This window comes from Adiantum capillus-veneris, chromosome 15, assembly GCF_014529385.1.
Source record: "Adiantum capillus-veneris isolate H3 chromosome 15, ASM1452938v2, whole genome shotgun sequence".
Taxonomy (NCBI): Eukaryota; Viridiplantae; Streptophyta; class Polypodiopsida; order Polypodiales; family Pteridaceae; genus Adiantum; species Adiantum capillus-veneris.
In genome coordinates, this window is record NC_140945.1 from 46,401,754 (window position 1) to 46,473,842 (window position 72,089).

Consider the following 72,089-nt stretch of genomic DNA (forward strand, 5'->3'; position numbering starts at 1 on the left):
TCTTCCCCATCAATAGTTTCTCGTAATGCTTTAAAAAAGCAGCACTATAGAGTGTTTTTCTGCCATGAAAGCTGGCTCAAGAAAACGTATACTATACTTGCCTCATAAATAGAGTTACCTTTAAAAAAGCAAGCTCTGATCCTACTATGCCATTTCTTCAACTGTCTCATTAGTATACACTTTTATGTATTTGGAAGACACATTGTGCATGTTTTTAAATTTTCTCAAAAATTGAAATTGCACATAAACACTTACATTAGTGGTTGCTTTATGAAGCTCAAAATTTTCCTCATTTCAAGCAAATTTCATTGAGAAAAATCAATTTGTTTTCTCAAAATAAAGGAATGAGAATTACTTATTGCGTTTACAAGCTGGTTAAAAGAAGCTTTTAAACCAGCCAACTTCCATAGAAGCACATATTTTGATGGAGGTTTTTTTGTGAGCGTTGGTGTAAAGCATCGTAGATGCATGATGTGTGTGTGTGTGTGTGTGTGTGTGTGAGAGAGAGAGAGAGAGAGAGAGAGAGGTGATTACAATTACAACTTGCAAACATTTTAATGCTACAAAGGCACAAAAACTTTTTTGCCATTTCTATATATCTCAAAAGCACATGAAGGAGACAACATTAATGATTCAAATGAATGTATACCATCATATCTATTCTATAACGGCAGAGAGAGTACACTTTACATGTGTCAACTTCTCCGAGTTGAAGGCTAAATGCCAAAAGTGAGAGAAGCTCACATGCACGGGATAAAGAGGGGGAGAGAGAGAGAGAGAGAGAGAGAGGAGAGAGAGAGAGAGAGAGAGAGAGAGAGAGAGAGAGGCCGCCTTCGACGGCAGGCCGTACTCGTCTATAGTAGTACTAGTCTAAAAGGGCCCCCCCAACACGTGGCAACTTCTTCTTCAACCGGCCATCTCGGGTGGTGTGTGCCCTGCAATCTAGCTGCTGAGACTAGAGAGAGAGAGAGAGAGAGAGAGAGAGAGAGAGAGAGAGAGAGAGAGAGAGAGAGAGAGAGAGAGAGGCAGAGGCACGGTTGGCACAACAGAGAGCAATGCTTGAAAACAACTTTTTTTCCAAAAACTTGGTAAACCTACATATGAGAATGAGTATAGGTAAATTGACTAAATTTGAATTTTTTTGCACTAAATTTCTCCGTCCCCCCTTCCACATGGCATTATCTCCTTGCTCATGCCAATGTGCCCTGTAGCAGTAACTCGAGAGAGGGCCGATGACAAGCTCAGGTCCTGAGTGCGAACCAAGGAAGGAGAGAGAGAGAGAGAGAGAGAGAGAGAGAGAGAGAGATAGAGAGAGAGAGAGACTGTTTCAATGCGGCTGTCCTATTTGCGTGCGAACACCAAGAGCCAGGGAAATGGTTAGTTGTAGAGGGCCGGAACAATTGAGCGGCCTCAGGCCCAGGTAGAGAGAGAGAGAGAGAGAGAGAGAGAAGAAGAAGAAGAGCATTTTAATGTCGTAGGAAGCTATCCCAAGAGACCTTAGAGACAGAGAGAAAAGAAGAACACACACTGCCGCGCCGTGTTCGGGAAAAACGTGTCTCAGCTTAATATCCTAACGAACGCAAAGAGAGAGAATGTGTGAGAGAGAGAGAGACTTTTTCAATGGCGGCTGTCCCAGTTGCGTGCGAACGTAGAGAGCCAGGGAGATGGTTAGTCGTAGGGGGCCGAAACAATTGAGCGGCCTCAGGCCCGGGGGAGAGAGAGAGAGAGAGAGAGAGAGAGAGAGAGAGAGAGAGAGAGAGAGAGAGAGAGAGAGAGAGAGAGAGAGAAGAAGAAGAAGAAGAAGAGCATTTTTAAGTCGTAGGAAGCTATCCCAAGAGACCTGAAAGACAGAGAGAAAAGAAGAACACACACCGTCACGCCGTGTTCGGGAAAAATGTGTCTCAACTTAATATCCTAACGTTTTCAATTTCAAAAATGCCTTTTTCAATACTATAATAAAAGGGGGAGGGATCCCCCCCGGAACACATGGAATTCAATCCTTGCTCAGCCAAGTGTGCCCTGTAGCAACGTGCGAACGAGAGAGACTTTTGGCCGATGACAAGCTCAAGCCCTGAGTGGGAACCACACACACACACACACAATCAATGGCGGCTGTCGAGGCTTATGCGAGCAGCCTTTCCTCTGGGGAGATTTGGAGAGAGAGAGAGAGAGAGAGAGAGAGAGAGAGAGGGCTTTCTCTTTCTCTTTCTCTACCGATTTAACTACACGCGAGTTGCGGCCTATGAGTCTTCCCTCCTCTCTGACCTGGGCGGCTTAGACTTCATGGCCTCCTCAGCTTGCCTGCATGCGCCCTTTTGGGGTGCTGACTCTCAGGCGATTCTCTCTCTCTCTCTCTCTCTCTCTCTCTCTCTCTCTCTCTCTCTCTCTCTCATGGGCTCTTTGTAAGTTCAGGTCCGATTGGGGCAGGTCCAAGAAGCTCTGTGCTATTTTCAACACAGATGTGAAGCGAGGGTCTCTCTCCATATGCAATCACATTCGCTTGAATCTTAAAGGAAAACATGACAAGGTGAAGGTGGTTCTATGACGAGACGTTGTTAGCGTGCCAACAAGAAGGAAAACGAGAACCTCTATAGCCTTGCACACACCACACCATCGGAAGAAAACACCATAAAGCTGCGGAAAACACTTATGTCGAACACCTATAAAGTCGGGCGGGAAACAGCCCTAACCCAAACCATGATTAAAATTGCTAAAAACCGAGACCATAAAGATGAATCTCGTGTCACATAGACCTCCGTAGAGTATCCATCTGCTTGATTCCGACAACAGACGAGAGAGTTACAAGCTTTCGAAGTTGGGGTATCTCTCAAAAGCTCCAAAAAATCTAGTCTTTGTTAGCAAAAAGGGTGTACAGGGAATTGTAGCTATTAAAAGGGGAATTTTTTTTTGCCCTTATCCCAAGGGATTTTCTCTCTTCTCTTAGCTGCGACATGATTCCCCTTGTAGTCCTCTTTTCATTGGCTCATTTTGGGCTTAATTTGGGTGGAAAATGGCATGTCGGCCACTTTTTGACCAAAGAAAAGGGGGGATGGGAAGTGGCCACTTTTTGACCAAAGAAAAGGGGGGAGGGAAAGTGTCCAAAGGACCAAAAGTATGCCTAGGCACCTGTCCAAATTGTGGGAACCCAAAAGGGACACCCCCTCTCTCCCCCAACACCCACGAGCTCCCATTAGCAAGGCAAGAGAGCACCATTTCCCCTTTGATACAACCTTAGGGGGTACCCATTCCCCCCCTTATATCCTCTATTTTCCACTTGCTCCCCCCCATGTGGGATTACTCCATTGCCACTTGGCACCATCCTCCCACCTCCCCACTTAAGCACATAAATTTCATGTTTTGCTCCCCACACCGAGCAATTTTGACGGAGGCGTGGCGAGTGACTCCGAGCACCGAATGCGACGCTGTAAAGCCCGGCTCAGGGCTTATCACTTCCGCCATTTTTAGAATCTTCGACCACACCTTTTCTAATTAAATCTATCAAATTGACCCACTTGCCTTTCCTCGCATGCATCCACACCCACTTTCTAAGTAAGGAACCGCCCATTTCAAATACATGTAACTCATGATGTATGAGTCCCGATTCTCCGGCTATCAAGCACGACTGAAAATACTCATTGAAACCACCTTTTAGAAGTTTGACAACCCAAAACTCTTGCAAAGGACTAAGCAGAACCAAGCCTTTATACATAAATTTTACAAGAGCACTCTGAAAACTCAAATCATTATGTACATTTATGTACTCAAGGCTAGTGAGCAAGCTTTTTAGCATGGATTAGGGACTTTATCTTCATCCAAAAAATTCTTGACATAGCTTGACAACCCCCCTAGCCTGCTTGATCATTCATGACAAGCAGAGGTGTGTAGGGTGAACAACTGCTGCATCTCATCCCCAGAAACCTCATCCACATTTTCAAATGTTTCCACATTGTCTCCTTCTATTGATAGCATTTCATCAATCACAATTGTCATTAAACGTGCCAGATACTTCTTTGATCTATAACCATTAACATGATATTTATGTTGAGCACCATTTAAGTCGGCCAATTGATATGTGCCATTTTCAAATCTGTTTACAACAGTAAAAGGACCTTCCCATTTGATTTGAAATTTCTTCTGAAAGGTATTGTCCAATTTACTATTGTATCGCAACACCAAATCAACCTTCTCAATTTTTTTATCCGCTACGCACTCATTGGCTTTTAGCTGAGCCTTCCTTGACACTTCCTCATAGTATCTCAAAGCTAAAACTCTATCCAATTGCAAGCATTGTAAATCCAATAACCTTTTCTGTCATGCATTTGTTTGCTTCTCATCTTCCAATGACAACAACTTGAGAGGAGGAATTTCCACTTCAATTGGCAATAAAGATTCCTTGCCACATAAACCAAGTGGTAAGGGAAAAATCCTGTGCTCGTTTTGATAGCAGTTCTGTAGGCCCATAATGCACAAGGCAACTTTGAATCCCAAGTCTTCCCATGTGTCTGAGTCATCTTTGTCAAGATCTTTACCAACTGAACCTTTCATTAAGACCATTGCATTGTGGATAATAGGGAGAATTGTACCTATGTTGTATATTGAGCTTTTCGCATAAGAAATCAAATAGCTCTCCTCTAAATCCTGATCCTCTATCAAAAAGTAGCCCTAGTGGCACACCAAATTTGCAAAATATGTACTCATAATCAAATTTTCCCATCTCTTTACTGGTAATCTATTTGACAGCCTTGGCTTCTGTCCATCGTGACAAATAATCCACTGCGGTCAAGATGTAAGCATTTCGTTTGCTAGTCATAGGTAAGGGTCCAATGACATCGAGACCCCACCAATGATTAACATCCCGTTGAATACTCGGCCATATGTAACCTTCTTGCAAGACCTTATGCAACACGATCTTCATAGCAAAATGGCCTCCACAAGACCCCTCATGATTTTCTTCCAGGATTTTGTAAATTTTCTCTTTCCAATGCACACGACGCAAAACCAAATCACCTTCTTTCATGTAAAGCACATCATCAAGCATTTTATATTTCCTGGATTTTCTTATGAACGCATACTTTTTAGAAGACGGTAAACCTTCAGGTAGAGCACCTGTCAATAGAAAATCCACTTCTTTGATAAGATTTCCCTCCCATGATATAAAGGGGCATCTTCCTTTACCACAAACACACAAGTGATCATCTCTTGGGCAGTACCATGATCTTCTTCATCTAGAGACCTCTCAATATGCTGTGAACTCCATGCTTCAAGCTTTTTGAGCAATGCTTTCACTTTGAAGCATAAATTTTTCAGTTTAGGGTTCTTATTCTTCCATACTCCCAACACTTGCTTCACAACCAACAAAACATCTCCTTTAATTTACAAGCATCTAATTCCCAATTGTAAGCAAATATGCAAACCACCTTCAAGAGCCATGTATTCTGCTTCATTGTTACTTTTGGCGTCAAGTCTCAGCCCTTGCTTCCTCATAAGATTTCCTTGTGCATCATAAATAACAATGCCTCTTGAAGCAACATCATGACTTCTTCGATAAGAACCATCAAAGTATAACAGTGAAGCATTAGGGATGGCAAGAGTCCCGACTTACTTCTTTCGCACCACCTCCTCTTTAACCAAAACCGGAGTATCCTTATAATTGAGAAGATCTGCCAGGGTAGCCCGAGTACTTTCTTCCACCAAAAAGGTGAACTAAAACTCTTGAAGCTCAATAACCCATTTCATCACTGTTTTTGATATATTTGAATTATTGAACAGCCACGGAAGCAATAGATAACTGGTGAGGAAGGTGAATGACTTTTGCAACGATGAATCGTCTGCAAGCATAAACCATACTGGTCATCACCAATTCAATTTCCGAAAAATCTCTTTCATGAGGAGTCTTTACTCTGCTAGCATAATGAACAGGCTTCATATACTGAGATTCTTTTCCCTTTGCAATAACATAGCCCTGATAGCATCATCTCCCACGGATGGGTTAACATAAAAATCCTTTTCCCAATCAGGAGCCTACATAATGGGAAGCATACTCAAAACCTTTTTAACTCTGTCAAAAACCTCATCACAGTCATGAGACCATTCCAAGGAATCATTCTTGACTGTTTGCTGCAATGGATATAATAGCTACGATGCCAAGGGTATGAAGCGAGACATATATTTAACTTTCTGTATGAAAGTGCCCAACTATCTGGTATCTTATGGAGATGACAGTAACAGCAAAGCCTCCACTTTCTCTGGATCTGCTTCGATCCCATTTTCTGAAATAACATGCCCAAGAACCTTCACGCGTGGCTTTGCCAACTGACATTATTTAGGATTGAGTTGATCCCTGCATTCATCATACTTGGAAAAAGTCATTTCAAGCTTTTGAACATGCTCTTTCCTTAAACTGTATACGCAGAAATCATCTATGAATCCTTTGACAAACTTTCCAAGGAATGGGGTAAGGACCCAATCCCCTTTCCTTTCAAAAGCTACAGGCCCATTTGTCAACCCAAAAGCAAGGTAGCAAAAGCAGAAACAATCCCATGGCGTGATAAAAGTACTCTTCTTCCAGTCTTCAGGAGCAAGGATAAGCTGAAAATATCCTGAATACCCATCATAGACACTGTATCTTTCAAAACCAGCTGCTGCATCTAGAAGTTGATCAATGAAAGGCAAAGGGTAAGGATCTTTCCTAGTCGCTGCATTCAATGGCTTATAATCAACACAAACTCTCCAGCGTCCATCTTTCTTCGAAGTGACCACCACAGGGCTCACCCATTCAACATTATCAACTAGCACAATGAACCTTGCATCCAATAGTTTATCCACTTCTTCCTTTAAAGCATTCATCTGTTCCTTACCCATTCTTCTTGATTTCTGCCGTATTGGCTTTGCCCCTTCAACTAGCTCGATCTTCACAAGATCCCCAAAAAAAACCCCTTATTTCGTGATATGAGGTAATGAAAAGATTTGGAAACGTGTCCAACATTGCTAGTACTCCTTTCTTTCTCCTTGTGTCAAGTCAGTACTCAACATATTTTGAATCAACTCTTTCTTCACTAGCAGTTCTTGTTTGAGTTGCATCAACTCTTCAAGTTGCTCTAAACGGCTTGAAGCATTTATATTCCCTGATATTTGCAACACTTCACTAACTTTTCTCTATTCCTCGTCCAATAACAAAAATGACACTTCACCCTCATCATTGGACCTTGAAGTCGTGCCTTTTTGAGTCTTCAGAACTATCATCACTGGTGGTTTCGGACTCATCATTCTCACTCACATCTTCAAGTGCCATAGGTTGTTTGGTAGTCATATCAAACACTCTCTTTTCACCTTTCTTGCCATGCACACGGATGGTGCCCTTGCCCTAATCTTGCACCGCACCAACAACTCTCAACCAAGGTCGTCCCAAAATGAGAGGAAATGCTCCCAAACCAGCTAGCATAACATGAAATGTTTACCATAACCTTCACGTTAAAGACTTCGACTTCCAAATTCTTGATCATTCCCAAACATTTCATTTTGGCATGGTTTGCTAGACGAATCCAAAGCCCAGAGCTTTCGCATGTAATGAGACCCAGTCTCTTGACACATGATTGTGTGATCACACAAACTTGAGCACCTCCATCAATCTAGGCTTCTTCCATGCCCACACCTTTGTGCCAAGCGTTCACTACAAGACAGATGTCGGGTAAGTCTCCCACAGGCAACACTCTGATTTGTCCATGCTTTGGATCTTTCTCTGGATTCACTAATGACTTCCATTGCCTTTTAAGTTTGGGCACCATATTCATCAACTGTCCAAAAGTGCAATCTACTTTCCTCCCAATCAGGTCTTCCTTTAAACTGTAAGCTATTTGACCTTCTCCCAATGGTAAATCCACCACTTCAAATCGTCTACGAGGCTTTCTCTTTCTCTTGGATTTTCCATCTTCACCCTCTTTCTCCTTCCCCTTCTTTCTGCTAGGCCCTGGTACTGCATAGCCTTCCCTCTCTCTTTTGCCTAATGGCAGCACATCTGCTTCTTTCTTTTTGACTCGCACAACACCCACATGACCACCAGAAGTTGAAGCTTGATTTTCCTATCTAGTACCTTGATCTCCTCGTATATCCAATGATTAATCATTAGCTCTCTTAGGAATCTGCTGAGGAAGTGGGAACATATCCCCTCCCATCCTTGCTGGCTTTGAACAATAAGTGCTAATATGACCAAGTTCACCGCAATTATAACAAGTGGGGATGAACCTTCTCTGTGGCTCAGAACCGCCTTGTCCACGACTAGCATTCGCATTAGGCTGAGCTTCACATGCTTGAGCCATTCCTCTACCACGTCCACGACCACGACCACCTCCACCACCAAGAACACTAAGTTGTAATTCTTGCATCATGGTTATCATGTCTTGCATATTTCGTTGTAATTGTTCAGTACTAGCAGCCCTTTGAACAAGTTGGCCTCTAGCTTTTGCCTGATTCTCCTCCTTTTGGCTACCATTATTTTGCTCAGGGACCGCTTTCCCGTATTCATTAAGCCTTTGAGCTTTCCATTCTCTCTCTGGCAATGGTGACTGCTTCCTCGAAGGTGACGGGTCTTTTCAGGTCAAGTTTGAACTTCAGACTTTCTTTTAAGTATGGATGGAGAGATCTCATTTCCCAAAGCTTGGGCCCATTTATCCCATAAACAGGTGAACTACATGACAAAATCATCAACACTTTGATTCGCCCTCTGAGTGTACCCTAGAATTCCATGCGAAACTTCATCAGGTACTTCGATGGATTGGTATTGTGCCAGGAAAGCTTGCTTCACACGATTGTAGTCCAAAACCACCCCTAGATTTTGTGCCTGCATCAACTCTTCAAAATTGTGTAACCAAACTTTTGTCTCATCTTGTAAACCATATTGTAGCAACCGCAATAATATAGCTTGGTCTAGTATATTGCACAGTAAGTAATTGACTTCCAACATTTCAATGAACGTCTGTGCATTTTCATTAGGAAATTCATGAAACTGTGGGAACTTGTTTGCCATGTTTGATTGCCACAAAAACACTTACATGTGTGATGTCGAAAGCTCAAGGGATGTCGATGGATCGCTCCAGTACCTAATCCACCTCACACTGGGTAACCCGGCCCCTAGTGCTTGGCTTCACAAAACCTCATGATTCTCCAAAGGCTGCAATCCAATACATACGCGATTGTCCATAAGGACCCACATCCCTTTTACATTCACTGCCTGCAGAATAGACATATTTCACAAGAATTGGAGCATAGGAGCACTTGCTCCTCCGTGGGGGCACCAAAACGATGTTAGCGTGCAAACAAGAAGGAAAACGAGAACCTCTATAGCCTTGCACACACCACACCGTCGAAAGAAAACACCATAAAGCTGCGGAAAACACCTATGTTTTGCACACCTATAAAGTCGGGCGAGAAACAACCCTAACCCGAACCATGATTAAAATTGCTAAAAACCGAGACCATAAAGATGAAGCTCATGTAGACCTCCATAGAGTATCCATATTCTTCATTCGAACAATAGACATGAGAGTTACAAGCTTTCGAAGTTGGAGTATCTCTCAAAAGCTCCAAAAAAGCTAGTCTCTGTTAGCAAAAAGGGTGTGCAGGAAATTGCAACTATTAAAAGGGGATTTTTTTTGGCTCTTATCCCAAGGGATTTTCTCTCTCCTCTTAGCCGCGACATGATTCCCCTTGTAGTCCTCTTTTTATTGGCTCATTTTGGGCGTAATTTGGGTGGAAAATGGCATGTCGACCACTTTTTGACCAAAGAAAAGGGGGGAGGGGAAGTGTCCAGAGGACCAAAAGCATGCCCAGGCACCTATCCAGCTGGTGGGAACCCAAAATGGGCACCCCCTCTCTCCCCCAACACCCACGAGCCCCCATTAGCAAGGCAAGAGAGCACCATTTCCCCTTTGATACAACCTTATGGGGTACCCACTCTCCCCCTTATACCCTCCATTTTCCACTTGCTCCCCCCCATGTGGGATTACTCCATTGCCACTTGGCATTATCCTCCCACCTCCCCACTTAAGCACATAAATTTCCTATTTTGCTCCCCACACCGAGCAATTTTGATGGAGGCGTGGCGGGTGATTCCGAGCACCGAATGCGACGCTATAAAGCCCGGCTCGGGGCTTATCACTTCGGCCATTTCCAAAAATCTACGACCACACCTTTTCTAATTAAGTCTATCAAATCAGCCCACTTGCCTTTCGTCGCATGCATCCGCATCCACTTTTTAAGTAAGGAACTGCCCATTTCAAATGCATGTAACTCATGATGTATGAGTCCGATTCACCGGCTATCAAGCACGACTGAAAATACTCATTGAAAACCACGTTTTAGAAGTTCAACCAACCCGAAACTCTTGCAAAGGACTAAGCAGAACCAAGCCGTTATACATAAATTTTACAAGAGCACTCTAAAAACTCAAAACATTATGTACATTTATGTACTCAAGGCTAGTGAGCAGGCTTTTTAGCATGGATTAGGGACTTTATCTTCATCCAAAAAATGCTTGACAACATCTAAAGCTCAGGCTCTACAATGGGAGAAGAAAAGGCAAGGGTTAGGGTCACAAAGCTCTGGGCTATTTTCAGCAAATGCAGAGAGAGGGTATCTCTCTAAACACAATCACGTACACTTGCACCTTGAAGGCATGTGGCATTACACATGAATTCACGATGATATTGTTAGACTCAGGTTGTTCAAAGAAAACATCGTGCTTAGCACCGTCTTGGTCGACATGTATCAATAAGTGTGGTGCACTCCATAAAGCACAAAAAGTGCGCGATGAGCCTCCTAATTGGGATGTCGTCTCTTGGAATGCACTAATTGCAGGATATGTCCAACTGGGCAGGGCCAAGAAGCTCTGTGCTATTTTCGACAGATGTGAAGCGAGGGTGTCTCTCCAGATGCAATCACATTCGCTTGCATTTTGAAGGAAACATGGGATGGAGAAGGGGTGTCACAAGCAGCTTGACCCAGTCGTGTTCCCCTGCAAGCCCGTGACATAGGCGGATAGCGTGCACACACACACACACAAAGAGAGAGAGAGAGAGAGAGAGAGAGAGAGAGAGAGAGAGAGAGAGAGAGAGAGGCCATCGAAGGCTGCCGGGATTACACTAAACCTATGGCAAGAGGGGAGAGAGAGAGACAAAGAGAGAGGGTACTTTTCTTGATGTGCTTTTATGAAATTTGTCAAGAGCAAGGAGCTTGAGGATAAGAGGAGCCATGCCGCCGCTGTTTTACTAGTTATTATAAAAAGGAATGTATATTTGGTGATTGACGCCGGAGTACACCATCATCTTTATCCTGTATAGATGTGTGATGATGATCATTTTAGGTATTTAAATTGGTTTGAAGATAAAAGATAGATATAGCAAAAATAATAGCCGTCAATTACTTTGATGATACGAAATAGCTTACATACACAAGTCATGTTTCATGAGATGATTATAATTCTAGGCTCTACTACCTACTCGATCAACTCCACTTCTCATTATGTGAAATCTTCACAAGATGCTTAAAATCTCCACCCACTCTCCATTTCAAAAGCCACAACCACCACTTTTTTTTAAACACTTTTTATTACTCGTATTTGAACCCATCATGTTGAACGTTGAAGGGTGAAGCTAAACCACTAGGCTACAAGCTTATGATGGTGTGAAGGGTGGCTTTATTCATAAACAACCCCCCTCCCTCTTTTCTCTTTCTTTCCCGACACCCTTCCTTTTGTTTCATGAAACTTATCTATTGACTTTCCTTTAAATGCACCTTAAGAAAAACTTGACTTTCTTTCTCTTCCATAAAACTAAAGGTATTTCCTAAGATTTCGCATAATAGTCATAGGTCCAAAATTGGGCGCGCTTACTTGGTGGAATGGATGATCTTTTCTTGAAAACTATCATTGTGGTTGTTATCTCGAAGCCAAAAAAAATTCCCTACATGCTCACTCGTCTTGTATCCATTGGCTAGCCTCCTAATTTTATCACTTGTGTTTTTTAAGCTTTGGAAGTAAGGTGATGATGGTTTGAAGTCGTGATCTTCTAAAGTATTGTTGGCGAGTCCCATGATTTTATCACTTATGTTTGTTAAGCTTTGGAGGTAAGGCAACGATGGTTTGAAGTGGTGACCTTCTAAAGTATAGCTCGTTTCTTTAATGCTAAATTTTAAACTTAAGAAAACCAATGTTTATCATTAACCTTTGCATTCATTTCTTTCAACATCCCCATCCCCCCCCCCCCCCCCCCCCCCCCCCCTCTTCTCCCTTCACACGCACACAACACACTCTCTCAGACACTTATTGTTTCTTATTGCTTGTATCATAGAACACACACTCTCTCATACACTTTCATTGTTTCTTACAGCTTATATATTAGGTAGGTTTCGCACGAGAGGGAGGCAACATTGAAGTGCACGTCACCTATTTCACCTCTTTTGCAAAAAAAGCTGCATTCAAAGAGAAAGAAATTGTCTTGTAGCGGCTACCTCAACCATGCAGAGGAGAGGTAGTGGCTTTGTTGAGGCAATTTTACCATTTTTGGTCGAGTTAGAACTTGTTTTGCAAAAAAAGCTGCATTCAAAGAGAAAGAAATTGTCTTGTAGCGGCTACCTCAACCACACAGAGGAGAGGCAGTGGCTTTGTTGAGGCAATTTTACCATTTTTGGCCGAGTTAGAACTTGAAGGCTTCGTTGCTGACATCACCAAGCAGCGTGAACTATGCCCATACGGAAGCGCTCTTATAGAACATTTCTTATGCTTGTTTTGGATCGTGTTGTATTGGCACACTAAAAAAGGAAATCGAGTTACTTCAAAACTGCTCCGTGAATATTCCTCTCCCTTCCCTTCGCCAACACCAAGAACAAGTCCACGCAGTCTTTGAGCCCCCCCCCCCCTCGGCCTACTGTCGAGCTGTTCTCTCTGCCTGTGATACCTGCTCGCATCTTCATCTCACCTCTAATGCCTATCACCTCCTGACATCCGCACACCCTTGCCCTTGGGTCCATCAACAACAGACACGACAATAGCAGGCAAGACACATGTCGCCTGCAACCCACACACACAACAACATGGAGCACAACTTCCCTTTCTCCGGCTCGATCCGTTGCAAGAAGAAGCACATCAACAAACCCTCTTGCTCATCTCCATATGCGAGGAGATCTCTGCGACACAGAGAGAAGAAAGACCTTACACCTCCTGCTTCTTCCTCCTCCCCCTTCTTTGTCATCTTCACTCATACCTTCCTCCACCTCTCTCATGCATGCTCTCCTTCCCTCTTGCTCCTCCCTCCTCAAGCCATTTGGCTCCCCCTCTGCAATACACACACACACACACACACACACACACACACACACACACACACACAGAGAGAGAGAGAGATCAAACTACCCACAACCTTTCTGTAGGTCGGCAAGCTCCGACACCCGTCACCCCACCTTCATATACATTGGTAACTTTTTAGAGAGAAAGACCCAGAATGACACGCTCTTCCCTTTCTTTTCCCCCTCTTTTTGCCTGCAGTAATCTTCGCTTATTCCCTTCCATTGGGAATAAAGTGCCTACCTTAGCCAAAGTACGACCAGTGGGCACGGTACGTAAATTTCGGAACTGAAAACTAGGGAGAGGGAGCGAGCAAAAAATTCGGAATCCAACACTGTTAGGTGCTCTATCTTTGGCTATGGCGATGGCTGCGTCAGCTTCGTCGGCGTGCACTTTACAGACCCGACTGCAGTACCTACGGCCCGCTTCCTCCTCTTTCCACCGCTCCTGTCCTCTCCCTTTAGCCCCCAAAGCACCTCTTACCATTGCCATCTCCAGCAGGTCGATGGCGCCGCGTGCCTCAGGTTTCTTCTTCTTCACTTTCCTCTCTCTCGGTAAATCTTAGAATGACACTTTGTAACGAGGAATTCTGTTTATGTATAGCGCAAAAGGTACTTACCCAGGATGAGCTAAAGATGATGGCAGCTGACAAGGTAGCTTGATGCCTCTCTATCTTACTTGTAGTTTGGGGTTTGTAAAAAGAATGTACATTTGCTTTTGTGGTTGTCTGTTGTTTCCTTTCATTCCATAAGTGGTAATTTTGCTAGGGTATTTGTTCAGAGTACAAACTACTGCAATCACCTCTATTGATTGCAAAGCATTTGATTAGGATGACATTGTTTGCAGCTGCTGAAAAGTGGAACTGATGTTGGGTTCTTTTGTATAGGCTGTGGAGTATGTGAAGAGCGGGATGGTTTTGGGATTGGGAACAGGATCTACAGCAGCATTTGTTGTTGCCAAAATTGGGCAACTTCTTAAGGTATCATTGAAGTTCTCAGCTGCTCTTTTGAGTTAAATTTTCTTAAGGTATCATTTAAGTTCTCAGCTGCGGCTTTGCTCAAGCGTTTTATATGTGAGTAAATTTTTCTTTTATTTTCTGCAAATCTGTAGGAGGGAAAACTCAAGGACATTGTCGGTGTTCCGACATCCAAGGTTACTTGTTTGTTGGATCACTCAACATGCTGCTATTGTGCTTTTTTTTCCCAATTTTAATGACTTAGAAGAAAATTTTTATGCTAATAGCGGACAGAAGAACAAGCGGCATCACTTGGAATTCCCCTTTCAGTGCTGGATGATCATCCTAAGGTCAGTTTCTGAAGTAATTCTGTGCTTCACATGTGATATGACTAACAGTCTGTATGCTTTCATTACATATGTGATCAAGAATCTTGAGAGTATGGTTTGAAATTCATTTTTTCTGGCTTTATTGTGCTATTTGAATCAGAAAATATTTATTTTAGACTGTTGACTTTGTTTGTTTGTTTTTTTTACCTGATTATTTTTTAAAATTAAATTATTATCCCTTGCAAATATTAAATAGTGATTTTCTTTCCTGTGCCTTCTTCTATTCTGGTGTAATAAGCATTCGGATCCAGCATTATGAAGCTTTTTACATGGTGAAAGGGAATGACCATTTTAAGGTCTCCGTTCCCTGTTCCCATTCCAACTTCCCGTTTCGAATCCAAATGACATTTCATGCCCGTTGCCGTTCCCGTTCCAATATCTTGTTCCGGAGAACTATGGCTTTTTACAGCCTTTGTGGTGTGCTTAGCATTGAACATTGAGGATCTAGTTTCGAGATTGCAGAGATTGGTGGTGTTTGAGTAATGGCAATGATTACTACTGAAACCACAATCCTTAAGATGTGTGTTCGTAATATCACACTAATGCAGTATGTATATTACAGCCTTTCTTTCCACAATTGCTAGGTTTAGCCTGCCTCTTAGCCTCTCTTGCTACACCTCCAACTGCGGTTCTTCAGATGCCGACATACACTGTTGCCAGTATACTCCCCAGATCATGGAAGTTTAGGGGGTGATTTTTGATGATGAGGCTTCTCTTGATAGTACATCATTGACACCTGGTCAAGAGAAGCACATACCTTATTATCTGGTTGGTAGTATCAGATGGTGCTTGTCAGGACTGAAAAGTTCACCACTGCCTAAGCTTTGGGAGCTTCGACGCTCAGAATGGCTTGAAGGCAAGAGGTCTATTTTTGAGAGGAATCAATTTGTAAACTTTGCCCTTGTGTCGCAGATTCAGTCTACATCTATTGAGCCTTCTTCAAAGTTCAATGGAAGAAGCCTTTGAGCGCGACTCTTGGACGCTTTGTTGTACAAAAGTTTGTCCGGCAGAGGCCACAACATTTTACTTAAATAACGTAAGTCGTGAGATTGAACTCAAGACTCCATAAACACTTAAACACACTCGGGGAGACACCGTGTCTCTGCCTGTGAGAAGGTTTATACAGATGAACTGAAACAGACACGAGAAGAAACAAAGAGTTTTACACTTAAATTTGATTGATTGGAATAAAATAGGTACAAAGAAAGTTGTGTTGAGTATGTCCAACTGCTAACCGGATTACCCAAAACGAGAGTATAGATTCGTTCAAGCTGAGGTCGAAAAACTGTGCGATCTGATCCATCCCCATTGACATTTTCCCACCCCCAATGCAAGCTGTGAGCGATCTGATCCACCCCCATTGACATTTTCCCCTTCCCTTTTTCAAGAGAGCTGACGAAGACAGTTTTCCCCATGCCTCTCTTTTCTCATGTACTCTTTCTCAAAATTGATGTTTTCCCTCACTTCCTCTAAAACACTCCACTTGTCCAAAAGCAATTAACGCTCAAAATGGCAAAAAGTGTTTTCTTATCTTAGCCGCCTCGAGCCCATATGACCATATACACCTCCTCCCATATCGGCAGACTTGCATGTGAAGGCCCTTTTTACATCACAGTGATGGCATCATTATTGTGTTCCACCTGTGTCGAGAGAACCCCTAAGGGAAAGTAAGCCCACCTAGTGGTCTCCGGCTGGTGGTGTGAAACTTGCATCAATGTCACGTGCGCATGGCTCTGTGTGCCACGTGGACACGCTTCATCGACTTACAGAGCGAGTTTTCATCTATTTCTAGGTAGGAGTGTCCAGAATCCTAGGAGGATTAGCACCGACAATTTTGTGAGCCTGTTCGCAGGGTGTATGTCCGAACGAGTCCAATAGAAGGTTTTCTAGTTTTGGAACCCTCGTGCATAAATGGATTGTACAAGCGTTTTGCTAGATGTGTTACATTAGGATGGGCATTTGACATGACGTGCATGTAGGTTTAGGTTAGAGGAATCCAACGAGCCATTCCCCGCGTTAATTGGATTCCCGGGTGGGCAGACGTGCAACAATTTCACCTAGAAACTTTGTCGAAGTCAAGTTTATTAATAAATGATTTGTTATTATAACTTTGTCTTCCAGTTTTGCCCTATCTAAGCCTTAAGAAGTTCAAAAAGCTCTATTCTCATCTATAAAGGGAGGAGCATGGCTAACACTTGCCTCAAATTGAGGAGCGCAGGAGGCCAGCTTTGATGTTTTTGCAGTGGCAGACCAGCCCTAGCGTTTTTGGCAGCCAACGATTTGTAGTTTCCAGCCCTAGCGCTTGCAGATTTCAGCAGTGCAGCCAGCATTTTCAGATTTCAGCCCATCTTTCTTGTCGGAAATGGCTTGGATTTGCCTTCGTTAACTTCCCGTTGCGGTCGGGTACTTCAGCAGCCCATTGAGCTTCTTGGCCATTCCCTCGCCGCATCGAGTGCTCCCATTGCTGCCCATCAACGGCATCGTTGAGATTTGCATTTTCAGCTCTCCATTCCTCTCATATCGGGAACGCTAACCAGCCGCAGATCTACCCCTTGGTGGTTTTCACGATTGTGACCATGTTATATTATTACATCTAGTCCTAGTTGTAGATACGAGAAGTGACATGCCAAGGAGGACCCCTACACTTGGATGGTCACGACTCTTCACTCTAGAGACATGCCTCTTCGCCAAAAGCCACACTCCTTTGACAACTGGTCGACACCCCTTCACCCAATGGTATTATGGTTGTAGCTCTTCGTCCAAAGGATATGTCTTTACGTCAATAATCATGTCTCTTCACCATGAGACGTGTCTTTTCATCTGCGACTCTTCGCCTCCTATATAAGGAGCCTATTGTACTTAGTTTCATTCATTCAATCAATCAAACATCTGTGTTCGAGTCTCTCAAGCCTAATCTACGGCTTTTGGTCTTAAGAACAAATAGCTAAACATGATGAAATACTAAGTAGTAGCAGCAAAGCACAACAAGTTCTTGACCAGCTTTCTGTCAAAAACCCTCTTGGAATGCACTAATTGTAGGATATGTCCAACTGGGCAGGGCCAAGAAGCTCTGTGCTATTTTCGACAGATGTGAAGCGAGGGTGTCTCCAGCTTTTGGCAGAAATTAGGGTTTGCATCTAGACGCAGAGTCTGAGAGTGAAACCCTAACCGCTCTCTTGAACTTTGATGATTGATTAATACAAAAAGAAATACCGAAAGGGGCACCAGTCTTTGGGGCCAATATCTCTAGGCACGGAACTTCGCCGGGCCAATGCAAATCTATTGTGATCTGTGAATTGTTTTGAAGTGGTTATTTGGTGCTGTCGTGATTGATTCTTGACTTGGAGTGTCCAAGTCTGTTTACAGTGGTATCAGAGCACGGCCGATTTCTCTTCTACGGGAAATCCGATCCCCGAATTTTTTTTCCGCGGCACCTATGGCTTCAGGCAATGATCAGTCGACTCCCTCTGCATCTTGAGATGCGGGCAGGGATCACAACAAAGATTCTGGCACGGAGTATGGCCCGCCTAGGCCTACTCCAACGGAGCAGCGAGAGATGGAGCGTCGAAAATTGATTGATGATGCAACAAAGATGATGCTCAATTTTGCCAAGGACCCGAAGATGGCAAAATATATGAACCAGACCTCTTTGAAAGAGGTACAGACAGAGTGGCAAAGAACCACAACACCACTCCCGAAACCCGCTCTCAAGAAATCTTCTGCCTCCAAGAAATATACGGAGAAGGAACTAGAGAACGTGGTTGATGCACGGATTGCTCAGCTTTTCGACGTGCAAAAGAAGGACAAAAAGCACGGCAAAAAGCAGAAGAAAGGCACTGACTTCCCGGGATATTTGGGTCGTCGGTCGACATTCGATAAGGCAAAGAAACTGAAGAAGCGCGTCAAGTTTGAAGGCCTACCCAGTTCTTCTTCTTCTTCTTTTTCTGACAATTCTTCTAGCTCTTCAGACTTGAGCGAAGAAGATAGGAAAGGTAAAAAGCGAAGCAAGAAACAAAGCTTCGGAAAGGGCAAGAAAAAGGCAAAGAAGGCTACATCTCGCCCAGAGACTGACAGTTCTACTGAGGACTCGTCTACAGATAGCTCAGATTCCGATGACGGAAAGTTTTATGCGAACAAGAAGAATTTTTACAAAGCCAACCAGTATGACTTTCTCGAAGATAAAAGCAAGAAAGTCCGAGAGTTTAAGGAAGGTGGCCACTCGATCAAGTTTGATACTTTTTCAGGATACTCAGATGCTTCGAAGGCTTTGTCTTTTATACAACAGTTTGACATCGCTTTCGTGGGAGGACGCTATTCAGAGCACTCCAAGATTCGGAGAGCTACCTCTTACCTTAAGGGGAATGCTCGTACTTGGTGGTCCACGCTTCTTTTAACAAGAGTGCGCCTGTTAAATGGCTGAAATTTAAGAAGCTTTTTATTTCTTCTTGGTTGACGCAAGAATATGAACGAGATATACGAGCTGCTTGGAACCATCTTCGGATGACCAAGAAAGACACAATCAATGCTCATTGTGAAAGATTCTGGAGCTCTTTTCTACCCGCCTCTTCATTCAAGAAGATCTCGTTCAGAGAACAGATTGAGCGGTTTACCTTGGGTCTACCTACAGAGATCCGAGATCACTACTTGGAACAGAAGTCAGCTTCTATTCAGGAGTTGATGAGTCATGCGAAGCGGGGCTTTGCCATTCACTCTGGCAGTTTGACCTACCCCACAAATAAGGCCATGACACAACGAGACTTCTAGGAATGAAAGTAGAAAGAAAAAGAGCAATCCAGAGAAAAAGGATGCACGACCCAAGCTTACTCCCGAGGAGAGAGCTCGCTTCATCAGAGAGGGGAAGTGCTTTGGATGCGGGGAACATGGATATATCTCCGCGAAGTACCCTAAAAAGGCACAGAAAGAACAGAATGATAAAGACGACGACAGGCCTGAGAGTTCGAGAGCAGCTGAGGAATGTGGCAGAAAAGGCAGATAGAAAGGAAGAACTAGTACCACATGGCTTGGGACCTGCACCGAATCTAATAAATGAAAGTACAAACTTTGCCGCTTTTGGGGCAAAGTGAAGGATCAGGAAGCTCTTTTGAAGGAGCCAAGGCCAACTTCTTTTCACTTGGAATTGGCGGCTCGATTTGGAATTACGCCCGACAGACTGATGCCACAGGCGGAGGTAGTTCGACTGGCACCCGGATGGGATGTTGCCATTACACCGAGCATTGGCAAACTTCGTTTGCAATGACAGGGGTGTTCAGGGCACGCGAGTGACGTTCTACTCAGGATCCCTTGGTACCACAACAACTACACCGTGGTTGACTACCGGGCCGAGAAAGCGACTTTGATAAATGAAGGGCTTAGAGATTGTACTCGATGAACTTCAGTGTCTTACTCATTCTTTTGGGAGAGAACTGAACGCTGGATAAAGGTTGAATATGTTTTGACCTGATCAAAAGAACGCCAAGATTTTTCTCCACACTCATGCCAATTGCTTTTCAGAGGGCCTGAAGATCAAACCATTGATCTGATACTTGGAAGCACGTCACCGAATCGGCCACCTTATCGTGTGAGCCGAGTACAGAATGAAAAGATTATGAACCCAGTGAAAGACCTCTTGGAAAAGGGTCTTGTTCAGCATAGTACTTCACCGTATTGCTCTCCACTGTTGTTGGATTTGAAGATAGACGGATCTTGGAGAATGTGCATCTATTATAGAACTCTCAACAAAATCACCATCGAGAACAGATTCTAGGATCGATGATATACTCGACAGGTTATAGGGATCCTCGTGCTTTAGCAGGATTGACTTGAAGAGTGGATATCATCAGATCCGAATCGCGCCGGGAGACGTCTACAAGACAGCCTTTCGGACGACTTTTGGGTTATTTGAGTTTTTGGTGATACCTTTTGGCTTAACCAATGCTCCTGCGACATTTAACCGGATGATGGACAAGATTTTTTTTCGAGAGTACAGGCTATTTGTTGGCACTTTCTTTCATGATATCATTGTTTTCTCCAAGAATGAAGCAGACCACAGAGATCATATGCTTCAGAGATACATTTTTTTGGGGACACTTTATCTTAGCAACATGAGTGCAAATGGATCCGGCCAAGATAGACACTGTCCGTGATTGGCCTGATTTGAGGAATGTCCATGAAGTTAGAAGCTTCTTGGGACTGTGTTCGTACTACAGGTAGTTCATACGAAAGTTTGCAGAGGTTGCTTCCCCTTTGCATACCTTGACACAGAAAGGAGTACCTTTTTCGTGGGGACCCACAGAGGTGACTGCCTTTCGGACATTGAAAGAGAAATTGACTACGGGACCTATTTTGACTTTGCCGGACTTGCAGAAGTCATTCGAAGTATATTGTGATGCTTGTGGTCGTAGTCTGGGTGCGGTCTTGATGCAAGAAGGCCATGTCATAGCTTACGAGAGCCGTTTGTTCTCTAGGCCGGAGATGACAGCACAGATCTATGAGAAAGAGCTTTTGGCAGTTATCCATGCTCTTACTCAGTGGCGGCATTACCTACTCGGAGTGGATTTTACTATCTTTACAGACCATCAGAGTTTGCGCTACTTCTTGTCACAGAAGCAGCTTTCGGAAAAGCCGATGCGATGGGCGAACATCTTGTCACAGTTCCGCTTCCAGACTGTCCATGTGCAGGGACAGAAGAATGTGGTGGTAGATGCTTTGTCTCGGAAACCGTTGGTTCTTGCTGTTTCCGCGATACATCATAGGAGCTTCGAGGATATGGTCGATCAGTATGCCACAGATACAGATTTTGCACATATTTTCACACGGATACGGGATGGGGAGACAGTAGCTGGATACTCCCTTCGGGAAGGCTACTTGATGAAAAAGTCTATGTTGTGCGTTACACGGCCGTTGAGGGAGAAGGTTATGACTGAATGCCACTGTCCACCTTTTACGGGTCACCGCGGCATTGCTACAACCATGAAGGGGGTAGAGAGATACTTCTTTGGGCTGAGACTCAAAAAGGATGTGGAAGAGTTTGTGTGCAGTTGCTTGGTATGCCGAAGGTCAAGTTTGACAGGCATAAGGCACAGGGATTGTTACAGCCTTTACCCATACCCACCCACCCCTGGGAAAGTATTGCAATGGATTTCATTTTTGATCTCCCAAGAACACAGAATGATCACGATGATTTTCCGATTACATGGCACGTTTGAGACGATTGTCTCCGACAAAGACCCCAGATTATGAGTTTGTTTTGGAAGGCAATTTGGGAGAACATTGGCACACAGTTGCAGTTCTCGTCATCGTTCCACTTGTAGACTGCTGGGCAATTTGAGATTGCCAATTCAGTGATTTTAGATTTATCGAAGTCTTGTATCTCGGATCAGAAGACTCAATGGAAAAAGAACTTACCTTTGGTGGAATTTGCCTACAATAACACGATACACTCTTCGACGGGGAAGACGCCATGTGAGATTGTTGAAAGTGCTGCGAAGGTTCCATCCTTCTGAGCACGAAGATTAGATATTTGAAGCGGATGAATATTCGCGAGATTTGGATACTGCTTTTGCCAAGGTTCGCGAGACTTTACTGGAGTCTCAAGAATGACAGAAAAAGGCAGCGGATCGCCATTGTCGCGACATGAAATTGAAGGAGGATGATTGGGTGCTCTTACGTTTTGAGAAGGCACGCCTACGAAAGAAAAAGGGAAAGGAGAGGCTTTTTCCAAAGCTTAGTATGCGATACTACGGACCTTTCCAGATCACTGACAAGATAAATGATGTCTCCTTCCGATTGAAACTGCCAGATACTTGGAGGATTCATAATGCATTGCAAGTGAGTCTCTTGAACCCTGTTAAGGGTGATGTGCTTGATGATGGGGAGCCTGATGAGCAACCCGAAGTGGAAGAAAACGAGGAGATTCTTGTTCCTGAACGGATTTTGGCACATAACGATACGAAGAAAGGTAAAGTCCGAAGGCGTTTCTTGGTTTAGTTCAAGAACTTTCCTGCATTTGATGCGAAGTGGATGGAGGAGGAGGACCTAGCAGATACTCCTCGGATTGTGAAACTGTGCAGTGGGATTCACAAGAGGGGAGTTACTCCGCTCCTTTGTCAACAAATGCCTTGATTTTGATACTAAAGTCACTGATGTCTCTTTGAGCTTCAGGGATATTGAGAGCTGACAGTATTCTGCTGGATGACTTTATGAAATGGAATTCCTGATTATGATACTGATTTGTTCTTGACTTCTTGCGAGTGCAGGAACTGATAGACGAAATGACTTTAGCATTTTGGTCTGATTGATCTCGAATAGACATGGTTGCAATAGGGGTTAGTCAATCGGACATCGATGAGGCCCCAATTGGACCTAGATGTGATTGCTAGCTATATTGCCGATAAATCATGGTCTAAGATCCGAATGAATGTTGAATGTCATGTGATGTCTTGTGATGTTTGGTGATGTCCTGTGATGTCGTGTGATGTGACTGTCGATTTTGTACATGTGCTAGATGTGTGTTCCTAGTACGTAGGTACTAGCAGTCAGTGTCTGCTAAGACGGTTTATGGCTTTTGTCGGTTTTGCAGGCGTAATCGCGGTCGATTACAAAGCTTTCAAGAGGGGGGTATGTCACAAAGTGATGACGTGGCGGACAACAGAAACCCTAATTTCTGCCAAAAACCCTAATTTTCGAAAATCGCGAAGGCTGATTTTTTTTTCTTTTGAAAAATGATGAGCGATGCGAATTTTGCTTTTTTTTAATAAAAAAAGAGAAAAGACTCTCTAAGAGAGAGAGAACTGATGCTTTTTGCTTTCAAGCTTTTGGGGCTCTGCTTTTGGGCATCCCTTGTAATCTTTAAATTAGTGGTGAGGGCCTCACTTCTCAGAGCATTTGGACGCAGAGTCTGAGAGTGAAACCCTAACCGCTCTCTTGAACTTTGATGATTGATTAATACAAAAAGAAATACCGAAGGGGGCGCCAGTCTTTGGGGCCAATATCTCTAGGCACGGAACTCCGCCGGGCCAATGCAAATCTATTGTGATCTGTGAATTGTTTTGAAGTGGTTATTTGGTGCTGTCGCGATTGATTCTTGACTTGGAGTGTCCAAGTCTGTTACAGGCCATTCTTGCCTGGGCACAGTGGCCCTTTACGCAACGAGCAAGATCTTGAAATTATATTCCCCTAACGCGCATTGGTTCCACAAAATCTGTCAGCTGATTCCAAAAAGGTTTTGCATTGTCAGCATAGTGAGAAGTTGGCCAGAACTTGAGCAAAGATCAATTAGTCCACAAGGAAAAGCTTATGTGTCACAAAGAACATTCGCGTTGATGGGGAGAAGCGTGGCCAGATGCACACTCCAACACCCACACCTGACGTCATTCTGAACACTTCTCTTGAGGTCTTCCTCGATCCGTGGGACGCCATGGAGCCCGGGGCTGTTTCCAACAAATGCAAAGTGAGGGTACCTCTCCAAATGCAATCACCTATGCTTTCGTCTTGAAGGCATGTAACATTGCCTTGATGTCTGGAATGTGGTGTCTTCAAGTGCATCTCATTGCCCAACAGTGACAAGACCAGGGAGCTCTGGCTGGCTGGCTATTTTCAAGATGCAAAGCGAGGACATTTCTCCTGATGTAACCACCTATGCTTGCATCTTGAAAGCATGTAGCACTATGTAGGAGCAATGATCACGTATGCGAAATGTGTTGTTCTTGGGAAAGCACCAAAGAGTGCTTGATGAGCTTTCTATCCGAAATGTCGTCTCTTGGAACGCACTGATTGCGGGATATGCTTAACATAGAACGCTCTGGGTTGTCGCAATCACCTATGCTTGCATCTTGAAGGCATGTTGCAATTTGGAAGACGCTAGGATGGAGAGAAGAACTCATGATGATATCGTTAGTCAGGGGCTGTTGAAAAAAAATGTTATGGTTGGCACTGCCTTGGTCGACATGTATGCAATTACCTACACCTGTATATTTTCAGTCAAGGGCCGTTGAAAAAAGAAGTCATGCTTGTATGCTTTTCGACGGTGATACTAACCAAAAAAATCACAATTATATTGTTAGTCAGAGGCTCTTGGAAAAAGATGTCGTGCTTTACACTGCCTTGGTTGATATGTATGCCAAATGTGGTGCACTACAGGATATACCCAACATGGCTATGGCAATAACGAAGTAATCAGATTTTTCACCAGATGCAAAAGAAAGGCGCTTTTTCATGGCTAGGATGCTTTCTTGAGATATGCACAACATGGCTGTGGCAACGGAGCATTGAGATGTTTTTAGCAGATGCGAAGGAAAGGCCTTCCTTCAAATGCAATCACCTATGCAATTAGGGGCTATTGTGTAGAAACATTTTGTGCTTGGCAATGTGGCAAGCTTGATGAGTCCAAAACACTACTTGACAACATGGACCATGGTGTTAGCAGGTTATGCACATGAAGGACGAGATTGATTTGTTCTATGATGTTGTCAATTTTCCAAACTTCAGTTTGGAACTAATCAGAACAAGAGTACATATAGTGCAGATGGCAGAAGTAATCTGGTTTGAACTCTTTACACCAGTTGATATTGATCGCCCACTGTTAATGTGCCTTTCACAGTTGAGCACCATCCTTCTTACTTCCACCAGATTTGGACGTATGAAGCGTCGAGTGAATTTTGATAGGCTCTGAATTGACACAAGCTGAAATATAAAAATTCCCGCTTCTTCCTAAAGTTCCTCCACCCAAATAGTCACAAGCCTATCTCCTTCATCCTCCATTGTCGTCTCTTGCAGCGGGTTAAGAGCAGGAGATGCCCAGCATCGTTGTCGTTGATGCAAGGTGCATCGACGACAGACATTCACAGACATTGAATTTTGATAGGCTTTGAATTGACACAAGCTGAAATATAAAAATTCCCGCTTCTTCCTAAAGTTCCTCCACCCAAATAGTTACAAGCCTATCTCCTTCATCCTCCATTGTCGTCTCTTGTAGCGGGTTAAGAGCAGGAGATGCCCAGCATCGACCTTGCATCAACGACAGACATTCAATCGCACGGTGAGTAAGCATTATCATTCTGTGATTTTTGACATTTTTGACACCGCAAGGAGTAAAAAAGCAATGATATTTGTCAAGATTGGATTGGAAAATCCAATTCATTTTAATTTGGCAAATCAATCACACAATTCGGAAATCTTGAAACTACCAGTTGTCCAGTAAATACTTAGAATACCTAAAAGTAATCCAAAATCTCTTATGCGGTTGGTAAGCATTTGTGGCACTTGACCTAGAAAACCAAAAACCTACTAATAGATAGGAACACATTCCAACTAACTCCCAAAACACGTAAAGCTGTATTAAGTTGGGGCTGAGAACTGACCCTAACATTGACGTGGTAAACAGACTTAAATAAGCGTAAAACTTGGTATATCCCCGGTCATGACACATTTTGCTCGAGAAAGATTTAGAAGAGTTACGGCAACAAGGAGTGGATGCCTCATTGGCATCTGGAGGGGGGCGTATGCATGTAACTATGGATCGCTATGAGGTACCTTGTGATTACCAAATACCGACAATTGCCTTTTGGTTTGAAAGAGCTTGCTAAGATTTCAATATGAATTTTAATGCATCCATGCAAACACCTTAAGAGCCAAGACAGGATCAATAGTAATTGTCGATGTTGATTGTTTCACTTTGATTTGGGTCTGCAATGCAGTCTTGAAGAGTTAGTTTTGTTGGGACTTTGTGAAATAGAATGACTGGAATCTGGTAAAAAGAGGCTGGGATGCACAAGTTTCTGGGAGAAGCTCCTCACAAGTTCAAGAGTGGTATAGAAGCTCTTATGCAATTGAAGGCAGATAATCCAAAATTCAATGACCAATACTGTCCTCCATTTGTGATTGTGGACAAAAATGGCAAATCTGTTGGTCCAATTGTTGATGGTGATATAGTTGTAACCTTCAACTTTAGAGCAGACAGAATGATCATGTTGGCAAAAGCTCTCGAGTATGCAAACTTTGATAGGGTGGGTGTGCCCAAAATTCACTATGCGGGTATGCTTCAATATGATGGCGAGTTGAAGCTCCCTAGCAAGTACTTGGGTGAGCCCTCCCGAAATTGACCGGACATCAGGTGAATACTTCGCAAAGAAAGGACTCTGAACCTTTGCATGTAGGTACAGTTGGAAGAGGCTTGACGAGTCAGCTCTGTTGTTAATCCTCATGCCAAGGAGGGCTATGCAGTATATTTAGAAATTAATCGTTTTGGGCGCTTGAGACAGCGAGACAGTGAAGTTTGGACATGTTACATTCTTCTGGAATGGGAATCGGTCAGGCTTATTTGATAGCAGGCTTATTTGATAGCAAGCTGGAGACCTATGTGGAGATACAGAGTGACCAAGGTATCACTTTTAATGAAAAGCTTGGCATGAAAGCCCTCCAAATTGGTGAGAGAGCCAGGGACACAATTTTAAGTGGCAAGTATGATCAGGTAGACTTCAATAACATTTACAAGTTCATGGTTAATAATTTTCTTCTTGATTGATGTGGCATCAGGCTATTTGTGCTTGTAGGTGCGGGTGAATCTTCCAATGGGGACATGGTGGGTCATACAGGTGACATGAAGGCCACAATTGTGGGGTGTGAAGCTGCTGATAAGGCTGTTAAAGTGAGTTAAGCAGCTATTCTGGTCTCTCTCGTTCTTTATCACCCAAGTGGTAGCTTGGTATCTTGGTTTCCTCTTTGTAACATGTCTCAAGTCCTAGGCTTGTCATAGAGTTCTTTGGCACACAAATCTACATGTTCAAGAGCATAGTTCAAAATATTACAATATCCAAAAGGACGGTACACTCCCAAGCTACATAGTTGATGTCCTAAGAGAGGCATACAAAAATAGCTGTTCTCAAATTGGATCAGAAACACCTCAAGGCAAGGCTTGAATAACATCATCAATTTGAGAAATAAGTCTCTCAGCATTGGCAATTTGTCCGACCATCTTGGCATCTACAACTCTAGTGTCGATTATCATTCGTTTGACTCTATCGTGCTGATTGTTGATATTGTAGAGTCGACACTTCTCGAGCTTCAACTTGTTTGCAAGTTCAAACCAAAAAAAAGAACTCTCATACATGGACTTTTGTAAGCTTGATCAAACAATCTGTTGCACTCTCCCTCCAAAAGTTGATTTATGAAATTCCCTAAGACAAACCGACTCCAAGAGGGAACGAAGCCCAAAGAGGGAAGAAAGCCCAAAGCTTTGAACAGATGAGGAATGTCATCTTCCTGCTATTGACACCTAGGGCATTCGCCGTTTGAGACACCGATACTCTCAGCTTTTTGACTTGTTCAAATGGCTTTTGATCTCTCCCTCTTAGTACAAATTCTGATGCTTTTACTGGGAAAAAAAAAGAGCACAGCTCATACTAAACTTCAAGAATTGCAAACTTGATGGTTTGTAGTACTCGATAGACTTTTTATTGAGCATCATGAACACATTCATATTTGTGATGAATTAGATCGGAAAGAATTCACCTTCGAATTTTGAAACTGCTTCTCACATTTTCAGCCATGACCTATACCTACATACATTCCGCTCCACCCATAGCGTGGGCTCTCAACCGTGTCTCGTCACATAATTCTTGAGCATTGAGAGTCACTTATTCATATAGTTCATCACATGTATCTTTTGGTCCCATACAACATATTTGACCACCCAAAACGATAATAAAAAATCACATGTACCTTTGGTTCTACATGTCATATTTGTCCATCCAGGACGATAATAAAAAATATACATCTCTCTCTCCAACAACCTCTGACTAACAATCTCGTCATGAATTTGTTTGCCCAGATCAACGTCTTGAATAATACCGCATGCCTTCAAGGCACAAGCATAGGTGACCGCATCTGGAGAGAGGCCCTCGCTTCGCAAGCGATGAAAACAGCCTAGAACTTCGTGACCCTGACCATGTCGGGCATATCCTGCAATAAGTGCAGTCCAACCGACGACATCCCGGACTGGAAGCTCATCAACAACTTGTTGTGCCCTGACAAGTGCACCGCACTTAACATACATACTGACCAACAAGCTCTATAAGCATATGTCCTTCTCAAGTAACCCACTAGCACAAATCTCCGCATGTACCTTATTGCCTTGGCACAAATCCTTCTTCTTAGCACAGGCTTTTAATGAGGTCATCCAAGGTAGTCTCATTATATTCGAGTGTGTGTCATTGTCTTCCTCTCCATATTTCACTTCTGTGATTTTGTGAGGGGATTGAGAGATTCTCAGTGAACGCGAAATTAGTGTGACTATGGGAAATTCCGAATTAAGATCGAATTGCTGCTGAGAGTTGGCAGTTGGTAGCTTTTGACGGCGTAGTTTTTTTTAGGAGCTTTTTCCTCCGGGTTAAAAAAAAAAAAGAGGAGCCACGTGGGCTAACTACAGGCCAAGGATTTCGAATTGCCCACTACGCTAACGAAGTAAACATCTGCTTCAACTCCTCCATAGGAGTTAGTGCAATCCTTGGCGTAGATGGGGAAGGGGGAGGGTTGGAAAAACTTGTTACCTCCTAGTGGGGAAAATTCTTCTTCGCCTCTCTCATTCTCATCACCTCCAAGCGAAGTATCCATTCCGCTTCGAGTGATGACCATCCATTGAAGTCGTGGTTGTGGTCTTGGGTTCTTAAGTTCACGAGGAACTTGGATTCTTGGGGATCTTGGGTTCTTGAGGTTCTTCTATTGCTTGCAATCTGTGTTTGAGAAGGATCTTCTCTTCACCCGAGTTCTGCTCTTTTCTGCGGGCGCACCCCTTGGCGGCCTTGCACTCACACCAAGGTTGCTTTTTCCCACCTCACGTTGATTGGCCGGCCGCTAAGTGCACGGTCCGCTCGCAATGAGTGAAAGAGGCACAAGGGGAGGCTGGACAAGCCCTTCTTTCTTGGGATTCCTGTCACTCTTCAAAAACACGATTAGGAATCGACACGCCCAATCGAACTTGGGTTCGTGCGACCGCAACAAGCAAAAAAATTCTTGTGATTCTTGTGGTTCTTTCCTTGAGTGATACAAAACCAATGTAAGGTGGAGCGGAATGAATGTTTGAACTTTGCTCAAGCTGAGTGCTCCGAACTGTGCTCAAGGTTCCTTTTTATTCTTATGGAAGGGAGAGCCTTCCGTTCCTTTAGTGAGAGAGTGCAATGGACACAAACAAGTGAATGGACACTGTGAATGAAAGTGTATGAGACTGAGAGATAGAGAGAGAAGAGAAATACGACACCAGAGTCGTAAAAACCTCCTCCGAAGGCCCCACTCTCGTCGGCGAGAGTGGTCTACTATTGATTGCACAAACTGGTACAAACTGAATGCATGTGACTGATGCAAGTCTAGGCTAGATCGATGATGACGACGGGGATGGCGAGACCGATCTAAGGGCTGAAATTTGCTACTCTTTATCTGCTGTCCAAAAACGCTATGGGCTGAAATCTGCTGCAAATCAAAACGCTGAATTGGGGCTGATTTCTGCTGCTGAAAAACGCTGCCTTGGTGGCTGAAAACTGCAGGTCTTAGGGCTGAAAGCTGATGGCTTTAGGGCTGAAAACTGTAGGTCTTTATCTGCTGAGAATCGCCATGCACAAAGGCTGCAAATCTGGAAACGCTAGGCTCCTGAAAAACGCCAGGCTGCAGAGCTTCCTTTGGGAGGAAAAACGCTAGAAGATGGGATCTGCTGGTGATGAACCTCTTGCTGAAAACGCCAATGATTGGAGGTCTATGGCGAGGCTTACTTGATCATGAAAACGCTAGGTTGATGGGGGTCTTTGCTTGGAGGGAAAACCACCAAGGTTCTTGCTGAGAAGCTGCCTGTTGAGCTTGGCTCCTGTTGCCTCTTCTGCCAATTAGTGCTAGTTTAGGTTTGCTTATATACAAACTTACTCAATTTGCCCGACCTACTTTCCAATAAGAGTCACTTGAAAATTATAAGTGAAAAATGTCAAAAATAGGGAAAATAGGCTAAATGCACTGGAAAATGCCCCTGAAGGATTCTGATGGGAATGCTTATGATCATGCTGTGTGCAACCAGAGGATATGCATCTACACTAAGTGTCTGGACATGCACGGTCTGCGAACAGACTCACAAAAGTGCCAGATCACTTCTAAATCTAGACTGACTGAACTGACTGAACCCTTGTCGTGCTGTAGCTTGTCCACGGACACATAGGGTTGGATGTGTCACGTGACACCAAAAGGTTTCTTTTTCTGTTGCTTTCCCTTCCTTTTGTTGTTGTTGTTCGATTCTTGTTCCGTCCAAACTGTGACCAATTTGTCTGTAGGGTACGTAAGAGTGCCTCCATGGATTGCAACCCTTGCTTGGCATGTCCCATTAGTCGTTGCATGGACTCAGACTTCTGCAACAGACAATAATCCCGTATCTCTTTAGGTAGACCACAACAAAATCGCTCAATCTTCTGCTTGAAGGTGATTTGTTGAAAGAAGAAGCAAGTAGAGAAGTGTCCCAAAATCTTTGATCTAGTGTCCTACTTAGATGATTCCAAGCTGTGATCACATTGCGTTCGTATTCTTGGGTGAGCCTTGAGAAAGTAAAAACTCTCTTGAACTGTAGCCACTTAGGTGGTGCCTCCCTCCGTAGGAGGGTAGACCACCAAGTTTGTGCGTTACCTTTGAGGTAAGATGCCACCCTCTGGACCTTGGAATGCTTTGAGTAGCGACCTTCGGAGTAGGCTATGTCAAACTGTTGGATAAAAGCAGGGCCTTGTGGGTATCCTTAAAGCCAGAAAATGTCCACCCTCCTTGAAAATCCTTGGGCTTCTTGCCCTTATCCTCGAGAAAATCGTACCAGGTGGGTCTGTAAATGTACATCCTCTTGGTTGAAAACACAGGCTCATCAGAATTCGAACTTTGAGAGGAGGAAGAATCCTCATCCAAACCATCAAAATACTTCTGAGATCTTTCGTGGGATCGGCTCTTCTTTGCCTTCTTCTTTCCTTTGCTATGTCTCTAAGTCTTTCTCCTCTTCCTGCTCTTTCTATCCTTATCACTAGACTCAGAGGAAGAAGAATTGTCCGAGCTGTCAGAAGAGGACGAGGATGAGCTAGAAACACCCTCGAATCTCACACGTTTCTTTGCCTTTCGGGCATTCTTAAAAGTAGATCTCCGACCCAAGTAGCTTGCATAGTCTGCTGCTCGACTCTGTTTTTGCGGCTGCTGCTTGGTCTTCATGAGTGATGATTCGCTGTTGTACGGCTTCCTCAGATTCATTCTCTGAGTACACCTTCTGATTGGGTGTTCCTAGTGTCGTCTTTCTTCAAAGCTGACTTAATAGGTGAACGGATGGCAACAAGTCCAAAAGCATCTCGCTCCAAAAGCTAGCGCTGCCAGCAGCCAGTGCGTTTTGCGGAAATCCGTACGGCATGCCACATCATCATCGTAAAGCATGGACGTTCATACAATTGCCACATGAGCATGCCTTTACGCAAGGCTTGAGTGTGTGTGTGTGGCCCTGCCTATTTTTATGTCTAGTGTCTCTTGGGCCCCGTTGGACAGGGTCCCCATAAGTTGGTGGAAATTGGCTTTAAAAAATAGGCCACTCGACAAACCTTGTAAATTTGGTAAAACTTTATCTGCCTAAATTGATAGAGGGCTGATTTGAAGCTCATAAGTGAGTACGGTGTGTGTGTGTGTGTGAGTTGGGGGTGCAATTGATCACAACTTTAATGGAAAGTTGCCTTCTCCCTTGTCTCATGTAGCGTGACGATTTGCCCTCGTGCATCTCTCTCCCCTTTGTACATATGGTAATGTCCCACTAGTTGTGTCACAAAGTGATGACGTGGTGGACAGCAAAAACCCTAATTTCTGCCAAAAACCCTAAAATTCCTGCAAACCCTAATTTTTGCCAAAAACCCTAAATTCCGGAAATCGCGGAGGCAGATTATTATTATTATTATTATTATTATTTTTTTGGAAAATGATGAGTGACGCGAATTTTGCTTTTGCTTTTTTTTTTTATATAAAAAAAAAGAGAGAAGACTCTCTAAGAGAGAGAGAGAACTGATGCTTTTGATTTTAAAAGCTTTTGGGGCTCTGCTTTTGGGCATCCCTTGTAACCTTTAAATTAGTGGTGAGGGCCTCACTTCTCAGAGCATCTGGACGCAGAGTCTGAGAGTGAAACCCTAACCGCTCTCTTGTACTTTGATGATTGATTAATACAAAAAGAAATACCGAAAGGGGCGCCAGTCTTTGGGGCCAATATCTCTAGGCACGGAACTCCGCCGGGCCAGTGCAAATCTATTGTGATCTGTGAATTGTTTTGAAGTGGTTATTTGGTGCTGTCGCGGTTGATTCTTGACTTGGAGTGTCCAAGTCTGTTACAGTGGTATCAGAGCACGGCCAATTTCTCTTCTACGGGAAATCCGATCCCCGATTTTTTTTTCCGCGGCACCTATGGCTTCAGGCAATGATCAGTCGACTCCCTCTGCATCTGGAGATGCGGGCTGGGATCACAACGAAGATTCAGACAGAGAGTATGGCCCGCCTCGGCCTACTCAGGCGGAGCAAAGAGAGATGGAGCGTCGTCAATTGATTGGCGATGCAACAAAGATGATGCTCAATTTTGCCAAGGACCCGAAGATGGCAAAATATATGAACCAGACCTCTTTGGAAGAGGTACAGATGGAGTGGCAGAGAACCACAACACCACTCCCGAAACCCGCTCTCAAGAAACCTTCTGCCTCCAAGAAATATACGGAGAAGGAACCGGAGAACGTGGTTGATGCACGGATTGCTCAGCTTTTCGACGTGCAAAAGAAAGACAAAAAGCACGGCAAAAAGCAGAAGAAAGGCACTGACTTCCAGGGATATTTGGGTCGTCGGTTGACATTTGACAAGGCAAAGAAACGGAAGAAGCGTGTTCGATTTGAAGGAGTACCCAGTTCTTCTTCTTCTTCTTCTGACAGTTCTTCTAGCTCCTCGGATTAGAGCGAAGAAGACAGAGAAAGCAAAAAGTGAAGCAAGACACAAAGCTTCGGAAAGGGCAAGAAAAAGGCAAAGAAGGCTACATCTCGCCCAGAGACTGACAGGTCTACTGAGGACTCGTCTACAGATAGCTCAGATTCCGATGACGGAAAGTTTTATGTGAACAAGAAGAATTTATTTTTACAAAGCCAACCAGTATGACTTTCTCGAAGATAAAAGCAACAAAGTCCGAGAGTTTAAGGAAGGTGGCCACTCGATCAAGTTTGATACTTTTCAGGATACTCAGATGCTTCGAAGGCTTTGCCTTTTATACAACAGTTTGACATCGCTTTCGCGGGAGGACGCTATTCAGAGCACTCCAAGATTCGGAGAGCTGCCTCTTACTTTAAGGGGAATGCTCGTACTTGGTGGTCCACGCTTCTATTAAGCAAGACTGTGCCAATTACATGGCTGAAATTCAAGAGGCTTTTTATTTCTTCTTGGTTGACTCAAGAGTTTGAGCGAGATATACGAGCTGCTTGGAACTATCTCCGGATGACCAAGAGCGATACAGTGAATTCTTATTGTGAAAGATTCTGGAGCTCTTTTCTACCCGCCTCTTCATTTTAGAAATCTCGTTCAGAGAACAGATTGAGCGGTTTACCTTGGGTCTACCTACAGAGATCCGAAATCATTGCTTGGAACAGAAGTCAGCTTCTATTCAGGAGTTGATGAGTCATGCGAAGCGGGGCTTTGCCATTCACTCTTGCAGTCTGACCTACCCCACAGATGAGGCCATGACACGACGAGCCGAACAGACTTCTGGGAATGAAAGTAGAATGAAAAAGAGCAATCCAGAGAAAAAAAAAAAAAGGATGCACGACCCAATCTACATCTGAGGAGAGCTCGCTTCATCAGAGAGGGGAAGTGCTTTGGATGCGGGGAACATGGACATATTTCCGCAAAGTGCCCTGATAAGGCACAGAAAGAACAGAATGATAAAGACGACGACAGGTCTGAGAGTTCGAGAGCAGCTGAGGAATGTGGCAGAAAAGGCAGATAGAAAAGCAGAACTGGTACCACATGGCGTGGGACCTGCACCGAATCTAATGAATGAAAGTACAAACTTTGCCGCTTTCGGGGCAAAGCGAAGGATCAGGAAGCTCTTTTGAAGGAGCCAAGGCCAACTTCTTTTCACTTGGAATTGGCGGCTCGATTTGGAACTACGCCCGACAGACTGACGCCACAGGCGGAGGTAGTTCGACTGGCACCCGGATGGGATGTTGCCATTACACCGAGCATTGGCAAACTTTGTTTGCAATGACAGGGGTGTTCAGGGCACGCGAGTGACGTTCTACTCGGGATCCCTTGGTACCAGAAGAACTACGCCATGGTTGACTACCGGGCCGAGAAAGCGACTTTGATAAATGAAGGGCTTAGAGATTGTACTTGAAGAACTTCAGTTTTCTTACTCATTCTTTTGGGAGAACTGAACGATGGATAAAAGTTGAATATGTTTTGACCTGAAGAAAAGAACGCCAAGATTTTTTTTTCTCCACGCTCATGCCGATTGCTTTTGAGAGGGCTTGAAGATCATACCATTGATCTGATATCTGGAAGCACGCCACCGAATCGGCCACCTTATCGTGTGAGCTGAGTACAGAATGAAAAGATTATGAACTCCGTGAAAGACCTCTTGGAAAAGGGTCTTGTCCAGCCTAGTACTTCACCGTATTGCTCTCCAGTGTTGTTGGTTTTGAAGAAAGACGGATCTTGGAGAATGTGCATCGATTATAGCACTCTCAACGAAATCACCATCAAGAACAGATTTCCGATTCCTAGGATCGATGATATACTCGACAGGTTACAGGGATCCTCGTGCTTTAGCAGGATTGACTTGAAGAGTGGATATCATCAGATCAGGATCGCGCCAGGAGATGTCTACAAGACAACCTTTCGGACGACTTTTGGGTTATTTGAGTTTTTGGTGATGCCTTTTGGCTTAACCAATGCTCCTGCGACATTTAATCGGATGATGGACAGGATTTTTCGAGAGTACAGGCTATTTGTTGGCACTTTCTTTGACGACATCATTGTTTTCTCCAAGAATGAGGCAGAACACAGAGATCATCTGCTTCAAGTCTTTCAGGCATTACGAGATCACACGTTAGTGATTAATGCAAAGAAAAGTGAATTTTTCCTACTAGAGATACACTTTTTGGGACACATTGTGTCAGCAGCAGGAGTGCGAATGGACCCGGCCAAGATAGAGACTATCCGTGATTGGCCCGATTTGAGGAATGTCCATGAAGTTAGAAGCTTCTTGGGACTGTGTTCGTACTACAGGCGGTTCATACGAAAGTTTGCAGAGGTTGCTTCCCCTTTGCATACCTTGACACAGAAAGGAGTACCTTTTTCGTGGGGACCCACAGAGGTGACTGCCTTTCAGACATTGAAAGAGAAATTGACTACAGGACCAGATTTGACTTTGCCGGACTTGCAGAAGTCATTTGAAGTATTTTGTGATGCTTGTGGTCGTAGTCTGGGTGCGGTCTTGATGCAAGAAGGCCATGTCATAGCTTACGAGGGCCGTTTGTTCTCTAGGCCAGAGATGACAGCACAGATCTATGGGAAAGAGCTTTTGGAGGTTATCCACGCTCTTACTCAGTGGCGGCATTACCTACTCGGAGCGGATTTTACTGTCTTTACAGACCATCAGAGTTTGTGCTACTTCTTGTCACAGAAGCAGCTTTCGAAAAAGCAGATGCGGTGGGTGAACATCTTGTCACAGTTCCACTTCCAGATTGTCCATGTGCAGGGACAGAAGAATGTGGTGGCAGATGCTCTGTCTCGAAAACCGTTGGTTCTAGCTATTTTCGCGATACATCATAGGAGCTTCGAGGATATGGTCAATCAGTGTGCCACAGATACAGATTTTGCAGATATTTTCACACGGATATGGGATGGGGAGACAGTAGCTGGATACTCCCTTCGGGAAGGCTACTTGATGAAAAAGACTATGTTGTGCGTTACACAACCGTTGAGGGAAAAGGTTATGACTGATTGCCACTGTCCACCTTTTACGGGTCACCGCGGCATTGCTACCACCATGAAAGGGGTAGAGAGAGATTTCTTTTGGCGGAGACTGAAGAAGGATGAGGAAGAGTTTGCGCGCAGTTGCTTGGTATGCCAGAAGGTCAAGTTTGACAGGCATAAGGCTCAGGGATTGTTACAGTCTTTACCCATACCCACCCACCCCTGGGAAAGTATTGCAATGGATTTCATTTTTGATCTCCCGCGAATACAGAATGATCACGATGATTTTCCGATTACATGGCACGCCTGAGATGATTGTCTCCGACAGAGACCCCAGATTTATGAGTTTGTTTTGGAAGGCAATTTGGGAGAACATTGGCACGCGGTTGCAGTTCTCGTCATTGTTCCACTTGCAGACTGACGGGCAATCTGAGATTGCCAATTCAGTGATTTTAGATTTATTGAAGTCTTGTATCTCGCATCAGAAGACTCAATGGGAAAAGAACTTACCTTTGGTGGAATTTGCTTACAATAACACGATACACTCTTCGACGGGGAAGATGGCATGTGAGATTGTTGAAACTGCTGCGAAGGTTCCATCCTTCCTGAGCACGAAAGATTAGAAATTTGAAGCGGATGAATATTCGCGAGATTTGGATACGGCTTTTGCCAAGGTTCGCGAGACTTTGTAGGAGTCTCAAGAACAACAGAAAAAGGCAGCGGATCGCCATCGTCGCGACTGGATTGATGGAGGATGATTGGGTGCTCTTACTTTTGAGAAGGAACGCCTAAGAAAGAAAAAGGGAAAGGAGAGGCTTTTTCCAAAGCTAAGTATGTGATACTACGGACCTTTCCAGATTACTGACAAGATAAATGATGTCTCCTTCCGATTGAAACTGCCAGATACTTGGAGGATTCACAATGCATTGCATGTGAGTCTCTTGAAACCTGTTAAGGGTGATGTGCTTGATGATGGGGAGCCTGATGAGCAACCCAAAGTGGAAGAAAATGAGGAGATCCTTGTTCCTGAACAGATTTTGGCACATAATGATACGAAGAATAAGGGTAAAGTCCGAAGGCGGTTCTTGGTTAAGTTCAAGAAATATCCTGCACTTGATGCGAAGTGGATGGAGGAGGAGGACCTAGCAGATACTCCTCAGATTGTGAAACTTTACCTCGATGTTTTGGTTTAGCATAGTCTACTCCAAACGGAACCCAGAATTCAGCTTGGCCGGAGATCTGGTGCAGTGGGATGCACAAGAGGGGAGTCACTCCACTCCTTTGTCAACAGATGCCTCGATTTTGATACTAAAGTCACTGATGTCTCTTTGAGCTTCAGGGATACTGAGAGCTGACAGTATTCTGCTGGATGACTTTATGAAATGGAATTCCTGATTATGATACTGATTTGTTCTTGACTTCTTGTGAGTGCAGGAACTGATAGACGAAATGACTTTAGCATTTTGGTCTACTTGATCTCGAATAGACATGGTTGCAATAGGGGTTAGTCAATCGAACATTGATGAGGTCCCGATTGGACCTAGATGTGATTGCTAACTACATTGCCGATAAATCATGGTCTAAGATCCGAATGAATCTTGAATGTCATGTGATGTCCTGTGATGTCGTGTGATGTCCTGTGATGTCGTGTGATGTGACTGTCGATTTTGTACATGTGCTAGATGTGTGTTCCTAGTACGTAGGTACTAACAGTCAGTGTCTGCTAAGACGGTTTATGGCTTTTGTCGGTTTTGCAGGCGTAATCGCGGTCGATTACAATGCTTTCAAGAGGGGGGTATGTCACAAAGTGATGACGTGGCGGATAGCAGAAACCCTAATTTTTGCCAGAAACCCTAAAATTCTTGCAAACCCTAATTTTTGCCAAAAACCCTAAATTCTAGAAATCGCGGAGGCAGATTATTATTATTATTATTATTATTATTTTTTTGGAAAATGATGAGTGACGCGAATTTTGCTTTTGCTTTTTTTTTTTATATAAAAAAAAAGAGAGAAGACTCTCTAAGAGAGAGAGAGAACTGATGCTTTTGATTTTAAAAGCTTTTGGGGCTCTGCTTTTGGGCATCCCTTGTAACCTTTAAATTAGTGGTGAGGGCCTCACTTCTCAGAGCATCTGGACGCAGAGTCTGAGAGTGAAACCCTAACCGCTCTCTTGTACTTTGATGATTGATTAATACAAAAAGAAATACCGAAAGGGGCGCCAGTCTTTGGGGCCAATATCTCTAGGCACGGAACTCCGCCGGGCCAGTACAAATCTATTGTGATCTGTGAATTGTTTTGAAGTGGTTATTTGGTGCTGTCGCGGTTGGTTCTTGACTTGGAGTGTCCAAGTCTGTTACAAGTTGGGCTACTCAGATGACCATGTACATTTTTGTGGGTTTTATGCGCGTCTTCCCAGGCAAGAGCCTTTTTGTACAAGAATCGGATTAGCTAATTGCTAATCTCCCACGGGTACGTACAGTTCCACCGCGACGAATTGCGAACACGGAGAGTTTTCTCGTGTGAAAACTTGTCTAAACCACAGGGAAACTGTCCCATTGCGTGCAAGAGCTCATGAAACACGTGGAGATGTGTTTGCTCCGCTTAAAATGATCCAAAGCAGAAAATCACCGCCTGTATGTTTATTTGCAGGTTCAGGGTTTTGTACCTAAACTGCAAGATAACACCAAGGTAGCCTCGCGGAAGTCTTGGGTGGGCACCTGACAGTGTCCGAAACTGGAAATTACAGCATGCTGGAATTGACCTGCAGCTCACCGGAAAGCTGCTAAAATGCAATGGAAACCGTCCTAGATGTGTACTTTTGACCTACAAGGGTTTTGGTGTCATTATGTTGCCGAAATTGGGTCGCAATCTCAGCCCTTGACAGGTTTGGACAGCTTGGTGAGAGTTTGGTGTTAAGTGTTCGGTTCGTTTATTTGCAATTGAATAAAGAAATACTGAAAGCGGTGCCATTCTTTGGGGCCTATAGGGTGTCACTGTCTACTACCTAGGAGCACTCTAGCTACCAAGTCGTGGGTTGTTTTGAAGTGGTATATCCCAGTTACAGGTTCATTTGTGAGGTTTCTTTGTGTCATAAAGTGCAGGGAAATTTAGACGACATGGTTATGAGTGAAAGCTAAAGTTTACCGCCCTCTAGTAAGGCTACAGGCCGGTTCCGTTGATGCCTTATATTTTGTTGTATAGGAAGACAAGATCCTTGAAGGCATTTCCTTATCTCATGAAACCAGAGCCCGAAAGGCATTGAACTTGTGTTGATTGACAAAGTATTTGGGGATATTTGCTTGCATTAGTAAATTTGCTGTTTGAGCGACAAGGGCCTGACTTAAAGTCTGCTGTTAAAATTGTTACAACAATAAACCTTGAATTCGGTTGAAATGACCCTGCATTGTTGCTGTTGAGTGGAGGCATACATACTTTCAATGACTATGACTTGATTGATGTGAACATAATGTTTTCAATCTCATTTGGATACAAGGCTGAAAGTGCTAATCTTGTCTTTGCATATAGATTGATCTGGCTATTGATGGTGCTGATGAGGTCGATCCAGATCTCAACTTGGTGAAAGGAAGAGGAGGAGCTCTTCTACGTGAGAAGGTAAAGCTATCAATGTATTCATATTGTTCATGTGAGAGTAGGTACAAACTTCAGGTGAGGTATCCTTGCATATTGAAGGGCAGTTAAACTAGTCATCTTTAGCTGTTTGAGATGAGATCCAACAGGCAGAAGGGCACTTTAGTTAGCAACTCATAAATCTTTGAGCAGCATAGGAGTAGCTACATACCTGGGTCCTGCCTTGATAAAAGAACGAGTTTCTTACATGCGCACACACATTCATGTGCTCAAATGCTTACACTGATACATACATTGCATGCAGTCGTAGTGATTGCATTTACATCCATTTTAATGGTATTAGCTCTCTAGAGATCTGAAAGCATTTTTCTCTGCTAAACAGATGGTTGAAGCAGCGTCAGCAAAGTTCGTTGTAGTCGTGGATGAGACAAAGGTAATATCATGATCTACATTATTTTATAACGTGGCATCTTCTGAGTACCTACCCTTGGGATTTTAGCTGGTAGATGGTCTAGGTGGCAGTCAGCTGGCCATGCCAGTTGAAATAGTGCAGTTTTGCTGGAAATATAATGCGGAAAGACTGAAGAATCTACCAGAGGTTGCCGGCTGTGAGGTGAGAAGATGGATTCAGTCACCTTATCTCAATCCTTGATGGAGAATTTCTCTCTTTGACAGTTGTAATCTTACAGGCCAAATTAAGGATGGATGGAGACAAGCCCTATGTTACCGATAACTCCAACTATATTGTCGATCTCTATTTCAAGGTCAGATCTTTGAAGCCTACTTGTTTCAGTAATGGCTAACCTCTGTCTCATGGTTTTATGGGTCTGTTGGCAGTCACCCATAAAGGATGCCCGGGCAGCAGCCAAGGCCATTGAGTCGCTTGAAGGTGTTGTGGATCATGGGCTATTTCTTGACATGGCAACCGCAGTTATTATTGCTGGTGCAGATGGTATCACTGTGAAAACCAAATAAGTAAAGGACATGGGCTGGGACTCACCGCAGTTTCATGTTACAAGTCATTTCATACCCTCCTGATTTTGGGGTTGAGGTTTGCTGAATTTTTCACCCCTTTATAAGAAGAAATGGAGAAATTCTTTTGTACAGTTAAATGTTTCTATGCGGAGAGTATGTGACCTTTGCTTTCATTCAAAGGGGGCTAGGTCAAGATCAAAGCATAAAGTGTGCAAGGTACTTGGCATCAGGTTGTGCCAGCAAAGGAGGCGCATCTTGCGGATCTTGCGTGACAGCACCACCTCTGAATTTTGATAGGACCTCTAGGGTTGACAGTATCAGCAGCCTTACAGACTGTGTTTGGATGAAGGGAAGATACCGATGTACGATTTCAGTGGATGCTATCTGTCATACCTGGTCAAATAAATGATTTGTTTTATATTATTTGTGTTTACACGCCTCCCGGAGCGATGCTCAATTTTAGTGATGCATATGGTCTTGTCAAAGCTAGCTTTTTATTGGCACTGCCTTTTGGGAGAAAGGAAGGGTATATGTCGAAAGAGTTTCAGCCCGTGTACAACAGAGTGCCCTTCCCTATCTTTAATCTATAGTCTCTCTCTCTCTCTCTCTCTCTCTCTCTCTCTCTCTCTCTTAACAGGTCTTGAGTTCAACGCGAATAGATCTTTAAGGTCTCTTGGGATAGTTTCCTACGACGTTAAAACAATCTTCTTCTTCTTCTTCTTCTTTCCCTCGTCAGATAGATCTTCAAGGTCTCTTGGGATAGTTTCCTATGACGTTAAAATTCTCTTCTTCTTCTCTCTCTCTCTCTCTCTCTCTCTCTCTCTCTCTCTCTCTCGGGGGGTTTCTTTCTCTCCAGTATCACTCACGATGGCTCTAGCCCTATCCTAATCCCTCTCTCTTTCTCTCTCTCTCTCTCTCTCTCTCCCCGGGCTACTCTTTCTCAATCCCCTTTCAATGATTGGCAATCTTAGCCATGTGACGCACATACTCACCTTAACTCACCGAATTTATATAAGTAAATAGACATGTTATATAACCTCTACCCAATATGGCACGATACACAGTCGTTTGCCTGCGCTCTTCAATTTTCTCACCCAAAAGCTGCATGTCCACCTTCTCTATAGAATCGGCCGCATTCTCCTGTATTCTTCGCTCCCTCTCAATACCCTTTGCTTACAGCTACATGCTAAACCCCTACGCACAACCATCACGCAAGCTTATCTCTCCAACACATTGGCAGGCCCGGTGGGCACCCTCCGAGATAGCTAATACTACCAACCAATCGATCAAGCTTTTTCTTGGCAGTACCTGACGGGTTTGAGACCACCTTCGGGCAGTAACATAGCAACCGTCCTCTTCGCATCCATGGCTGGAGCCCCGTCAGACCAAGTAGACGCTCTTTTTTTGAGGTCTAGTGAGAGGTTTATTTTATTGTATAGCGGTTAATCTACTCATATGCACTTCCATAAAAGGTTTTGGATTGATGAATATTGCACAAGAAGATTTAGAAATATTCTCATGTAGGAAAACGGAGTCTTTTTCAGTGTTTTTCATACTATGCGTAACATTATGAGCTTCTGGTCGAGAGGCACCACATACCTAGCTAGGTACGATTGGGGGTAGGGGACCACCGGCCATCCTACCGGGCCGGCGGTCCCCTACCCCCAATCGAACCTAGCTAGGTATGGAGTGCCTCCCTCGCAGAAACTCATGATGTTGAGGTAAGTCACAATGTGGGAATTATTGTGAGAATTTGTCTACAACTTCTTGTGTTGTAAGATGCATGCTCTTTAGCAAATAAGGCAAGGGCGGGTATATCTTGTTTAACATGGTGAGCTCGTTAATAAACACACACCTCAAATTTAACATAGTTGGACTTTGTCCAACTTATGTGAAACGCTACAGTGATCTATGTGTTGATGGTTGGCAATCTGCCAGGTTGAGTTAAGTTCATACTACAAATAATGTGGTTTTTGAGGAAAGATTTATAAAAAATAAGTAGTATGAGAAAAATATGACATAAAATCCTCGATGTGAGGTCGCCATGGGTGATTCGACCTATGGTTTTTTTTTATAAAATAATCAAAAAATGGAAAAAACTTTGTCAAAATTTTCCAAAATATGGGGACTTGAGAATTTCTTCTGAAATACTCGTATAACATGGGTCTTTCTTGCATGAATAAACGTATTTGTTACTCTTAGATGTCCCATAAAAGTAAATAAAAGGTTTCTGGAAAAATACAGGGGAGAGTATGTTAAAAACAGGGGAGAGTGTTAGAAACAGGCAGGTCTCAAGTTATGAATAGCTAGTATTCGTATACAAATGCTCTCCCGTAGTTGTAATTCATTGGTGTCTCCCTTGTAGATGCTCCTCAGTTAGTCCCATTCTCCTCTTCTCTTTCTCTCCTTAATCCCCTCTTCTTCTCCATGAATTTGATTTGATTTGTTTTTCCCACATACCACTAAAAGCATTTTTGGAATGTTGTCCCTATATTACATGATTTAGGTCATACTATGAAGGTTGATACCCATACTCCACTCCCTAGGAATAGGCCGTCTTTTGATGACGCTGATCCAAAAATTCATAAGAGATGGTACTTACCCAATTGAAAACCTCGTCCCTCTACCATAAAGGACTTTTCGGAAGGTTCTCGACCAAGCTTCCTCAGTAAACCAGAAGTAAGGAATGGGGTATTGAAAGGAACAAGGGCGTTAGAGACATGTGCCAAAACTCTACTTTTGCAAGATCATGTCTTGAAACATCTTTCTTTGTATTGAGTATCTTCATTCCAAGCTTGCATGGCAATAGGTTATTCCTGTAATGTCTACCTAACTCAATAGTTGGCCCTATAGGACATTGCCAAGGAAATTTTGGTGCAGTTGTTCTAAGATGGCGTTTCCTGTATGGTGCATGCAAAGCGAGTAACTTTGAAAAACACACATTTAACCTTGGCAATCAACTTGTGAAATGAAGGGTGCCTACATAAGAATTAGATTATCCCATGTAACCTCTCTTTGTGCGATTTGTGAGTCTTTTCATATAATATCAATGAGTTAGATCTCCATCATTTGGTACAACTGTAACAGTGATTGTGTACATTGTGTTCTTTTAGTGTTTGTACTTCTCAAGTTGTTTAAATTAAAGTCCCAATTGCGATCACACAGACAATGGCTGGGGAACACCATCGATCAACTTTTTTCAAAACCAAGCAATGGGGGGATGATATGGGCCCACAATGCACGGTAATGTTTGGCAGGGACGGCGGCCTGGTTAAAATGTTGTCCTGTGTGCTGGGTACACATGTATTTCTTTTATGTTTTTCGTCCCCGTCGAGCGTCGTCGTGTATCGTGGGCATCCTGGCCTTCTTGTATGATCCCCTCATTGCTCGGTTTAGACAAAAGTTGACCAACGGTGTCCCCTAGACCATCGGATCTACGTGATCACAGTCGGAAGTTTTTGTGGAGGCTGTTCCGTGTACGTGTTGTGATAATCAAATTGTTTGGACAATATGAACAAAAAAAATGTAAAGTATAAAATGATGACAAAAGAAAATATAAAAGACAAAATTATTCTCTATTGCTTTTGGAATTACATCATGGTTGGTTAGTGTTTTAGCGAATTACATTTGTGGCTATAGGGTGAATGACTGACCTAATGCCAAGGGTTTTTACAATTTCTGTTGAGTTTGTCACCTTTTTGATCTAGGATTAAGGCACAATGGGAGAGGATCGCTCATGGTGCTTTCGTGTAAAGGTGTAAAAGGCCCCCTCGTGATCTACTAATATACATTTGTTAACATTAAGCGTGAGGGAATCTTCGATGAGGATGACACTTAATGCTTTGCACTTGAGCACTTCCGTAGTACCATGCTTGGAGAAATCTGTGCGAAAAACTCAAAGAATCAATGGTCCCAGGTGACTCAGGTAGTGCCACAAGGAGATATCCCTACCATGGGCACGTTGCAAAAACCTCCAGTTTGCATTGCGAACTTATCAATTGTTGGAATTAGGGTTGCAGGGAAATGGAAACAGCTTGGAGAAGATGAAGGAAGCTCAAGGCACACAATAGAGAGTGTATTACTTAGTGTGCAATAGAAAGATTGATAGCCCTAGAATGAATGGGCGTATATACAATGCACGGGGGAAAAAACCTCCTAAAGAGGAAAAAAATACCCCGATGGTCCTAAGTGTATTCACACACATCACTACCACATGTATATGGTAACAAACCCCCCTTGGAGTGATGCGGTGAACGAGAGCTGGCACATGAATAAAGGGAAGTGCCATGCCCTAAGGACATGATCAACCCACAAAGGGGAGTAAGCCCAAAGCTTTGCAGAAAGGTTCGAACTTCTCACGAGACAATGAATTTGTGAAAAGATATGCAAGGTTGTCCTGTGTTGGCACATAAGCCAAGCTGATCTCTACTGTTGAGAGCCTCTCCCTGACATAGTGGTAATGCACCTCAATGTGCTTTATGCGAGCATGAAAAATTGGGTTCCTCGCAACAGCCAATGGGCTCTGACTGTTAGTGTAGATAGTGTTGGCAGTGTCCTGTCCAACACCCAAATCAACCATAAGACGTCTGAGCCATACACACTCAACCGTAGCTGTGAAGACTGCCCTGTACTCAGCCTCACAACTAGGAGTGGCCACAGTAGGTTTCTTCTTGCTCAACCATGATATACATGAAATGTCAAGCATGAAACAAAGACCACGTGTGGACACTTGCGTGTCAAAACAACCAGCCCAATATGAGTCCGAAAAAGCATGTAAGTCTGGCGGCAATGATCCCCCGTTGGGATAAAACAAGACACGATGTAAAATGCCACTCAAGTAGCAGAAAATCCTCTTGACAGCCTGTCAATGCTTAGACCCTGGGCTATGCATAACTTTGCTGACCTGTGAGGCTGCAAACTGAATATCCAGCCTCGTGTTGCATACATAAATGAGGCATCCAATAACATTTTGGTAAAGAGAGACATATGCAGGATCACCAGCATCATGAAGACTCAATTTCACACCTGTTTCCATGGGAGTGGCAATAGGTTTGCAATCCTCAAGTCCAAACTTACATAGCAATGTCTCCTATGTAACTTTTCTGACACAAGGCAATACCACCATCACACTGCTTAAACTATATACCCAAGTAATGATGCAACACTCCCAAATCTTTCATCTTGAAAGTAGCATTCAAATCAGCCTTAAATTCAGCAATATGTGCCTCGTTGGGACCAGTGATCAACAAATCATCCACATAAAGAACAACGATGAGAAGTACATCACCCTCACGCTTGACATACAACGTGCTTTCTGTTGGATTGTTATGAAAGCCTCATTTGACCTAATGAGTGTCAACCTTCTCATACCAAGCACAAGGAGATTGCTTCAACCCATACAAAGCTTTGTTACATTTGCACACCTTATCCTCTTATCCTTTTTTAACAAAAGCGCGAGGTTGCGTTACATAAACTTTTTCAAATATGTCACCATTCAAGAAAGCAGTAACAATGTCAGATTGATGTACATCCCAACCAAAATGAGTTGCCAATGCCCATAGAAAATGAACAGTAGTCATACGACAAGTGGGAGAAAAAGTCTCTTCATAATCTATACCTTTTTGATGTGCATAACCCTTTGCAACAAGTCGAGTCTTATAGCAATCAATCTCACCATCTTGCTTGCATTTCAACTTGTAAACCCACTTCGTACCAATGGCCTTTTTTCCAGGAGGCAAATCACATAAAGTCCATGTGTCATTTTCTATAAGTGCATTATATTCTGATTGCATGGCAGCCATCCAATTTTTGAAATTTTGTGCTTCATCAAAAGACAGAGGCTACTAGACATCATGTAAGCTAGACATAGCCAAAGCATAACAATCTGATGCATAAGATGCATGGCGAGAGCCTGAACGAGTACGACTAGACAAAGGTGTATCCAATTTACTGTCACGCAATGTATGCACCAACCATTTTGGCATACCTCTAGCCTGCTCATTTTCAACCCTTTCCTCATCAAGTGCATCATGTACATCTACATCAGTAATAGGATAATGTATAATATTTTTTGAACCCCCCATAGGCTGTACATTTGCCTCATTGGAATTTACATTCGTACTTTCACCACTGAAAAAAGGCAACAAAGTGTCATAAATGTCATGTGAGCTTACGTTACTGTCTCTAGTACATGATAGCAAGGGCTGAACAGAATCCTCCACGAACACAACATCCCGTGAAACTAGAATACGCTTTGTTTGTGGATGATACAACCTGTAACCTTTTCTTTCAACACTATAACCAACAAAAATACATTTGACAGCCTTATCATCCAATTTTCTGCGATGTGTTTGTGGCACCAAAGCATATGTCAAACAACCAAAAACACGCATGTGCTCAATAGAAGGCTTTTTATCATGCCATGCTTCATATGGAGTAATAGACTACAAAGCTTTTGTAGGACACCTGTTTAGTACATAAGTGGCACACATGATGGCCTCAAGCCAAAAAGAATGCGGCAAAGCTTGACTTTTGACCATACATCGTGCCATTTCCGTAAGTGACCTGCTTTTTCCTCTCACCAACACCATTTTGCTGAGGTGTATAAGGCACTGTACATTGGTGTTTTATCCCATGACTAGCGAGAAATTCATTAAATTCATGAGACATATACTCCCCCTCTTGATCGGAATGGAGGGTGCCCACAATACATTTTGAGACATTTTCAGCCATAGCCAGAAATTGTTTGAAGCACATAAAAACTTCGGACAACTCTTTAAGCGGAAATACCCATGCATGCCTGGAGTAATCATCAATGAAAGTCACGAAGTAAAGGTAATTTCCCAAGGACGGAGTTTGCATGGGTCCACAAACATCACTATGCACAACCTGCAACCTGCATGTGGCCCTAACTGAACCATCCTTTGGAAACTTAGAATGCTGCATTTTACCCAAAATACAGCCTTCACAAACATGTTTGACAAGTGCTTCAAGGGGCGGCAAAGAAGCAACCATATCAGATTTTTGCAAACGTAGCAAATTGACAAAATTCAGATGCCCAAAACGTGCATGCCAAAGTTTTGCATCTGAAATAGCGTTAGAATCCACAACCGCACTTGCAAAATTTTGGCCACACTTGTCATACAAAGTGAGCTTATACAGCCCACGATATAATATGCCAGATGCAACAATTTCATCACCAAAACTGAGATCATGGACTATACATCTGTCATCCACAAACTTGACTACAAGTCCAAGTCTAGCAAGTGTAGATATAGACAAATGATTCTCCTTGACCCCAGGTACATAAAGTGCATCAACAAGTGTGAAAGAACTGCCATTTGTAGCAGTAAGCATCATCTTTCCAACTCCCTGAACCTGATAAGAGGCATTGTTGTCACGTGACTGAATTCCCATGAGGGACAGAGTTGAGAGAGGTGAAAAATTCACAATGTGAGGTAATGTGCTTTGTAGCACCACTGTCAAAATACCACACATGTGAATCTGTAGCAACTGACATGCATGCATCATGGACAATAGGATTATAGGTACACTCTGCACTAAAAGCCCATTCTGCATCAACATCAACATCACAGTCTCCTTTCACAGAAGACTCAACAATAGCTGCATTTGTAGTGCAACCACCCTCTTTCTTCTTAGCCTCTTTGGCCTTCAACTTAGGACACTGCTTGATCAAGTGATCATTAGATTTACAATAATGGCAACGCATCTTCCTTTTGCCCTTATCACCAGAATTTCCAGACGAATTGCTGCCAGCAAAAGCATTAGGAACATGTGATTTTCCACTCGCAGAAGAACCATAAGAAGTGGTTGCATTGCTGTTACCACCCTTTGTTTGAGCAGCAATAAAATCCTGTTCAATTGCACGCTGTCTAGTCCTATTTTTCTTGGAAAGTGACTCTTGCAGTAGCAATGTGCAGAATGCATCAAACTTGACAAATTTAGGATTTCCTTGGGTCATAAGTCTCCAAGTACTAGCAAAAGTCTGGTAAGAGTCTGGCAAGGCATCAAGAACAGTTTGCACAAGGGAATTGTCTGAAATGACTTCACCTGTAGAAATAAGTTGCTCATTGATATCCTTGACACTAGCAAGGAAAGTGTCCATATCATCTTCCTCATGCATAATCTTCGACTCCAGCTCTTTACGCAAAAATGCAATTTTTACCTCATTGTGGCTTGCATAAAGACCAGCTAGAATATCCCAAGCTTGTTTTACAGATTTCGTTGAACGAATGTAAGGAGTAATGGTGCGCTTCACAGACAACACAATCAATGCATGAGCCTGCGCATCCTTTACATCCCAACGAGCTTGTTCTACCGTAGGCAAAACAATTCTAACAACAGCAATCCTTGCAGTAAGACCTGCAACATCCTCAACATCGCCTACATCCTCAGAACTAGGATGTACACCAATGTCCTGCACAATATTCCCGACACCCTTTGACACAAGAACATGTTGCATCATGTAAGCCCACATAGGGTAATTATTCCCATCCAATATTTCCTCAACAACAAACATCTTGAACACATTTGTGTTGTTGTCAGCCATGGTAAATGCTGCACCTGATGTGAAAATTTCTCGAAAAGAGGAGAAACGAAGCGGGAACAACACGTGCTATATAGCACAAACCGTAGAAGGCTGTAAGGGACCTATTATGCAAAAAACGACACTGACAAAAATTTTGCACAAAATGACGAAATAGCATGTGCAATACTACCTATAGTGGAAACGGAGGCTGAAATGAGCCCGAATAAAAAATCTAAGTAGACTAAGCTCTATGAGCTTACCCAAAATTTTTATCGACGTGCGAACGCTTGCCAAAGCTCATTGAAATCGGAGAAAGTGTGAAGGCGTGTGCTAGAGCTGCTGGCGACTAAGCCCGGGAGGACACAACCTGCTCTGATACCAATCGTTGGGATTAGGGTTGCAGGGAAATGCACACAGCTTGGAGAAGACAAAGGAAGCTCAAGGCACATAATAGAGAGCATATTACTTAGTGTGAAATGGAAAGATTGATAGCCCTAGAATGAATGGGCGTATATACAATGCACGGGGAAAAAAACCTCCTAAAGAGGGAAAAAATTTCCCCACGGTCCTAAGTGTGTTCACACACATCGCTACCACATGTATATGGTAACATCAGCATGGTATGTGACTTGCAAAATATTTTGAAGGACTTTAACACTTGCTGTAAGAAAACATAGACAATCGTTTAGGTTATCTCAGTTTCCACGTCCATTTCTTCAAGAGATTTCCACTTGATTTGTAATGGAATACAGTTCATCTGTAAGCAATTCCATAGCAAAGTGATTGAAGCAAAAATCATTACAGGGTCACATGTAGAAAACACAGTGTAGTCCATCCCAAGGATTGATTTTCTCATGGGAGCTAAAGAAGGCCTCCCTTTTGAGTTGAAATGTTGACAATTTTCCCTAAGATGTGCTTTTGGGATGACAATCAACAAGGCACAAGGCCAAATGTTGACAGTGCTTGGATTGTATCTTCCAACACTCGTTTTCACCCATGGTCAATTGTATGTGGCAATGTCTCATGTGAGATCTGTAGACATGTAGTAGTGTTAGTGTGTATACGTGCTTCACCAGGGGCACTTTTCTCCCACTGGGTTTTTTCCCCCTGGACATCCGGTGTGAAAGGACACCTTATCTCTTAGGGTTTCATATAAGCTTTGTAGCTCTGAGTTTGTATATACATTATTATTCTAATACAGAGAGACAGACTACAGAGATCTCGTACACAAGCTCTGTGTCTTCTCCTTCTCCATCTTCTTCCTACTCTGAGTTGCTGTCTTCCTTCCGTTTCCTGTTTCATCATCTTCAACAATTGGTATCAAAGCGAGGTGATTTCCAGAGCCTCTACTTGCGTTTGCGCGTCCGCGCGCGCAATCGCAGTTTTCAGGCAGTTTTCGGAAAATTTGCTCGTGGGAGCATCCTCGACGTTCCAGGAGTATTCTGATTAGGTGACCTGTGGTTTTACCCCCCTTTCGAAGCCGTTCGAGCCCTCAGAATTTTGTTCTGAGCAGCGTAGCAGAAGTTACTTTTCGGAGGCGTTTAGATCAAGAGGGTGTGCTTTTTGACAGATTTTCTTCAGGTAAACAGTTCTTTTGGGAAGCAGCTTGTCTTAGCTTTGTGCTGAGATTTTGTGTAGAGTTTTGCTTGGATTGGAGAGGAGATTTGTGAATCTCTTGGAGGTTCTTTTGCTCTCTTGTGTGCATCTACAGTATGGCTCAATCTACGGAGAAAGAGATTTTTGGTGCGTTTACATCCGAAGACAAATTGGATGGTACCAACTATTCTCTTTGGTCTTTTATGGCCAAAAATATTTTGGTTGGTAAAGGATTGTGGGATTATGTATCTGGAGATGAAGTTCGTCCAGGTAGCATTGCACCTGCCACGCCTGGTCGTGGTGCAGCTGTTGGTGCAGGACCCTCACAAGTCACTCCAGAGCAAAAGAGATGGGATACTAAAGATGCACAGGCTATGGCAGTGATTGCCTTAACCATAAAGAGGACAATCACACCACATATCAGATCTTGCAGAACTTCTGAGGATGCTTGGAACACTCTGCAAGCTATGTTTGGAGGAAGAAACGCTGTCAGAATAGAGTTTTTGAAGAAACAACTTGACAAAATACAGATGGACGAAGGTGACGATATTGTCGAGCATCTTACAAAAATCAGGGATCTTAAAGAGCAATTGCTTAGCATTGATGAAGTGATTCCAGAGAAGGACTTGGTTTCCAAAACACTCAATTCACTACCACCATCTTATTTGACTTTTCAGACTTCTTTGACTCTGTCTTTGCGAGCTAATCCTGACCCTCTTCATTTTGAAGAGTTAGTGGCTTTGCTATTGCAGGAGGATCAATCACGTAAGAACAAGTCTTTACAGGTGGATGGTATGGATCATGCTCTTGTTGTACAGAACAAAAACAAGGGTAAAGAGAGTGCTCATCACTCCAAGTCTGGTGCAGAACAGTCTTCAGAGAAGTCTAAAGGTGATTCCGACAAGTCCAAGAAGAAAGGTAAATGTCACTACTGCAAGAAACCTGGTCACTACATTAGTGAGTGTAAAAAGCGAATTGCTAAAGAAAAGAAGAAAGAGTCAAGTTTGGTTGTTTCAGCTTCTGGTGATTCTTCTACAGCTAAAGAAGAGTCTGCAAACTTTGTGCAGGATTCTTATGCTTTTGTAGTATGTTCAGATTTTTCTGCTTACAGTGTTGACAAGACACAAATGATTTGGTACTTTGATAGTGGTGCATCCAGGCATATTACTTCAAGGAAGGATTTGTTTTGTTCATTGGATGCAGCTCCAGCAGGAAAGAAGGTGACATGTGCAAATAATGCTTCTTATCCAATCAAAGGCGTTGGTAAGATTTTGATTACCATTTCAGATGGTTCAGATTTATGCTTGCCAGATGTCTTATATGTTCCAGGGATCAAGAAGAATTTGTTGTCTGTATCCTCTTTTGCAAAAAATGGTCTTCGGGTCATTTTTGAGGATGACAGATGTGTTGTACGAGATCGAGAGAATGGTTATTCTCTTATCACTACAAGTACGCTGGAAAATGGACTATTTGTGCTAGATCATTATGAAAAACAGATTCAGGTATGTATTGCAGAAACAAAGACTCAGGCCATGCAGGATGCTGAGTTGTGGCATGCTAGATTTGGGCATGTTGGTTATGGCAGTTTGATGACTTTACAACGTCATAATATGGTGCATGATTTGTCTTTATTGGAGATGCCACCAAGACATGTATGTGAAGGTTGCGTTCTTGGAAAGATGCACATATTTGCATTTTCGCAGGATGGTTCAGTTAGAGCGACACGAAAGTTGCAGCTTGTACATAGTGATGTATGTGGTCCTATGAGGACGCCATCTATAGGAAACAGCCTTTATTTTGTAACCTTCATTGATGACTTTTCCAGGTTTTCTTGGGTGTATCCACTCAAAGCAAAGTCAGATGTGTTTGCAGTTTTTCAACATTATGTCGCCATGGTTGAAAATGAAACAGGTTGCAAAGTACAGACTCTTCGTACCGATCGAGGAGGTGAATACATGTCAGGTGCATTTAAGGATTTTTTGGGAAAGAAAGGCATTAAACACCAATGCACTATGCCATACACACCACAACAAAATGGTGTTGCAGAAAGGAAGAACAGGTCTTTAATGGAGACGGCTAGATGTATGCTCAAGGCTAAGAGTTTGCCTCATAAGCTATGGATGGAGGCAGTTGCTTGTGCAGCACATGTTTTGAACAGGTGTCCTACTCGTGCCTTGAAGACCATTACTGCATATAAAGCTTGGTATGACAAAAAATCTTCAGTCAGTTATCTTCGTGTTTTTGGTTGTCTTGCTTATGCTCACATCCCTCAGCAGTTACGTGGGAAGCTTGATGATAAGGCAATCAAATGTATATTTGTGGGGTACAGTAGTGGAAGTAAAGGTTATAGACTTTACAATCCTGCTACAAACAAGATTTTTGAAAGTCGTGATGTAATTTTTGCAGAAACTACTGCTCAACCTATGGTTGCTTTTGATGTACCTCATATGCAGACACATGATGTACTTGAAGGTTTGCTTCCTTCTTTTGTGGAGAATCAAGAATCACAACAGGTTGATAATCTTGATCAATCTTTTGATCAGCATGTGACACCTCATGATGTAGAGGAAATTGTGCGTGAAGAGCAAGAAGTTCTCAGGGAAGAAAGAACCTTGCCTAAATGGGTTCAGAAAACTTTGCAGGATAGCAAGTTGGATGCACCGTTGCCACGAAAAACACGTGCTGGTACTACTTTTGGCAGAGAGCAAGTAGATTTGGCTTGCTTTAGCACTCTTTGTGATGCAGATGAGCCTGATTCATTTGAACAAGCTTTAGAGTGTGTTCAGTGGAAAGATGCTATGCAGCAAGAAATTGATTCTATTCATAAGAATCATACATGGGATCTAGTGGACTTGCCTACAGGTAAAAAGCCTATTGGTACAAAGTGGGTTTTTAAGGTAAAAAGGAAACAAGATGGTACTGTTGACAGGTACAAAGCAAGGCTTGTGGCAAAAGGCTATGCGCAACAGAAAGGCATAGATTATGATGAAACCTTTGCTCCTACTTCTCGTGCGTCCACAGTTAGATCACTAGTTGCAATTGCTGCTCATCATGGTTGGAAAGTGCATCAGTTGGATATCAAAACTGCTTTTTTGAATGGTGATTTGCAGGAAGAAGTTTATGTAAGTCAACCAAGTGGTTTTGTTGTAAAAGGTCAAGAGCAAAAGGTATGTAGATTGCGTAAAGCTTTGTATGGTCTCAAACAGGCTCCAAGAGCATGGTATGAGAAGATACATACTTATTTGATTGGCCAGGGATTTCAGAATAGTCCAACAGAAAGTACTTTGTATGTCAAAAAGAGAGATGGAGTTCTCATTATGCTAACACTTTATGTGGATGATATGCTTCTTACAGGCAATAGTGCAGATGAAATTGAAGCGTTTAAAGATGCTTTGAGAAAAACCTTTGAGATGTCTGATCTTGGTTTGCTACATTATTACTTGGGTATTCAGTTTGTGCAATCAGAGGATGGCATATACATGTTGTAGGCAAAATATTTGCATAAAATTTTGGACAAGTTTGGTATGCAAAATTGTAAACCAATCTCTACACCCGTAGAAACTGGATCAAAGTTGAGCATGCACGATGCTGGAGAACCTTTTGATGTACATACTTATGCAGCAGCGGTTGGTTGCTTGATATATTTGGCAGGCAACACTCGTCCAGACATTCAATTTGGGGTTTCACAAGCAAGCAGATTTATGCACAGCCCAGGTATGCATCATTGGCAAGTTGTGAAGTGCATACTTCGTTACCTTTCAGGTACCCCTAATCTTGCCATGTTCTTTCCAAGGGGGGAAATGTATGGAAAGCACAATTCTATGCAGCTTCTTGGTTACAGCGATTCAGATTGGGCTGGTGATTTTGACACACGACATTCCACAAGTGGCAATTGTTTTTTCTTGGGAAATGCATGTATATATTGGCTAAGCAAGAAGCAACCCACAGTGGCTACATCAACTTGTGAAGCTGAGTACAGGGCAGCTTTCACGACAACAGTTGATTGTGTATGGATACGCAGGTTATTGGCAGATCTTTGTGAGTGTCAACAGGCACCCACTACCATTTTCACTGACAGTCAGAGTGCTATGGTAGTTGCAAGGAATCCAGTATTTCATGCAAGAACAAAGCACATAGAGGTTCACTACCACTATGTCAGGGAAAGGCTACATGCAGGGGAGATCACACTAACTTACGGTCCTACACAGGATAACATTGCAGATCTATTTACGAAGGCGTTATCACGAGAAAAGTTTGAAGCTTTCCGAAAAGCTTTGGGCTTACTCTCATACACATGATGATCTGCTACCTTGTACGGATTCACACTATCACTACAGGGGGGATTTGTAGACATGTAGTAGTGTTAGTGTGTATATGCGCTTCACCAGGGGCACTTTTCTCCCACTGGGTTTTTTCCCCCTGGACATCCGGTGTGAAAGGAAACCTTATCTCTTAGTTTTTCATATAAGCTTTGTAGCTCTGAGTTTGTATATACATTATTATTCTAATACAGAGAGACAGACTACATAGATCTCGTACACAAGCTCTGTGTCTTCTCCTTCTCCATCTTCTTCCTACTCTGAGTTGCTGTCTTCCTTCTGTTTCCTGTTTCATCATCTTCAACAAGATCATCGTCTTCTACCATCAAGGTTGTGGTTGGTGATGGTCACTCAACAAGTGTTAGGAAACCGTTTTCTACAAGGAAGTGTTGCAATTGACCTTATGAAGTTAAATGCATCGGTAACTCCCATTGACCCTTGCAAGAAGTGGATTATATAGTGGGTAATAGTCACTTCTTTCTCATTTATAGGCTTTGTAGATCTGTAGGTTCATCCATCTCGTTTATAAGCTTGTAAATATGCATTCTTTGTTTATCTCATGTATGTAGTCCATACCAACTTGCTCATGAATTTGGGTGGCTTCTCTGGATACTACATTTTGAGGCCTTATATCGTGATATGATAGGGTATTTCCATAATTGTGTTATTTTTTTTTGCCAAGATGTCTTTTAAAGCAACCCCCCCCCCCCCCCCCCCCCCCCCCCCCCATCCTCTTCAAGGAACTTTTTTCCAAAGAGGTATTCATGAAAATTTATTTGGCCATTTCAGCATACAGGTGCCCACCTAGCCGTACACCACATTTTCAGTATATTTGTACTCCATTATTATTTTTAATTAGTGTAGCTATACTCTGTGTAAATCCTAATTCTAGAGTAGTAGATCTGTTATGTGATTTGTAATTGTTTCATGATATTTGTAAAGGCCTATGTAAGCGGACTGTTCATTTAGAAAGACCTAGGTATAAAAGACAATAACCTTAGTATGAAAGGGAGGCTTGTCTTTTGGAATGAATGGAGCTCTACGAGCATACGCTCAAGCGACCAAGCAACTCTAACTTGTAATTGACTTTTTTAATGATTGGGTAATCCGATTTTGATTTTGAAACTCATATTAAGTTCCTCTTCCCTTGCTCTTTCAAGCAAGTGTAAGCATTCAAGTTCTATTGTGGTTTGTGACTACGGGTGTGCGAGCCCAATCTTCAATTTTGAGTGCTTAAATCAAATTTTTTGACATTTTGACTTTTTTAATGATTGGGTAATCCGATTTTGATTTTGAAACTCATATTATGTTCCTCTTCCCTTGCTCTTTCAAGCAAGTGTAAGCATTCAAGTTCTATTGTGGTTTGTGACTACGGGTGTGCGAGCCTAATCTTCAATTTTGAGTGCTTAAATCAAATTTTTTGACCTTTTGACCATATGAGAGTGTTTTCAGACCTGAGAGCGGCATGTTTGGGTTGTCCTATTGTAGTTTTTGTGACCGGGTACATGATGGATTGTGATTTTGATACCTTGTCAGATTATGATCATGTACTTTGTATACTTGTCCCCTTAGACCTAATATAGCTTTCCTTAAAGTTTCTTCGCTATCTGAGCTCGTTTAGTCATCAAAATGGCGTGATGATCTAGAGCAGCAAGATAGGACACAAAGTGGTAGTTAGCTTGTTGAGTTGATGTGCTTGCCTGCTAGCTTCACTTCTTGATGACTAACAACCTCAAAGAGAATCTATGCCCCATCTGAGTCACTTCCTTGAGTATTGGATATATTATGTTAGTGCTAGATAGCTACTCTATAGACGTCCATTGCGGCGACTCACTAACATTGGCGCCATTGCCAGGGAGTGATCCTTAGATGGTGAGTAACTTAGTGCAGATTTTGAGATTCGTGTCTAGAGATTAGTCTTCCATTCCATTACACTAGCAACAAAGTAGCTATATGGGGGGTTTAATATATGATAGAGTCTAGAAGTTGGGTACTTGCTGGATCTATTTTTGAGAGGTAAAGAGATTTGTGAGTGAGATAGCCAAAAGCATTTCATTCTTCAATTTTCTCATTACTTTTAGAGTGCTCTATCATTTTCTACTATCACCATCAAATTGGATTCAAAAGATCAGGACGCAAAGAAGAAGACTAAAAACCATATTTTTGGCCAAAACAATTATAACTCTAAAATTTCAGAAATCTAATGGTTGAGACCTAAAAGTTGATCCAAACTCACAAAGTTTCTTCTTAATGGCCTTATTTTTGGGAAAAACAATCATAACTCTAAAATTTTAGAAATCTAATGGTTGAGACCTAAAAGTTGATCCAAACTCAAAAAGTTGCTTCTCAATGGCTTTAACAAACTCATTGGAAGCAAACTGAGAAGTTTCAACAGAATTTGTGGAGGAACATGGATCGCGATTCATGCACCTCAGATGCCATTTTTGCAGAAAGTTGTCAATGACATTCTGTATCAATAGAACATTGCTTTGAGAAAGTTTGATTGCAATAAATTTTCAAAAGTCACATCAAAATTGACTGATAGGGCAAGAACCCTAGAAAGAGGTATTTTAGACACAAAATTGGACATATCTTGAGATTCCAAGATCCAAATCACAAAAGACCAAGTGCAATATTGGAGAAAATCAGTGTTTAGCAACTGTGAAAACTACGATTCATTTGTGGTGGTACATGGATCGCGATCCATGTACCCTTGAGTCAAAAGTAGGCAAAAATGAGATCAATTGACAAACACTGACTTCAATTTACTGAAACCAGATTTTGGGATCAAATTGACCTCGAAAAGACACTCAAAATTAGGAAATTGGTGGAAAAACCTAGAAACTAATCTATTTGAACAAAAATTGAGAAATTTTTAATTTTTGTGAAGTAGACATGAATCGACGGCTTGTTAATTGGATTTGCGGTCAGCAAGATACGGCGAGTTAAAGTTGAGAGCTGATGCCGGTAAGGTGGGTGCGTGTTGTTTTTCCCAATTTTCAAATGCCTCGTTCGAGGCTGTGGCAAAGAAGAAACCTGACAGAAATGTCACGTCTCGAAGGGCAAAGTAGATTTTTGACCGAGCTTTGCGGCTCGAGAGTCGGATCACCGTGCAGAAGGGGGAAAGACCTTAGACTTGGTGGGGAAAGGATATTTTTTAAAGAAGGTTGGAGGGGAGGGGGCACCTCTAGGGGGTGCCACATGGATAACTAATAATCCCATATGCATAATCACAAGGAAGTGGATCACGCTATAAAGCCTGTAGTGGCTCCATAATGTGGTGTACCATGTGGTAGGGAGCTCTCATCGTGAGCTATGGTGTTCTCTCGTTGCTCGGATGCTCGTGCGCATGCGAGCGACTCAGTGGGTGGAATTGTTCTATTTTTGGCGGATGGCAACGATGCACAGTGGTGCGACGAGAGTGGCTCCTGTCCAACATGGTGACATGATAGGCACCCGCCAAGGGCCTGGTTCCCACAAGACGCTGGTCCCCTAGTTTTTTTGAAGGAAAATATGAAGTCCCCCCCGGTAGCAACATCGCTAGTGGTAGAGGGAGGGAGTTGTGTGTGAGAGGAAGGGGATGAGTCCCATGACAAGCAGAGGACAGAGAGGACAAGTTAGAGGAGCTCCAAGGTAGCAAATCCGGTCAGAGTTCAAAGTGGGAAAGTGGCCAAGTGGAGTTCAAAAGGGTGCAAGGGAGAATGCTGCGAGGTGACAATTAAGGGAGGTCTAGGTAGTTTCAAGGGTCCAAGGCCCATCAAAAGGGTAGTTTCACGGCTAGTCAAAGGCAGCCAAGAGGTTGATTCCAAGGGCCCGACAAGGGGAGTTTAAATGGGAAAAAGGTGAAAGAGAGAAAATAGAATATAAAAATTGAAAAATGCATGGGGCACAAGCAACATCGCTAGTGTCTCTCCCCCCCCCCCACACTCAAAGCACAAGGGAAGAGAGCAAGTGGGAGCAAGAAATTGACCCCCCAAGACCTTCCAATTTGAGGTGCCAGGTGGCCCGTTCCAAAGTTGACCCCCCCCCCCCCCCCGCCCCATTTTTAATCATTTTTAGGGCCTTTTTTGGTGTTGCTTGACGACTATAGAGTGGAGCTTTTGACAGAGAGTGTGCCATGTTGTTGACCTATGGAGATTTTTAAATGTTCTCTTGAAGTGTAATCAAGCCATGATTTCTCCTTCTCTTTCTCCCGTTCTTGTGTTTCCTTGCGGTGCCGGCAATGTGGATGCGTGCTCCCCCATCCCCCCAAAATAGCAATGTTTGGTGTAAGAGAGTGAGATTGAGCAGTTGTGTGCATGTGTAAGGGTTGAGATGAACTGTGGCGGTGGGTGTGAGTTGTGTGGTGGTCTTGAGGAGTGTGTGACTATTGTGAAGTGTGCAGGTGACAATTTTCTAGTGCAAAGTGTGTTTTTTGAAGGTGTTTTTGAGAGGATAGGGGTGTTGTGAATGCCTTGAGCTATAGAGAGGCCTTGTGTTGTGTGCTTGGTGTGTTCCCCCATTCCCCCTCTCCAAAATCCATTTATGTGGCAACTTCACATGGTACAAGATTGGGGCTACGACCACATCTACTTGAGACACAAAGAGGTTACAACAAGGATCTGTGTGAAGGACCATAGTTACAGATATGTTAGTCAAACTCATGTAGAGAAGTTTGACTCAACAATAGTCAACAAAGGAGATATTTTCATGGCTACAGACCAAAGCACATCTTTGGATGTGTGGAGCTTACTAATGCGAGAGCTTGGAGAGAGAAGAATGCATCCTAGAGAGACTTGTGGAAGATAAAGATTATATTTCAGAGCCATTTTAAGAAGAATTGTTCAAACCTTTTGTTTGGGATCAGATACTAGCTACTCTAGATGTGTGCGTAAATGAAACAGCGCCTACAAAGTTTTGTGATGAGGAAGGGTTTGACATAGCTCCCTATTTTATGATAAAGGTGTTGAAAGAAGCTAATGAAAATTGTGAGTTTTCAAGTAGAAAGGTCAGACAAACAAATATGTCATGAATCATGATGCAAAAGCACAAACAAAGGAGAAAAAGCAACCATAGGAACATGTCACTATTGACATACTTGAAGAATCAACAATAGTTGTTTCAAAGAATCCGACTCTAAAAAATGCACAACTAAAAGCAGATGAAGAAGCAATGTTTCCAGATTCCACATCAGATGTTCAACAAACTCAAGATCAAGAGAAGAACAAGGATAATGCAAAAGATTGATTGTCTCCTACGGTGATCAAATTTAGCTTACATGGAAAAACATGATTAAAAATTAGATGTTCAGTTATGATAGATCCTTATGCTACGCATGTGGATAATGATGGAAAAGAGGAAACCGAGAGCTAGAGCAAATAGTGTACTCAAGTTCTAAAATACCAATCTCTAGCTTTGACATGGTAGAAGCTGCACTCAAGTTGAGTATTGGGGAGCTCAATGACATCTTCTTTCGACAACAATAAAAAGCTTCAACAACAACAAAAACAACAGTCCCAGAAGAATCTCAAATCCATGTAAAAAAGAAACAACCAACCATAGTAGAAAAAGGTAAAGCTAAAGAGAACACTAAAGCACATCTACCTCGCAAGTCAAGCTTACCTTCAATGAGTCTTCATCAAACTTCCTACACAGCCTCTACGTCAAATGCCAAACCATCGACAATGCAATGGAAAGCTAAGAAAAAAGTTTATCAACCAAGGTTCCATCACAACAAAGCGTCCGAAAAAGGCCAAAAAGAATCAACCAAGTGTTAGTATCCAAAGAGCTCATCAAAGTCAAAGATCTAGTTTGGATACACCAATCACGATTTCAACCTCAACAACCAAAGGTAATAGGGCGGGTAGTATTAAATGAATCAATCACTGCTTAAGGCTACTTTCAAGGAAACAATAATATTTGGGCCAAAAAGCCTAAGGTAATAGCTTGGACCTACTCACCTCAAAAAAAAATTCTACAAAGAGAAATCCAAGCTATCAATGGAAGACAAACACCTCAATCAAGAGGAAGAACAACCACAAAAGGCAAAAGCAAATACCTTCAAAGAAAAAAGCAATGCAACAAGCATGGGTATTCAAGTCAAAATTCTATCAAGCTACCCAAAAAAGACATGCGAAGCTATGGATCATTCCAGTCAAGCTACTCAGAGCACAAGGATTTTATGAAGGTAACTCTCAAATATGGTTACCAAAAGTAGTAGGTCAACCTGAAACAACTAAAATAATTCATATAGCACACAAATCCCCCAAAGGAAAGAATTCACAACCAAGAGCCAACAAAAGCTAATCATAGTCGATGGTGTTACAACCTCCAGATGCATGCCTTGCCTTATACTACGAAAGAAATACTTTTACGACGGTAATAGTCAGCATAGAAGATGCTCACACAGTGCTTCCAAGTTGGTGAAGTACTGCAGAGGACTCACATCCATAAAAAAGTCAACTATCGAATGCTTGGGTTCCCAAAAAGGTAGGCAACACCAATAGCCATCTTCACTACCAAAAGTGGTACGAAAGGGAGAATACACAACCACATGCAATATTGTCTCAACAATAGAAGCCTCAACTAGAACACAACAATTATAAATCACTCAAGGAAGGGGGGAGTGTCTTCAACTACAAAGCAATCTCATAGCTCAAGACTAGCTTTAAAGACAAACATGAAGACATCTCTGACGATTAGATTGCACATGGTCGTGTCAAGGGATGACATGAGCTAGGAAGGGGGGATGTTTGGCCATTCCAACATACCGACACCCACCTAGCCGAACATCACATTTTCAATATATTTGTACCCGATTATTTTTTCGAGCTAGTGTAGCTATACTCTATATAAATCCTGATTCTAGAGTAGTAGATCTATTTTGTGAGTTGTAATTCTTTCATGATATTTGTAAAAGGTTCATGTGAGTCGGCCGTTAGCCATTTAGAAAGCCCTAGGCATAAAAGACAATAAACTTAGTATGAAAGGAAGGCTTATCTTTTGGAACGAAGGGAGCTCTATGAACATACGCTCAAGCGGCCAAGAAGCTCTAACTTGTAATCGACTTTTCTAACGATTGGGTAATCCGATTTAAATTTCAAAACTTGCATTGTGTTCCTGTTCTCTTACTCTGTTAATCAAGTGTAAGCATTTCAAGTACTGCTGTGGTTTCTGACTACGTGTGTGCAAGTCTAATCTTCAATTTTGAGTGCTTAAATCATTGTTTTTTGACATTTTGACCATAGGGGAGTGTTAGTAGACCTTAGGACAATCTATTTAGATTGTTATGTAGTAGTTTCTATGACCTGGTACATGATGGATTGCAATTTTGATACCTTGTCAGATTGTAACCAGACTTTGTATACTTGTCCCCTTAGACCTTATATAGCTTCCCTTAAAATTTTGTGGCTATATGAGTTTGTTTGGTCATTGAAATGCTGTGATGTCCTAGAGCGGTGAGATAGGACATATGCATATTTTTTACTAGAGAGTGGTGCTTTTCTTGCTGAGTTGATGTGCTTGCTTGCTAGGTATTGACTTCAAGGAGTCTCCATATCCTATCCGAGTCACTTCCTTGAGTATTGATATTTCATGTTAGTGCGAGATAGCTATGCTGCTAACTACAGACGTCTGTCGTGGCAACCCACTAAAAAAATTGCATCTCTCTAACAAGGAATTGTTGCAATCGACCTTATGAAGCTACTCTTTAAACATTTAACTACTCATAATCGAACATTGTTGTCAAAAGCCTATTGTAATTACTAGAATTTTCTTATGAACTGTAGATAAAACATGGTATGGCCTCATACAAGGTATAATTTGTTGAGAAGTAAAGGATTATCTATAAAATATTTATGGAGTTGCATTCACTAATATTTGGCCCTTATGTACTTCATGTGTTTTTTGACGAGTTCCTAATCTTTTTTGTATGGATGATGATAGATCCTAATGCCTCCATGACTTACACACTAGGAAGGCAACCTCGACACATCCAAGGTAAAGGATTGTATGTATGTTTGTGATATTGTGATACTTTAGTCTAAATAATTTGAAACTCACGGTCAACAACTATGTTTTAGATCCACTATTATGGAGGGGTCCTATCACAACCATGGAGGTTATTCATCTACTCAAGGACTTGGATGTAGGAAGGTAACAATGTTGATGTAGTAAAGTAATTAGAAATTTTTTGGTATCTATTTATACTAATAGATTTTTTATTGGATATAGATTGCAAAATTATCCACGGTTCTTGTTGGTGGGTATATATAAAGCCTCATATGATTGGAGCTTGTTGTGATACCTTCACGTTGCTATCCAAAGAGGAGTCAAAGCATGTATCGCCATTGTAGAGTTGGGCAAAAACCTCCCAATGAATAGAGGTATCGGATGTAGCTTGTATGCCCTCGGGGCTTGGTTCATATCGACCTCCAATACAAAGAGGTAGACATGTTTCCAAGCTTTCTCAAGTTCGTATGCTAATAGAGAACTTGAAACTATGGAAGCTGACAAGCAATTATATGCTCTGAAGTGAGGCCTTGCTTTACATACTCATTGAAAAGTGAGACAAAACGCAACCCGAGTGCTCATAGCTAACAACTGCTCCTGTTGACACACAAATTTGAAAGCAAAAGAGAATCGACATTGTCACTCTTGCATAGAGGAATGGTCATGCCAAATCATGCAGTTTATTGGGAATCATGAGATTGCCCAAAATTAAAAAGAGATAGCTTGTGAAGCCATGTTTTGTTGCTTGTTGGCTTCTGGTGTTAGTTGTAGCTAATAACACCATGTTTTTTTTTATAAAAAAATTCCTCTTCTCTCTCACGGAGTGCTATGCACACCGGCAAGAGAGAAGAGGAGAAGTAGAGAGAATATTGACACTCGATGGGAGCAAAGGCTACTCCCTTTCACATGGGTCCCTCAATGAACCCATGTGAGTTTATTTATAAAATTTGAAAGAGAGTACAAAAAAGAGAAAGAGTTTATAAATAAAAACATTATTCGTGAGCATCTAATATCTATCATTAGATTTCAAAGATGATCTAACGGTGTGGATTGTTTTCCGTCTATCAACCATACAATACATAACTGTTAATGGACCATAATCAAATACCATTTAGAGTAAGTTTTTCCAACTTGAGATGAACTAAGAAGATGTGTATAATATAAGACTTAGCAAGTGTTTTCCTATTAAAAAGGTCATTTTCTCGGTGCTCCTAGGATAGAGAGGGAACTCATAGGGATCCAACATAGTACTTGAAAATACCCTAGGTTTGGCACCCATAAACTTTGAAAATACCCTAGGTTTGGCACCCATAAACTTTGAAATTTATATCTATATTTAAATCAATGTGGCCGTGCAAGGACAATAGTGCAATGATGCGAGAGGGAGATTTTGGCAAGTGAGTGGATAACGTGATTCTTAAGGGATTGCCATATTAAGAATACACTCAAACTGGTCTCGTCTAGAACAATACAAAACATCTTGTAATAAGTAAAGCCTAGGGGAAGTAGTGGATTCTCTGCCAAGCAGATAACCTGTAATCCTTTGACCCTCAAGGCTCGGTCTGAGCTCGAGGATTGGTGTATATTTATGATGTTCTTAATACTATCCACTCACAATTGTGAGTTTTGCAAAAAGAAAAAGAAAAAAGAATGCACTCAAACTGCATAATCATATGGCAATAGAACGATGCAGTGATGGTGGATGGCTTTGAAGAATAATCATATACACCACTACTTGGGTAAATGGCCAATAATTTCCCCATGTTGCACCAATCACCGTTGGAAAAAGGACAATTTTTTCCACACTCTAAGGATAAATCTTGCATATTGCATAGCAATCAACCTTTGCAAAAGGACAATGATTCCTCTATGCGAGGGTTGAAGGGTCACCTTAAAGATGATCCTTTTTGGTTGACCCAATACAAAAAGCTTGCAAGGACCAAATAATTGAAAAGGGCAAAAGGGTCCTTGTAGAGAAGGCAAAGTTGTAACTTGCAGTGTTCGCCAAAAATCAGTCTGTAGTGCACTTATTTTAATGAGCAAAAAATTGCAACATCCTAGCTAGATCAGGGTGTAGTGTATATAACCAACTAAAATTGTAAAATCCTGGCTAGATTGCAAGCTTGCCTTAAAAAAAAGGGCAAAATATAACAAGTTTTAGTGTAGTTACCGACGAACGTAGATCGCAAGCTTGCCTTGAAAAAAAGGGCAAAATATAACAAGTTTTAGTGTAGTTACCGACGAATGCTTCAAGTTTTGACCTAAAAATTGGAATAGTTTTAAGTCTACCCTTATTTTCTTTGGTTGGGAAGTGTGTATTTTCTTTGAGCCACAATATTTTAATTCCAATTTTCATGGTGAGGCTAAGGGGGATGAAGTGGGAGAGTTTTCATCTTATTGTATTAGTAGAGGCTAATAAGAGGTTTGATGTAACAATTCTCTATGACTCGGGTCATGGGTTTGAATGCTGTCAAGCGACCTTGGTAGCGCTCACGGATGCCCATTGTATCACCACGCATGGGAAAGTGCGATTTGCGACCACCAATATATATATATATATATTTATATATATTTATATGTATGTATGTATGTATGTATTTGCTTACCTCTTATCTAAGGGGAATTTTTTTTTTTCAAGGTTCATGATAAGGAAGATTTTTCTCATTGAAATTCTCTCCTAAGGTTTATGGCATGGGGTAAGCTTTGATAAAAAACTTTTGTCCAAAGGACCACCTTTAGGCCTACATGAGCACCTAGCTTTGCTCTTTTCCACACCCTCAAAGTCGAGTCTACTCAATACTGATATTCCTTCCTTTGAGACTTGTAGCAAGAAGGATGGGGACAAGAGATGCCCTTGGTTGGAGCACCATAAAGTTATTTGTTTTTTTTTTCCCTAACAAATCCGTATGCCCTTTCCAAATCTAAAGTATGATTCTCTATGACTTTTTTGGATGCCTTTAAATTTGAGACCTTACCTTGCCACTTCTTGCTCTTCCTCTCCATTCCTACTGCCCATCTCTCTCTTGTAAGGTGTATTACAACTATCTTTGAACACACAGACATTCTCTCTCTCTCTCTCTCTCTCTCTCTCTCTCTCACACACACACACACACACACACACACACACACACACACACACACACACACACACACACACACACACACACACACAAAATGCAAGCAAATCAGGGCGCAAAATTGCCATCCTTTGTTATGCACATGTGGAAGACACCTCCATTAAGGACATATCCACACCATACACCCACATAACTCTCTCTCTCTCTCTCTCTCTCTCTCTCTCTCTCTCTAAGATGGCATCACCTAGTCTCTCTGCAACCTTGAATTTTGTGAAAAAATACCCCATCACCTTATGTGGGTTCTCTCTATTCTTCATGCCCTCTGTTCACCGCCTTCTTCTATACTTTAGTCCTCTTCTACTCTCCACATCTATTTTCATCGTAGCCATGATGCGTTGGGGACCAAGTGCATCCTTAGAGAAATGCACAACAAGGAGGAGCAAACCCAAATTGGTGAGTGAGCACCATGAGTGGGCCTTCAATGAAAGCATGGGGATAGATGAGGATGATGAAGAAGAGGAAGCCGACGAGGAAGACGAGGGTCGCAAAGAGGAGGGAGTGACAAAAATCAAGGAAAACATGGATTTGCACAAACAAGGGGTGGAGCTTGGTGTGGGCTTAAAGTCAAGGAAGGAGCTTGAGCTAGAGCCAGACCCAGATTTAAGCAAAGATGAGGGCGAATGCGAAGGCCCTACAGAGAAGGCTATGGGTGATACCAACTGCCGAGCTAACGTTGCTAAGGAGGATGTTGATGCAATCAAAGGAATGGTTGCTAGTGGTGCTAATTGCCAAGTTGTGTCACATGGATCAAGAATGCTTGCTACTAGAGTAAATTGCTCTTCAAGTGAGCCAGACCCTGATTTGCAAGGAGAAGACGTGGGAAACGTTTCTAAGGCTGGTGATGTAGAGTTTCTTTTACATGGTGGTTTATCTAACGATGATGTGCATACACATCATAAAATTGATGATGGCCATGCTGGGCCCTATGCATCACATGAGCAGATGCCACATGTGCATGATGATGATGGGCACGCAAGCCATGTTCATGATCACCATCAACATTTGCATTTGCAAGAGGGCGTTCCTACGGAGAAACAACCCCACTGTCTGCAAGTTTGTGCTTGACTTTTCCATTTCTGGTCCTTTGGGTTTGCACCAACTTTTGCTTTTCTATTTAATTCTTTCTCCATCATGACACACTTAGCCTTGCCCTTCTTTTGTGGCCATGCCCTCTCAAAGCCCTCATGGCTCATGAGAGTCATGAGGTCTTGTTGGGAACACCTCTTCCCAAGGTGCGTGAGTAAGAGCGCGTCTGCACGCCAAGGTTGAACCCCTAGCCCCATGTGCGTTAGCAATCGTTGCCTTCTATTCTCGACTCTGTCAAAATTTGCAAAGTTGGCAAACCACCTCTCCTACCAATGCCTTTTGTAAGAGGTTGCCTTCACATGCGTGTTGTACTCACCCGCCAAGGACAAAAAGTTGATGGGAGGCAAGGGTTCCCCTCGACGACCCCACGGTCCGTGCAATCTGCCCTAAAATACCTATATTGTACTCCCTATTTACTTGTAAAAATTATTGTCTTGTCAATATTACAAATAGCTAAACGTAGTAAACTTCCATAAAATATCTAAGATGTGCTCTTGCATTTGACCTCCCCCCCCCCCCCCCCCCCCCCCCCCCCCCCCTCTCTCTCTCTCTCTCTCTCTCTCTCTCTCTCTCTCTCTAACATGCGTGCGCACGCACACACACAAGGTTGAAAATGAATTTGAATATTCAATCAAGCGTTATAATAGTCATTTTCTAGGGTTAGCTATGTTGCTAATTTGTGTTCAAAATCAAGGCAACCAAAGAATGATTAGATCAATATGGATTAGGAAACTTTTTTTAGTTTAAGTTGCCAAACTGACTATTTAAAAAACAAAGAGTGAGGAACATTAGCCACCATTGGTTTGTGTCAAAGATCTGAATAAAAGTAGCTCATTGAGCCATATTTAGGGAGAGGAACTTGCTTAAAGCATCACATAAGCTAGCTTCAATGAACAAATCTGCAACCATTAAAGCTTTTTCTTTGCAGCGATACGTAAGTGAAAAAATGTTGGTGACAGTTAGTAATGGCCCAACGTTTTTTTCACTTACGTATCGCTGCAAGCACACTTGCTTCAAAGCACGCATGCGGGCGTAGTGGTAGAGCATTGCACTCCTTGTCTGGAGGTCTTGGGTTCATTAACAACGTTGACCCTTTTGGTCAACAAACACTAGCCGGTTCATTCCAAGATGGCAAGCAGGCTGAAATATAACCAATGCAGAGAGAGAGAGAGAGACAGAGAGGATTTAATGTCATAGGAACAATCCTAAGATACCTCACCGATATAATTATACGATGGGTCTTGAACTCATCTGTCTATGAACCATTTCTACCAGTATGTCCCTTTTGAGCCTCACATTAGTTGCTCACACAATTACCGTGATATGTCGCTAGTTCATTTCAAATGGTATGGTTTACACTTAGACTCATAGGAAAACTTAACATCTTTCAATGTAAACACATAGAACGGCATGGAGATCAGGAACAAAGGATTTTAAGGATACTAAGAAGCGTGTATTTCATGCCAAACAACAAGAATTCAAATCACGCCTCAAATAAGATGCCAATGACGGATGCAATTCTATCACTAATAAGATGCAATGACGGATGCAATTCTATCACTAAAAAACAAGCCCTTCAAGCGGTGGATGAAATTGACCTTATTTAGCTCTTAAAACCTCTTTAAGTCCTCATACCAACCAAATTATCATTCACTTTATGTACATTGGTGGGATTAGTGTTGGAAATGAGAGAAATTTTCAAAAGAGGTCACCCATCCCAAATATTGTCGCCACACATGCACGCTTAACTACAAGGTTTTCTAAACTAGCCTATCCATCTATACCCCAAACTTGAGGTGATGGAGACTTTGGGTCTAGCCGATTTTGGTTAATCTTTTTTTTTTTTGGGGCACACAATTGTGAGTGACTGTATTAGAATTTTATCAAGAAATGTACAAATCCACCTCAAGCTCATGCTGAACATTGAGGGACAAATAGTTACCTTAGAGCCTAGTCAGTCATACCAAGTACCAAACAATTACCGAACCTTTACACATGACAACTCAATTGGATGGCAAGAGTTGCCTTAGTCCAGTCATCAAAGTTTTGCCCTTCCTACCACAAACATTATCGCCTTGCTTTCATGTCTATCCTTGAGAAGCTAGCCACATGTAGGTCGCTGTCAAAAATCCAGCAGTTCATGGCATTCCAAATATTACTGAAGAAATAGTATCTGACAATTTGAGTATAGACTAGAAGCGTATGATTTCAAAAATGTTTCCCACCAAGACACATATCCTTTTTAAAGAACCCTATCTTCCACGTTCCTTGTATCCATTTGCAAACCTTACTGGAACATTTATTTTTGAGTTTCAAAGGGATTTTACAATTTCAGAGAAGGAACATGTAAAAAGTGGTGATTTCGTGCGAGTTTGACTTCTAAAATTTGATGTGAGCACATGTACATGCTGTACACATCAGGGGGAGGATATTAAATATAGGAGCTTTTCATTTAGAGCTTTCTTTACAAAGTTAGATCTTTTTGTGGGTAGCAAAAGTAGATGTAACCTTTTGCACATACTAGCGTTTGAACCAGGATAAAGTACATTGTGCTCTACATGTTTGTAACACAATTAAGGGTCATAGTAATACAATATGGATTTGATAAAAAACTAAACATAAAAATATAAACATATTGATACTGCAATGTCATATATGTAGTATTTATAAGAAAGATCATCACAAAGTCCGTGTTTATGATCCCGCAATAATTTTAGTACAAAGTAAATTTTTTGAATTTTTGGTATGAGGTAAGTTGAAGTCTACTCTAGCAACGAGTCTTTATCTTGTTCACATTATAACCCAATTAGAGAGAATGAGAGAGAGAGAGAGAGAGGGAGAGAGAGAGGGAGAGAGAGTGCAAAGTGAAATATTTGAATTTTTTGTATGGGATAAGTTGAAGTCTACCCTGACAACAAGTCTTTATCTTGTTTGCTCTACAGGCAATTAGAGAGAGAGAGAGAGAGAGAGAGAGAGAGAGAGAGAGAGAGAGAGTGTACAAAGTACAATATTTGAATTTTTGGTGTGTCTAGTAACGAGTCTTTACCTTGTTCATTCTATAAGAATTAGTGAGAATATGAGAGAGGGAGAGATTACAAAGTGAAATATTTTAATTTTTGGTATGAGGTCTAGTAATGAGTCTTTATCTTGTTCGTTCTATAAGAAATGAGAGAGAGAGAGAGAGAGAGAGAGAGAGAGAGAGAGAGAGAGAGAGAGAGAGAGAGAGAGAGAGAGATATGGATACAAATCTAGAGCATTAAGAGAGACCCCACCACACACACACACATGATGATTATTGAGCAGGCATTTGCTTGCATTACCCTAAATCCCACTAAGAACAACAATAACAAGATAATGACATGACAAACACAACATTTTTCCCATAATTGAACAGCATATAGATTGATCCTTGATTTGAGATATGAAACATCATCCCAAATCAACGTATCATGACTGTGGGTGAAAAAACCCTTGTGGGGACCTGGGAAAAACCCACAATCTCCATATGTTGCTTGTTGTTGCATTGAAAAAATACTATCTCAAACAATACATAGAGTCAAGTCACAAAAATAATTGTCCACATATGGAGGTAACTTATCTACTAGTTTTTCTCCTGAGGAGGAGGACCACAAACTTTCTTCTCTAAACACTCAGCGAAGGCAAAGAAATCGTCCTCTAGCATTAGACAGTGACGGATCTCCTTTGTGCAAGCAAGCCCCAAGCCACCACACCCAACAAAAATGTCCATAACATGGTCGTCCTTATATGTGAATGTTTCTAGCAACCAACTGTGTCAAACATAATAATCAAAATTTAACGATAAGAGCTTGCATATAACTATCAAGATGATTGTGCTTATTCACAAAGGTTCATGGCTAGAAAGTTACCTGTAAAAAGTCTCAATACGCTTTGGACCCCCTCGAATCAAACCTCTAGCTATCCTTGTATAATTGTTAGATGAACAAGGTGGAGACTCTGTGAGGTAGCTTCTTGACGCCGGAAAGCACTAAAGAGAAACATCCTCCCCAGCCTTTCTATCATAATGAGGTGTAATGCTTTGAGCATTCTTATGATAAAACAAACCAAGAGTGAGACCCATCACCTATGTAAGGAGAGAAAAAATCACTTAAAGAGAAGAATTCTAATTGTCATGCGCAAGCTTCACATAGAGAAGGCAACCTCACCTGCTCACGAGTCTC

General features: G+C 42.4%; 2 protein-coding genes and 1 pseudogene across 2 annotated transcripts; all 3 read left to right on the forward strand.

Moving 5' to 3' along the window:
• The first annotated feature begins 13,607 nt into the window (after positions 1-13,607).
• On the forward strand, positions 13,608-41,654 carry EMB3119 (Ribose 5-phosphate isomerase, type A protein). Its single transcript, XM_086530322.1, has 10 exons — positions 13,608-13,857; positions 13,937-13,986; positions 14,220-14,312; positions 14,444-14,485; positions 14,576-14,638; positions 40,178-40,264; positions 40,623-40,673; positions 40,740-40,853; positions 40,930-41,004; positions 41,078-41,654. The coding sequence occupies exons 1-10, from the start codon at positions 13,692-13,694 to the stop codon at positions 41,213-41,215; spliced, it is 879 nt and encodes a 292-aa protein (XP_086386448.1). The 5' UTR covers positions 13,608-13,691; the 3' UTR covers positions 41,216-41,654.
• LOC147440623 (2,3-bisphosphoglycerate-independent phosphoglycerate mutase-like) lies at positions 25,805-27,843 on the forward strand (annotated as a pseudogene).
• Positions 41,655-66,837: 25,183 nt separating the features above from the next.
• On the forward strand, positions 66,838-68,368 carry LOC147440624 (uncharacterized). The gene has a single exon (XM_086530323.1). The coding sequence runs from the start codon at positions 66,979-66,981 to the stop codon at positions 67,867-67,869; it is 891 nt and encodes a 296-aa protein (XP_086386449.1). The 5' UTR covers positions 66,838-66,978; the 3' UTR covers positions 67,870-68,368.
• The last annotated feature ends 3,721 nt before the right edge of the window (positions 68,369-72,089 follow it).

Coding starts and splice junctions, on each gene's coding strand:
- EMB3119 (XM_086530322.1), top strand. CDS start 13,692: ATGGCGATGGCTGCGTCAGCTTCGTCGGCGTGCACTTTACAGACCCGA. Junction 13,858..13,936: donor GATGGCGCCGCGTGCCTCAG/GTTTCTTCTTCT, acceptor GTTTATGTATAG/CGCAAAAGGTACTTACCCAG. Junction 14,639..40,177: donor TGCTGGATGATCATCCTAAG/GTCAGTTTCTGA, acceptor CTTTGCATATAG/ATTGATCTGGCTATTGATGG.
- LOC147440624 (XM_086530323.1), top strand. CDS start 66,979: ATGGCATCACCTAGTCTCTCTGCAACCTTGAATTTTGTGAAAAAATAC.